Source organism: Polyodon spathula, chromosome 5, assembly GCF_017654505.1.
Source record: "Polyodon spathula isolate WHYD16114869_AA chromosome 5, ASM1765450v1, whole genome shotgun sequence".
Classification (NCBI taxonomy): Eukaryota; Metazoa; Chordata; class Actinopteri; order Acipenseriformes; family Polyodontidae; genus Polyodon; species Polyodon spathula.
The window spans coordinates 5251935-5312882 of NC_054538.1; the positions used below are offsets into that span (position 1 = coordinate 5251935).

At 37.8% G+C, this 60948-nt stretch overlaps 2 protein-coding genes across 2 annotated transcripts; both read right to left on the reverse strand.

Annotated features, from left to right (window-relative positions):
- Positions 1–25609: 25609 nt before the first annotated feature.
- LOC121315461 (probable G-protein coupled receptor 63) lies at positions 25610–52158 on the reverse strand. Its single transcript, XM_041249575.1, has 2 exons — positions 50779–52158; positions 25610–27653 (listed from the first exon to the last, which is right to left on the reverse strand). Exon 2 carries the CDS (start codon positions 27457–27459, stop codon positions 26266–26268), a length of 1194 nt encoding a protein of 397 aa, XP_041105509.1. The 5' UTR covers positions 27460–27653; positions 50779–52158; the 3' UTR covers positions 25610–26265.
- A 5402-nt stretch (positions 52159–57560) lies between these two features.
- On the reverse strand, positions 57561–60390 carry ndufaf4 (NADH:ubiquinone oxidoreductase complex assembly factor 4). The gene is made up of 3 exons (XM_041249576.1): positions 60202–60390; positions 59183–59277; positions 57561–58605 (listed from the first exon to the last, which is right to left on the reverse strand). The coding sequence occupies exons 1-3, from the start codon at positions 60335–60337 to the stop codon at positions 58294–58296; spliced, it is 543 nt and encodes a 180-aa protein (XP_041105510.1). The 5' UTR covers positions 60338–60390; the 3' UTR covers positions 57561–58293.
- Between the last annotated feature and the right edge of the window lie 558 nt (positions 60391–60948).

Consider the following 60948-nt stretch of genomic DNA (forward strand, 5'->3'; position numbering starts at 1 on the left):
AAATAACGTTCTGCTGTTCCCTCAGGTCTGCCCTTCTAGACTGACAACGAGCTAGCGGAAGCACTGCTCCACGAGACCGTGAATGGACAGAGAAAGAAAACAACCCAAAAGAGAAGAAAATAAAAATATAGAGAGTGGGGAAGCCTTGGGAAGACCCCAACAGTGTATAGAAATAGGTGTAGGGAACAGTAGAGCGTAGGACGTAGACCCGGGCCATGAGGATAACGACGATCGGGGTAACGCTACCGAGTGCAGCACCTTTATTTTGTAGTTTTATTACGAGATTTATTATCATGTTTTATTTTGTAGTTTTATTACGTTTTATTTTATTATGAGATTGTCTCTTAAGAGACCAAAACATTTTGCTTTTGTTACTTTTAGTTACAGAACCGTAAGGGACCGAACGGGCATCCCCAGGCGGTGTGTTGCTAACACTGCCACATTCAGTTATGAAGAAGTCATTTATTTTTTAAAGCAATATTAGCTGATTTTAATGCTATATCTTGAGTATTTGGTTACTGGCTGAAATTCAAAGGTAAGAATATTTCCTGTGTGATATAGCAGTAGTCTTAGAGCCTAGTTCACATAATAATGTCTGTATTGCGTTGATTTTTACTGATAGTTGAACCCATGGATTTTGAAAAGCGATTCATAAAAAGAGCTGGTTGTTCCACCCAAGTCTCTTTGGCAACTATTCCAACACAAAGTCACACTGTATCTGATCCACTTTATATATTTTTTTCCATTACACAAATTCTTTGAAATAGCTTTTGATTGTAGTATATGTATTAAGTACATAATGCATAAACTACATAATGCATTTATTCAAAGAGACAGGCAAATCTTCTTAAAGCTTATAATAAAAAGGATGGCAGTTTCTAACTACTGTGCAGCACTTTTAGACAGAATAATGGATACAGAATTGCAGACAGAAATAGCAATTCTGTACAGCAAACAAGGAGAGCATGAGAAAGCTCTGTGGACCTTGCTTCACAAAAAGCAGGATTTTCAAACAGCAGAGAAGAACTTTTGGAAGATTTTTGGAAACTCTGAAGGCAAAGACAAGGCCTTTAGAAATATGTTGTTCATTACTTTGTTTAAGATCTACCTGGATTCAATCACCTGCTACAAAAATGAACTGGTGACTGCAGCAGTGGACCTGCTGAACAATAACGTGGCTGTCTTGAACCTTGTTAGTGTCATACTGAGTGTGAGAATCAGTATACACTACTGGAGAATCGAGAGCGTGGAGAAGAGTTTGGCTCAAACAGAACATCTTAGGTACAGATATTCAAGGGTGAGTTTAAACTGTGTAATCTAGACCTTTATTATAAAGAAATTCCAAAATATATTTACAAAATAAAGCAATTAGTACCATTGGTCTGTTCATTTCTGAACACCATTTGTGCATCTTTTGACAAATGGAGTTAATTAATAACAATGATTAATAACAACTGTCTTTTGCCTCCCCTTAACCGCACTGTGAGGGCTCTGTATGGACCCGGTGCAGCTCGGTACAGTGGAAAAGGCATGAGTATACCACAATACAATTATTCAGAAGAAGTCAACTAAAGACAAATCTGCTTCTGTGGAACAACAGAGGTCCAAAGTAAGTGTTCTAAATGACGTGGCATAGGAACACCTTCTTCAGTAGATCTCTGTATTGTGGCATATTTCAAGGTTGTTTCTAAAGAGACTTTAATGTCACATTATAATCTCAATTTATGTAAAAAAAAATTAAATGAGACTGGTCGTAACTGGAAGATTACCATCTATTGTCTGTGCCAGACCTGCCTGGGGAATATAAGGGAGTGGATCCATGGCTTAGGGCTGTTGGAACAGTTTGGGTAGAACAGAAACGCCCAAATTAATAATTCAAGTGCTGCCAAAAGTTCTGTGTAATGAAAGTAGACCTTGCTTACATGTACTCATGCTTTTCTTTGGTCATTTCATCTGGACAGTGAAATCAAAACCTTATTTCCTGTCATTAATCAACTCTCTCCTCTACTGACTGATGTACTTTGCAGTCATTCCCATGCTTTGACCCTGAAGACGAGATGAAATGGCGTAGGAAATGAAACCATAACAAAGTCCTCAAGGAGAAGCTAACTGAGAGCTTTCTTTAACTTGGTAATCCTGACATGAGCATACTGTGGAAGTGTTTGCTGTAACACAGGCTTCCTTTGCATAATTGCACATTTGAGACCTATATGTACTGTACAGTGCAAATCACTTAAAACAGCAGATTGCAGAAATAAAGGGTTTAAACATAGAATAACCAAGAGGTAGCAACTTCAAAGAGGGCACTTGCGTGAAACTCGCTAACAATAAACCCTATTGAAAATATTGCTGTATGCATTTTCTAGTAAAGTTAATGATGCATGTAATCAAAATCAAAATATACTCCAGGATGCACAAGTTAATTTCTCTACCACACTGTAATTGCATCTGGGAATTGAATTATTTCAGTTGAGAATAGGAGGTAATAACAGTAAATATACTAAACCAATACAATGTTTCTCTTGAGATTGTTGTTCAGAGAGATGAATAAAAAAGAAAACTAAGAAAGAGAAACAGCCTGCAATGCCGTAACATAGATGTTTAAAAAATGCCATTGATATAATCTGAAGAATTCTTAACAGATCCATTAGGAGGCCACAGCATTATCAGCAATGGCAACACAACAGATCTGGGACAAATAATGCACAGTGAAATCAATGTGAAAGCACACTGATAGTGATGAAGCACTGAAGCTGTGGTGGTCTACAGGAATAATGGTTTTAACAACAATGATTTTGATATATTACTCCCTATAATACTCATTGTGTCGCCATGACACTGTCATACACAGCAGAAGCATGTCCTGGCCCACACCATCACTATGAACTAAAAGGTGATATAATACAGTAAAATAGATTATTCTGGAGCAGTCACAATAACCACTTGTTTAATTATAATATCTAACTATAGTGTGTAGAAAGTAGTTCTTGCTGTGTGCATTCAAGCCTACTGCATTTTCAGGATTATGAATGCTATAGCCAAGGGCGATTTAAATAAATAAATAAAGAAATAAAGAATTAAATGATTTATCGTCCGCTGTTCGCACTCTGTACAATTGTGAATAATGTGGCTCAAACTAAATCTGACTTTGAGGACTGTAGACTTCTCAGTGTTGCACCCTCATTGGTACATGCTGATAATACATTCTCCATGGTAGGAATTGAAGACTAAAAGTACAGTTATAATGTTGATTATAACTTTACACTTTACATAGGACTTCTGTTACTTTTTCAAATATTTGTGGCTTTTTTTTGTCAGCCAGAAATCTGAGGGTTTTTTTTTGTTTATATTAATATTTTATTATTTTCACAAAGTATCACTAAGTTATCAGTTCATGTGCTGTTGTATAATCATCATCCCCGAGTATCAGTCAATAGACATACAGACAATGTGATACCATCAAGTGGTTAAAGTTTAAATAAACAAATTTGGACTTTTTATACCATTGGAACAGGATTTTTTCTGGTTTTGCCCAAAATAATTCTTCCTTTCATTTTTAAAGGTATTTGTTTGTTATGGGTTCCCATTTTCAACTTATTGATAGCACTCAGATTCAAGTGCAATTACAAAAAACAAATATGTATTGGGGGGGGGGGGGGGGGGGGGGGGGGGGGGGATTTTCAAAAAACAGTGTGTGGTATAGTAACACCAGCTTTAGTAGCAAGTGATTTACAAACAAAATTTGTTAATAAAATCAATCCGTTAATGCTTTGAAATTGAGTCGATGGAGTGATTAATGAACGCATTTCTCATTAAAAAGCTTAATTAATCAAATCAAAACACATGTTAACGAGATAAAGAAAAATGAATGGAAGCATAATTTGCTGTTATGGAAACTACTAGCGTACAGGGAGACAGCGCTCCAACCTGCAAGCAGCAGCCAAATGGGATTCATTTGTAAACTTTGTAAAACTATACATCTTGTCATCCAGAATGTGCATTTATTTAGAATATGTCACATATAACATGCTGGTTTCCGACGCGTGGGTAGAAATTGGATGGCACGGATTAAAAAAAAAACTAAAAACCTCTAATCGTTTACCCTCGTTCGGGGGGATAAATAAACTCGACATGATTAGAAGTAGCCACAGAACACTCACAGTATTATAAGTACATTTTATATGCATGCACACGTGTGAAGGTGAAAGTGTACATTGTGCATACAGTGTGGGGGGAGTCTGACCACATTACAAACACGTTTAGGCGTACTCCATGTCAATGATCTGTTGCCTGGCCCTGGCGGCTTCTCTGGGAGGCATATTCTGAGGCTCCAATTGTTCAATTGTTCTTCCTCCTGGATACAACGAAGATCCGCGGTTTGGGGGTCGCACTGAACCACACCACCTGATAAAACAAATGCCAGCTCCATCACATTCCCAGTGGATCTTTGTGTCCTTGTATGTCTGTTATTCATTCTTCTGTGGATTAGACACAAGTTTTAAAAGCCAAGGGTGCATTGCAAATCCACAATCACCTAGTGAAAAGTTATTGTAATATCTAATATGCCATTCTCTCTACCAAGATTTCATTATTTACTCTTAGGTTTATATTTGTATAATTCAAATAGCATCTACAGTAGAGGTCAGATGTCATGTAATGTCATCCAGAGTTCAGAAAGACTACAGTTGCATTGATAATTTCTTGGTAGTAACATTACATTGGGTGCAAATAACGGTATATAATTTTAGCAATAAAACAAATGTCATAACTACAAATACTGAATTTTTAAGGTAGTCTTACAACACTGACTGACTAATATGCCATCTGATGTATTGGGTCTCTGAAATGATTAAACACAGCAGATTGTGTCAAAATGTAAGTCATGACAGGAGCCAGGAAAATTTGCACACACGTTCCAGATGTTATAGGATGCATCACAAATCACCTGCATGCTTAGTGAATGGAACCCCTTTGTTCACATATGTATGGATGGTGCTGCGGTGATTTGAGGGCAACGTGTGTGCAATCAATAGCTCCCATTAGTCTGGGAAATGCAGCAATATCATACACTTCCCTTTTAATATTGTGCAGCTGCTCCTAATTAAGTGGGATACTGATATTATCGTTAACCCTCTTTATCAAGTCACCCGTGACCCTTAGAAAAGATCCAGAGACATAGTAGGACAATGCTGCCAAGCCAACACCTTCATATGCAGGGGTTCGGCACAGCCCCTTTTTGTAGGCAGTTCGAGGTCCTCCCGCAGCTGCCCTATCCAGACGCAATCGAGTTTTTAGATCATCATCTGGTAAATCTAAGAAATTAACCCTGGTCCTGTACACCCTCTCTCTGAATAGTCGGGGTCTGTCAATCTCAGGCTCGCACTCAAGCTCTAAAAATAAAATTTCTGCTACTGCTGCTGCCACTCTTAGCAAAGCCATACTGTCGTTTGTTTATTGTATATATTTTTTGATAACAAAAGAACTTAAATACTATTTCAAGGTGAGTTATATACTTTTTCGCAAATTAATTCCTGATAAATTGACAATTAGCACAGATTTACTTTTAAATTCCCACGCAAACAAAATAGTCACAAGAAGCATTGCTTGTTAATTTGTAAATCAACATAATTTCAGAAATTACATTAGCACGATTATTTCATAGCAAAACATGCATAACGACCATTTGAAAATGCCCAAATCAACGCTACGTACCGATTTGTTGATTAGTGTTTAATTAAAACATTATTAAAGTACGGATTTAATTAATATATTTTAATAAAATGTAAAAGAAACTACAGAGGTTATGATTAATGGTTATATTTTCTTTTCTTTAAAAAACTGTATAAATTCTGTTTATACTACACATAGTGTCATCCTTAATAACACTGTCTTCTGTGTTACCTTCTGCGTTGCATTCTGTTACATTCTGTAAAATAATAGTATTTCATCTCGTAAATGGTTTAAAATGCCTATATTGTAAAGCATTCCTCATGCCACAATGATACATATCCTTCCCTGGTTATGATCATTGTGTGTGAATAAGTTCCAGTGCCATCACTGCTAGCCTAGTGGATAAGCACTAAGTAAACAGGACACATCTGTTCTTTAAAGTCCCTCATAAAGACAGACACTTGAAAAGACCTTTACATGAATGCAATAACATCAGAAAAGTTAAATAAACAGGGGGCTCATTAGGAAGGTGAGGCTGGATTGTACTTTCCGGAGTGATTCAATGCATTTTCATTGTTTTACTGTGCCTCACCATGGAAACTCTGCAAGACGTGTACTGTGTGTACATTTCACGCTTGTCACTTCCTGCTTCTTCTGCATCTCTAGTGTTTTGAGGTCTTTAAACAGTGTGCCCTTCATAAGGATGAATGACTTAATTAATACAATTTTCCATTCTCTTTAAAAGAATGCCAGCTTAGGAAATGATATGAACAGTGACACAGCATCCGGCTGGTTTAGGTACCCTCTTGAACCAGGTATAATCTGTGCATTTTTGTTTCTATTGTATTTGTTCCAATCACCTGTTAGGAAAGACAGGATTAATCTGCAATTGATTCACAGCTTGTCCCACTGTAACAACAGGTCAGACTCTCAACAAAAATATATTCATTCAAACTGTGCAGTTCACAGTCAGGATCTCACCACATTTAAATTCCCTGTCAGTATTAGCAAGTAGAATCACAACGAATATCTAGTAGGAATTAAAAAAAAAAGAAACACTAAAAAATCAATAAAAATCACTATTAATAAACAGTGTAAAGTTTTGGACATGATAAATACAGGATTCATTCTAATAGGGAGCATAATTAAGGTCACTATACTGTACCAGGATTAAAATTTATTGAAAGTGTGCATAATAGGTAGACAATGCAGGAACAGCAGGGTTAGCTGGTTCACAGCAGCAGAGAATGTATTAATAGATGCTATGCAAAGTAAAGATTTAAAAACACGACGCTACACGTGCTTCCAAATTGCAGAATTTTCCACGTTTCTAAGCAACGAGAGTTAGCAGCCTTTCAGTGGGTGAGGAATAGCTGGCGCAGCCACTGCTCAGGGGCCCACACGCTCATAGGGCCCCACAGGCTCGGAAAATGTGGAAGAAAATATTTAACAGTGATAATGTTGTTTACTTTTTAAACAGTGCGCAGGTAGGTTTGTTGATTGTTTGAATAGTATTGTTCCTTGGGATAACAAAATACTGAGCTCAAGTCATGTGATTTCATAAACGCCAGGTGCTCAGTGTTTGGTATTTGAGTTGAGTTAAAATTGCCAAAATGAGTTGATTAAGAATCTGTATAAATAGCCATTCTAAAAGACATGCTTTTAATTAACCCAAGAACAGCGAAATACAGGACCGTGCCCCGCTTCAGTAATGAAGATCACCAGGCAGCCTGTCTCTGAGAGAAGTTACCTAGAGAATGATATTTTCTGCTTCAACAATCAGCAGGCTAGTCCAGAGAAACTAGGAAACTGGCACGGTGAGGGGCTGGCCACGTCCTGGAAGGCAGAGGGTCACTACCCCGGCCCAGGACCGTCACATCCATCTGAATAATCGTTTTCAGACTGCAAGAAATTCCAGAAAGAAATAACCCTTGCATCAGCAACGTGTGCAACGTGTGCGGAGACATCGTGGTGAGCATTAATGCTGACTGTTACGTTAGTCAAGCCAACCGCTGGGGTGGTGAATGTGTGATGATGTGGGGAGGAATCTCCTTTAACACAAGAACGCCTCTGGTGCAGATTGAGGGCAACCTTACTGCTCAGCGATACACTGACAAGTCCTTGAGGCAGTTTTTCCGTTCCTGGATTACAATTGCACAGGTAATGAATGTGCAACGTGGTTTATTTAATTTCTTTTGGGTAATGCTTGTCTTGATTTTTTTTTTTTTTTTTATATATATACATTCATTTTACAGACCTTTTTGTGTCATTTATTAAATTTTGCTTTACAGTTTTGATAATTCGGTACTGTCCCTTTTAAATCACCCAAAATGTTTGTGTCTCCATATAAACTGCGGTGTTGATTTTAATTGATTCAGGTGTATAAAAATAAGTGCAGGTAAAACAAAGAGTTACTGCGTTTCTGAAATTGTGAGCTGAGAGCTGGGGTCGGTGAAGTACAGTGTTGGTAAGATTGTTTACTGAAACTAACTTGCGTGCGTTTTAAATTGGCTGGGGCGCTAGGTGCTAGTGTTAAATTTGTACTATTCTGAATTCATATTAAATAGTTTGGTCTGCTGTATATTCGAGTGGTTTTGTCAATTAACCTTAGTGTTGTCAGACTGTGGTAGCTGTCTTGTATGAGTTGAGTCGAAACAAAAAGAAACTTGTCTTTCTAGCTTTGAAAGAATTATCATAATATCTTCTCTTTGACTGTTGCCGCTTCGAGTTAGTTATATTTACACCTCGATAGTTTGTTTGGTTCTACGTGCAACACCCCCTCAAGTACTGTGTAATAAACCCCCTTGTGTATAGCGGCTGTCTTAAAGCTGCAGAACCGGCGTTTTATTGATTTGTGCTCGTTGTCTATCCAAAATATATTATTAGATATATTGTTTACTAAACTCTTATTGCAAACTCGTATTTTTTAGCAACATTTTATACCAAGGAAACTGTTGGAATGTTTACAGTTGTATGGCGCTTTATCGGTCTTATGAAAGTCACTAGCTGCTATTTCGAAGTGTTGTACTTGGTTAAATGGCGCTTTATTGATGTCTATTGTTTCAATTTTTTTTTTTTTTTTTTTTTAAAAAGGGTATATGAAGCTTTATTTGTATTTGAATTATTTGTTAATGTAATTATCAGTTTGAGTTTTGAAGTGTTTGTGTTAAACTCACTACAGTGTCAGTATTTTTGAGCCTGATTTAAATTGCTCTTGCGCAAATTTACTATTTGTTGCTATATTTAAGTGTTGATCTGTGTGGTGATTTTTGCTATTAAGTTGAGTGATAACTATTTGTACTGTTAGATATTTATATGAATATGAATACTAAATTACTTTCAAAAGTTTACTTTTTACTCTGTCGCCCTCCACTTTACATTTGCCTTTCTTAAACAACCTGTTATTTGGAGTTATTTTTATTAAGTAAGCAATGAAATTAATAATGATAACCAGGGTCTGTCTCCTTGAAATTGGCTCCTTGGCTACCTAGGGGGCTCTACACACTACTTGGAGAAAACAATGTTGAGGTCTTGCGGTGGCCTGCTTTTTCGCCTGACCTGAGTCGAATATAACATCTGTGGGACCAAATCGCCAGTGTCCATCAGTTCCACGCTGCCCGACCCACCCCCATTTAAAAAAATAAAAAAATAAATAGAATTCAACACATGGCTTTTGTATGTTTTCAATTAAATTAATGTATTCAGCTTAACTGTGTGTTTTGTGTAGTTAGTTTATAAATGGGACTACTTTTTTGGTCCCTTTATTGGCGTAAGGAGATATATAATTTTTTTTTTTTTTCTCCCCCCCAATGCAACTCTTTTGACCTGGGTCAAATGCAATAATGCCCTTCAGGGTGTCCTATATGTCCAATATATAATCACAAGGTTAACACTAGAACAACTGCGTTTATAAGCATACCTAGAAAAACCATGGCCGGCCAATTTGACTGGTGTATTAAACAACACAACTATTATAATGAAAGTATAAACAATTCAATGTAAGTTGTAGTTTTACTCAAGAATGTCATATAAAGCATCTGTACAACCAAAACATTGTAAATCAACAGACATTTAAACAGAAATGTTTAGACATTCCATAAAGCGCAACTTCAAACGGTAAAAAATGAAAAACAAATTTGAAAATGTGTGCATGTGTAAAGAAGTATAAAAAGTGTTAAATGGGTTTATATTGCCTACATAACAAAGCGCTATACGCAACCAAAGCTATGCATTAACACACAGACATGCTATAATTGAAATGACATGAATAAATAAACATGTGAACAGAATGGGTTTAACTTAGAATAGTTTACAAAGTCTTAAGTGTGGCACAAATCGCACAGATCCTGCTCTTTTCAAAATCTGCAATGCACTTACCGCAGACTGTCTTTGCGCAATTAGCACATCTATCAACAGTAACCCAGGCTTCTGCGACAAATGCTCCACAGGCATATACTAGTTCAATGAAAGCTTTTAATTCCTCCAAGGGCTTTGACCAGGGTTCAGTTTGTAGTTTTTGGACGCAAAGCACTCGATGCACTCTCATCAATGTTGTGTTTTGCATATGCCGTTGGCCCTGGAACTTCTCTCAAAATATTATGTTCACTGCTACTTGCAGCTTCAATACCAGGATTTATATTGTTCCAAACAGTGCCATCATTACCAGCCTCTTGTGCCAGACGGTGCTAGCGCTACCACTGGTGAAGCGTCTGCCTTGGATGAAGTAGCAGCTGGATCAGGTTCAGGTGCGGATGCAGGTAAGTGGCTGGCATCCTTGCAAGGGCTGCCACAGGATTACTTCTCCCATGGGATCTCCTGTGGCCTCGGGGTCACTGCTGCTGGAAGATTCATCTTCGCAAACCCAGTCTGCTTCGGAGCCAGATTCCTCATTGTCCACCTTTGCATCAGGACCATTGTTTGGGAAAATCTTCAGAAATTCCAAACACTGCTTTACTGTCCTGTGTCTTCTGTGATCCATTTTCAATGTGTATTGGGGTAACAATGTGTTACTTTTTTTCTTAAAAAAAAAAAAAAAAAAAAAAAGACTTGTATAGTAACCAGAGAGCAGACAGACAGATGGGCGTGTGAGCTGTCAAGGCTGATTGATGGGCTATCAGGAGGCTCATTGAAACAATAGAAATGTCAGAATACTGCTCACTTGAGGAATGCAGACTGATCTAATCAAACTTCATTACATGGTGACATTTCCCAACTGAAATACAAACACAGCAGCATTATAATTGTTATATTATGTTTTGTATATATCGATCAATTTGACCACTCCTGGTCAGAATAGGTATGAAAGCATTTGATCTCGCTAATTTTTGCAACTGCGCGATTCTTTCTTTGTCAGGGTAATTAGTACATACAGTATATCGCAACACTTTTTATATAATATGCAGTTGTAATCATGAGTGGTGACCAAGATGTGAAGTGACTTACAGACATACACTAAACTGGGATCCAAACTGGAAATTAAAAAATAAGTTTAGTTTGTACTGTCAGTAATATATCTGGCCTCGCATCTAACTTTCCATTATTCCTGGGTTCGCTGTGTGTTCACTTCACTCATCTTGAACTGTCACAGCTGTCATGTTATAAAGTTCTGAATTGAACTGATCCGTACATTACACACAGCAGGCTTATTAAAGCAGTGATCAAAGCTTTTCTTAAGTGAAAAACAAATCCCATCTGTGCAAAATATAGAGATTAAAAAGACTTTGATACAGACTGTTAATAGGATTGCCATATGTATCTCCTCAAAAAAGGCTAGTTTGCATTAAAGCAACAAAAACAGCATGCTATTGGCATACGTCTCGTTATCAAGGAAGTGGTTCTATTGTAGAATTATGAAATCTAAGGCATGGGATTAACTCTGTACTTGATGTCAAAAGCACACTAAAACAGTATTGTTGATGACTCACAAAAAAAGTTACTTGACATTTCTAAACAGCTTTGCTGATTCGCTGGCTCATAAGAACAAATAAAATATTACACTTTGGAAGCTATGGGGTTATGGACTGCAAACATGTAGTATGAACAGTGTTTGTTGACTTTCTCAAACATGGAAATTCATCTCCCCCTGTTTCTAAAACATGGCCAATGTGTATTCCTAATCGTAAAGTAACAGGATGGCATTCCTTGTGCTTTTACATTTTTGTAAAGAACTACTTAAAAGACTAGTAGCAGTGTATAAACAAGGGTAGCAGTTTCTGACGCCACAGTGCGACTATCAGAATGTATTACTGTCAAGTGGTTGTCATAGTCAAGGCAGCAAGTGTTTCCAAAAATAGAACAATATTTTATTAATTCAGAAAAAACCTGAACCAGAATAAAAGATTAGTGTATACAAACAATTTGCCTATAGTAATAATACAACCCATCATAATTTATTACTATATTTTTCCCCATTGTATTAAAGGGTAGCAATTTCTGATGAAGGCATATTGTGATGGTATAACTGCATTCTCCACTACCTGAATCTTAAAGGTGCACATCTACTATTAAGTTACATTTATATATTAGCTTAACTCTACACCTACATGCAATATTGTTTAAGGGTTATGTGTTGGTTAAGTGAAATTCTACACTGTATTTGAGTGCTGTCTTTTTAATTTCTGAAATGCTTTTTAACAAATAATAAAAATCAAACAATAAAACCTGGAACCTTCTAAAATATATTCAGTATGCCTTGGCCTACCACAACACACAATAAACCTGGAGCATCCTCAAAATATTGAACTATGCCTAGCACAACCCAAGGCTCTGAGCCACAGTATTGTAAGCAATAAAGTAAAGAATGGAAGGCTTTATATTATAGCCTCAAAAACAGGTGTCTAGTGTCTCCCTCCAACTGTTCCGATTGTGTACTGAATTTTTAGCTTTTTTTTTTTCTGCACGGCCCCCACCCGGCCACTAGAGGCATGCAGGTGCGAGCGTCACATCCCCCTGCAGACGTTGCGCTGGCTTTTCTGTTCATGCGTTCCTGAAATGTACATGCCCAAAATTTTACATCCCATCCATCAAATACTAAACTGAAAGACTAGTAACACTAACACAAAGACTAAACTCAAGGGATGTGCATTTTGGTACATTTTTATGAACGTTTAAACTCTGCCATATAGTAGTTTAAACAGTCTCTGTCTGTATAATATACATGTGAACACAGACCATGCTTGAGTAATGCTGGGTATAGGTATTGCTATAACTCCATTTACTGTAGTCCTGTAACTCATGTGCTTTATTGTTAACATACAAAAAAAAAAAATCCAGCTATATTTGCTTTCTGTTTATGACCAAACTTTTAGGCAATTGTAATTTAAAAAAAAAAAAAAAAAGTTGAAGGGAATACCTTTTAAAGTGGCCGATATTTTAAAGCAGGTGACGTCAACCGTGCCAATATGGATTATATAGTGGATTAAAAACTCACTATGGTGCAATTGAGGTAATGAATTGGCTTTCTCTGTGAACTTAGCAGGTGAAACATGCTCTCTGATTAGCTGAATCATCCTCAGCAGGCGAGAATAAGAAGTAGTTCTCAGTTTTCAGTTAGTTAACAAGAGGTTATGCTTGAGAACATGAAATGTCAACTGCTGTATCTGCACTAAAAAAAACAATTATTTCCCCATAGTACCTGGCAACACACTTAGCAACCACAGAATACTGCTGTCCAAAACCATGATGGTTACTGTCACTCAATTTCAGTGCATTAAGATTTGCAGCTGAAGCTCAAGGATAAATAAGAATGTGTCAATGCAGCAACACAATGCTGTGAATGAATGCAGAATACAGTTATCAAATTGGGAAGTTATATTAACCCTTTGCAGTCCGTTTAGGTGCGTTGGGTCCAATTTATATTCACACACGCTGTTTATTTTACATGCGCTGTTTAATATCTGAGTAAAACGGGTTTAAAATGCATTGAATCGCAAAAGGACACTAGGTACTGTATCTACAGCCAAACCGCACCCCTTGTTTTCTGTATTTCACATAACACTTTATAGACGTGCATTCTGATAAACCCTCTCCTGATATATGCATATATATATATATATATATATATATATATATATATATATATATATATATATATATATATAAAAATATGGTATAAACCACGATGAGCCATGTGGTTCCCACGATATACAGTATACCCCACCTGGGGTGATGATAACCACCCCAGAAGTAATGTATATCATCAGAACCGCATGGCCCAAAGTGGTTATACACCGCGTATAACACTGCTACCTGTCATTTGTGGGAAGAATAATAATGAAACACATTTAAATTAAGACAGAACCAGAAACTTGTGTATACATCAGAGGTGTAATATAGTCCCAAATCTAATTCTTTAGTTCATTGTTCGCTTATTAAAAATAAATTGCACAAGTTAGTTTATTGTGAAACTAGAGGACTGAGCACAAGCTATGATGATGGACAGAGTTTCAAGTGACACTAAGGAGGTAAAGAGAGCAGTTGCATTGGAGAACATCCTAGTCTGTTTTCATCCTTTTGGATTGCCAAAATGTTTCTGTTATTTGTCGGACACCCTTGTGTCCAAGTCGTGCCAGATTAAGTTGACGATTGAACCAGACTTTACGCGCCAGTCCAACTGCGATCTGGGGTAAGAGTTTTCCTGACTGACAGGAATACATTTTTGCTGGTTTTAAACTTGCTGTCAGCAGGGATGTTAAAACTTCCACTTTTAAAATGTATTATACCAGCTCAGTGTTATAAAACCGAGACTGAAAACTGGTCCTCCGTTTAACTTCTTGCACTGGCATAAAATTTATTTATGTTGATGTGTTTTGGACTTATTTCCATAAAAGTACATTAACCAGCCCATTCTGTAGTGTGCGTTTTTTTCTTTGCAAGCCATGAGATACATTTATAATTAGCAATCCTGGTTCCCGCAGGCAGGTGCATCACACAGGGCGAGGCAATCCACACACAGGCAGAGGGCAGGTGCGAACCCGGGATTGCTACATTGGTGTCAGAAGTGGATGCAGGTACCCTGGCATGCACTTGTTGAACTCTAGCCTGGTGAGCAAGTCCGGGGCTGATTTGCGGCTGGCAGGGTAGAGTTGCATGCACAGCGGAAGGGAGTAACAGGGCTGGCAGGTGCCGTAATCGCATACAAAGACATAAGCCTGATCTATACTTCTTTTGTACAGTGGTATTGACACTATGCCTTAGTGTGATATGTGTGGATTGCCTTGCTCTGTGTGATGTGTTTGCCTGCAGGAACTGAGGTTCACTACTATATATATATATATATATATATATATATATATATATATATATATATATATATATATATATATATATATATTATTAATTTATTTATTATGCATTATATACAGAGGATAATATGCATAATAGTTCATGTATTAATTGATTCATGATTTAAGACAGAGGTAGATGTACTAAAGTGTTGCAGCTTTTGCAATAGCCGCAAGCCTGTTGCAAACGATTCAGAAGTCTTGGGTGAAATGTATTAAACAAGCTGTTGGTGACTTTTTACGGAATGCTTTACAGCAGTTCTTTGCGGTTCAGGCTTGTATGAAAATGTAATTATGGGCCTTCCTGCATAAATTTGTGAAAAAAGGGGGCGGATTTAGGGCAAATGAGGGTTATCAAATATTATAGTGATGTGCTTAAGCTGCCAGCAATTGTGACACAGTTACATCAATTTTGTTAAGAACTTTTGAAAGCATGTTTTAAACAGTCACAACTTTGCTGGTATTTCCCAGCCCGCTTTTTCTCATACGTTGCAAGGTGTGTTCAATTTGTTCGACACCCAAATACCTATTTTTCCTAAAAGCAGGTTGTAATTGCAAGCCCTGTAAACAAATTTCTATGACATTTCTGGTTTCCACAGTGTGTAGGGAGCAAAAATAGACTGCACATATGTGCTGCTATCCTCTCCTGCTCATTCTGAATGTCTGTATAGGACGAGGAAACACGCCTATTCTATTAATAGACAGGTGGTGTAATTGTGCACAATTTAGCACTGCACCCCTGACTAACTTAAATAAAAACTGACACTATAGATTTAGCTTAGGCTATCCATAATACAAATTAGTCATATAATGCACAATTTGTTGCTGGTCTCTTGAAATTTATATTAATGAGCATTGACTGTCCTCCTGTAAGTTTCAAAACATGTCAATGTGGCACCATGATCTATTTTGTTAATTGTCTAGGCTACTGTGGCAAAGTGGTTTGCAGTGTGCAGGTGTAAAAGTGATGCAATGCTCAAACAGATAACAAACAACAAAGTTCACGGTCCAAACAATCCTTTATTTTGTAATTCAGGTCGTTTGGCGACCATAAATAATAGTACCTGGCAAACACAAAGTATACTGCACTGTTAAAACCACGGGGTAGTCAAAATAATGAACAGAGCAGAAACACACACACACACAACACAAACACGATCACAAGTCCAGAGTAAGCGCTAGAAGTGCAAGTGGTGAAATAGTTTATTAGTGAACACAAGTGCAGCGCTGTCTGGGTTTGGTGCTGGCCTTTAGCGACAGCTCCCAGATCATGTTAGCCGACTGACATGACAGAGTACAATTAGAATGACTAAACAAACACGAAACTCTCACAGTTACTTTACAATCCTTCAGGGGTTCTTTTGCAACCAAAACAAAGGAACAGTTCTCTTTGCCACATCCCCTTTTGTACTTTCAGCCACGCCCCCTTAGCGAGAGCAATTGCTTTTCCTCCAACAGCTGGGGTGGTGTACTGTGGCTCTGCCCCCTTTCTAGATGGCCGACTTCCATCTTTCCCTGGAGTGAATTGCCAAACATTCTAGTCCAGGGCACACTGTTCCCTTTATACAGCGCCCTCACAGCTCAGGAGGGAGATTTGTAACCAAGATTCATTCTTTCTCTGTCACAGCTACTAAGTAGGCCGTTAAAAAAATAAAATAAAAAATAAATAAATTTCATTTCAATTTTAAATAGTCTTTTATTCACATTGTACACCAGCAGCATGATTTATTTTGTGTTACCAGTAGCCTACAGGCTAAAGTAAAAAGGAAGTGCTCCAGGTATTCATTTGATTTTATTACTGTACTGTATAGGCCTACTGTACAGGTTAATATTTTTATGTAATGTGTAGCCTACCCAAAACGTTTTTGTTATTTCAGCACAATGATTTTTATTTTTAAAATACATTGAGCACTATAAATGTATGTGTACGATTTTAATGTATTCTTCAAAACCCGACACCTCCTGATGGACAAACATGTCCGGTTTAATGAGAGGCAACTGTATGATTATGAAATGCTTTTTGATAGAAACACACTTTATTTGGGGATGACGGTGGGGGCCCCACTATAGAATCTGATGGGATTTTTGAAAAAATGTCCCCCGATTCACACAATGCTAGAGATCTCACTAAGGTGATGCAACAAATAAGTATATTGTAGCTCTCTTCACCAACATATTTTCTCTTGGTATGTATGACAAAATGTATACTTTACCAATTGTCGCAACAAAAGTGCAAATTGTGGTATGTTTACATTGCGACTGGAGATTCTTGGTACTGGCCCCATAGTACCAAGAATCTCCAGTTCACAGGGCCTCATCACCTGCTGCAAGTTTTGATTGAGTATACTGTTTTAAATAACACAATCCTCTAAAGCCATTGTTTACTTTTCCTTTCTAGTGGATTCCACAGTAGCCACACCTTGTATGTGCCTGATTGCACTTCAAACCAAATCCCTTAATGTTCTCGTTAAAATGAACATAGTACTACAGGATGATAGTACTTCAGGATGGTTATTAAATTAAATATCCCTTGCTTGTGGAATAAGGTGATTTTATTAGTGTGTAGAACCTCCTTACCCCTACCCATACTGTAGCATATTGATAATCAAAAAACACAATAGGAGGCATACAGTACTTCCATTAAGTACCTACTGTACATTTTAGAGGCTGCTCTTCACTAAACCAATGTAGCATATTTACTGTATAGCTATGACAAGTTTTGCATCACCTAGAATTTTAGACAAAAAAACTACTTGAACATAAATATTTTAACATCATGCAATCAAAGAAACTACAATATAATATGGCGTCTACCAGAAGCCATAATAATAGTACAGTATTTTGGATGTTAGATTTGTGTCAGATTGTTCAATGTTTTTCATTAAGTATATGGAAAACCTAAAGAGTGGTATATAATTCGATATGTTAATGTAATATTAGTTGGGTTTCATTCGACTTTGAGCAAAATGTGTTAATTCTATAGGGTGATGCAAACATTTTGAATTGTGTATTTGGGGGGACAGAGACCAAAAGTTACATACCAGAAGACACTTTATTACTTCAGTACAGTAGTTTTATACCCCAGTGTAATATAATAAATGGACACAATACAAGAGCAAATGGCAAGATAAGGTTTCCAGTGTAATGTCCACGTATTAAAAACAAATTCAACTCAAGTGCTATTCTGATGCTTCAGATGGGTGAAATGCCATATGCCAGAGAAGCCCAAGTTTCACCTAGTCATACACATTGTTAATTATATATATATATATATATATATATATATATATATATATATATATATATATATATATATATATATATATATCATATACACACAGCTCTGGAAAAAATTAAGAGACCACTGCAAAATTATCAGTTTCTCTGGTTTTACTATTTATAGGTATGTGTTTGGGTAAAATGAACATTTTTGTTTTATTCTATAAACTACTGACAACATTTCTCCCAAATTCCAAGTAAAAATATTGTCATTTAGAGCATTTATTTACAGAAAATGCCAACTGGTCAAAATAACAAAAAAGATGCAGTGTTGTCAAACCTCGAATAATGCAAAGAAAATAAGTTCATATTTATTTTTAAACGACACAATACTAAATGTTTTAACTTAGGAAGAGTTCAGAAATCAATATTTGGTGGAATAACCCTGATTTTCAAGCACAGCTTTCATGCGTCTTGGCATGCTCTCCACCAGTCTTTCACATTGATGTTGGGTGACTTTATGCCACTCTTGGCGCAAAAATTCAAGCAGCTCTGCTTTGTTTGATGGCTTGTGACCAATCATCTGCCTCTTGATCACATTCCAGAGGTTTTCAATGGGGTTCAGGTCTGAAGATTGGGCTGGCCATGACAGAGTCTTTATCTGGTGGTCCTCCATCCACACCTTGATTGACCTGGCTGTGTGGCATGGAGCATTGTCCTGCTGGAAAAACCAATCCTCAGAGTTGGGGAACATTGTCAGAGCAGAAGGAAGCAAGTTTTCTTCCAGGACAACCTTGTACTTGGCTTGATTCATGCCAAAGCTGCCCTATTCCAGCCTTGCTGAAGCACCCCCAGATCATCACTGATCCTTCACATTTCACAGTGGGTGCGAGACACTGTGGCTTGTAGGCCTCTCCAGGTCTCTGTCTAACCATTAGATGACCAGGTGTTGGGCAAATCTGAAAATTGGACTCATCTGGGGGTGCTTCAGCAAGGCTGGAAATCTGGCAGATTTATCTTTGTGAAGGACACATGAATCAAGCCAAGTACAAGGTTGTCCTGGAAGAAAACTTGCTTCCTTCTGCTCTGACAATGTTCCCCAACTCTGAGGATTGGTTTTTCCAGCAGGACAATGCTCCATGCCACACAGCCAGGTCAATCAAGGTGTGGATGGAGGACCACCAGATAAAGACTCTGTCATGGCCAGCCCAATCTCCAGACCTGAACCCCATTGAAAACCTCTGGAATGTGATCAAGAGGCAGATGATTGGTCACAAGCCATCAAACAAAGCAGAGCTGCTTGAATTTTTGCGCCAAGAGTGGCATAAAGTCACCCAACATCAATGTGAAAGACTGGTGGAGAGCATGAAGACGCATGAAAGCTGTGCTTGAAAATCAGGGTTATTCCACCAAATATTGATTTCTGAACTCTTCCTAAGTTAAAACATTTAGTATTGTGTTGTTTAAAAATGAATATGAACTTATTTTCTTTGCATTATTCGAGGTTTGACAACACTGCATCTTTTTTGTTATTTTGACCAGTTGTCATTTTCTGCAAATAAATGCTCTAAATGACAATATTTTTACTTGGAATTTGGGAGAAATGTTGTCAGTAGTTTATAGAATAAAACAAAAATGTTCATTTTACCCAAACACGTACCTATAAATAGTAAAACCAGAGAAACTGATAATTTTGCAGTGGTCTCTTTTTTTCCAGAGCTGTGTGTGTGTGTGTGTGTGTTTCTTTTCTAACAGGCTTCTCCAGAGACACCCACTAGTTTCTGTTGCTTAGTAATGGTGGCCCTCATTGTGATTATGGGGAGCTTCAAAGCACAGAAAACATCTCATTAGTTACTGCTGACAGGATAATGAATCCCTGCGAGAATGCTGATTACAAATATCAACCTCCTTATTGTGAAACCTGTGAAGATTCACCTTTTAAACCTAGTTTTATATGGGGAAATTAGGTTTATTAGGATCGTTTTTATCTGTTACCCAGGCTGGGCTAAAATGTATTTCATACTCATTGATGCTGAATATCCTCAAACAAATTCCTGACATTTTAAGTCTTCTTGTTTAATAAATAAGGTGATGTTGGAATCTACAGTCCAACATTTACTGGTTTACCTATTGAAATATGTCCTGCTGTTTCAAAGTGTTAAACCAGAACATTCCAATGTATCCATTTGCTCCCCTTCCTGATCCTTCCAGTCACTCTGAATACACGGCAATAAACATTTCCTTGACTCCCCTTCAAGAATCTCCTCAATTCAATTTTCACTGGAGGCTACAATTTCTGTTGCAGTTATACATTCTGTATCTAACAAGTAGGTCTTTACAAAAAAAATCCCATCACTAAAACCTCCACAGTATACATGCATTAAGACAGGCGACTCCACAAAGGATACCCCTATATTCTGGTACTGTTTAAATGTAAATAGTAAATGTTTTATTAATTTATTAACAATGTACGTGTGTGTCCAGGCTAGCAGGTGCCTCCATACATAGTATCCCCATCAGATGTGATATACTGTACCAATACGGGTGTTTTTACTACATTATGTTCTGTATATTGTCAGCTATTCATGTAATTAGTACCAACATTATGAATTGTTCTGTTTTTTTTTTTTTTTCTTTTTGTTATTTTACAATGGGGAATTTGCATGTCCCTCAGTTTTCTTTTCAAGGGGCTACTGATTCTATGTAGTTGTACAGCTGCTAGGTGGTAAAATGCTGAACTCTCCCACAATTGCTACACTGAGTTCAAAGAATGTGAGCCTATTAGAGATACAATTATGTAAAAACAGGATATTGTCAAAGAATCTGTAGTGGCAATTCTGTTGTGCTACAGTGGAAATGCAATGGTTCTGTGCCAAGGGGTCCTGGTCGCTATGACAGTAAAAGTCAGTGGTTGGAGCACAGCCTTATTATGCCAACTGTTCTCATGAAAAATTGAGTGCTGAACAATTTTTTTTTTTTAATAATAAACTTGAAAGATCACAGCTTGAAGATCTGAAACACAATAGATGTGTACAACCACAGAAGTGAAACATGAGAACGGGAAACATAGCTAAAAAGCATTCACCACGATTTACTCAAGTGACAATTATGTGGTTACAGATGGGGTTGCTGTTGCCTCCATTGCTTCAGTGCTAGGAAGGCAGCATACCCTAGGGGTTTTCAGCTTGGGGTACGCATACCCCTGGAGGTACTTCTAAGAGTCAGGGGGTACACGCTTTCCACCTGCACATATGCGTTATTTCGATTGAGTGGATTTCCACTCTAATATGGGCAGATGAAGTGCTCTGTGTTGCTCCTTAACTTTGCTGTTTTAACTGTCGTATAATTGAATACTAAGCAGTGAAGCACACTCCTTCTACGTTTTTTTAGAAGAATACATACTCCAGTAAACAAATCGCAATCTGAAAACTCATACTTTTACATTTTTTGTTTTATTAGGCACGGCTGCATTTTAATAACAGCAATATAGTGGCTGGTTGAAATGGATATATGTCTTACTTGCAAAAGAAATGAAGGAATTAAAAAAAGCATACAGAAAATGCAAGTCGATAAAGTTATACCGATTCCCTTTCGATAATTTGTTGACTTTAATAAAAAAAAAAAGTTTATCAATGTTGGTTACTATAGTGTTTTCTTGAGGTTAATGTTTTTGATGTTTTAAACATTTAAAATGGCACACTATGCTGAGATGGGGAAATAAATAGTAACAAACATTTACAGTGCAGACTATATTATATTATTTATAATAACTTTGTCGTACAGAAAGCGAATACGAGTGTTTCCAAAGAGATTCCCAAATACTATCTTTAATTCTGTGCATCCATAGACATAATTAAATATTTAAAAAATTACGCCTACTGTTTACGCCAGTAGTTTCTTTGTGGTTCAACCTTAGATGAATATGTAATTATGACTGTTCCTGCAAAAAATTCCCAAAAAAGGGTGTGGAGATCAAATCAGGGTTCTTAAATATTATAATGAGATGCACTAAAGCTAACAGTGCATCAATTTGTTAACTTTTGAAAACCATTTTTTAAACCAGTGGTGGCCAATACACCAAACCCTGCAATCTGTTTTGATGGCTCTCAATGGGCTCTGTGATCCACCAGTAAGCTATGGCTAACAATTATTAGTGGGATTTAATATAATAGTATACAATATGTAAGGGAATACAAGGGAATGCCTATACATCGTGTTATTTAAATTCAAAACAAGGATTTTCTCTCTCTCTCTGCTCGGGGCTCTCTCTTCAAAACATCTCATCGCTGTCAAGTCATCAAACTGAAGTTCTTCAACGAAGACGCAATGATGTAATCTTCAGACCTGTCCCAGACAAGATGGACTTCCTCCGGAACAACAATCTCTTGCCTACAGCCTTCACAGAGAGAGCTGTGCAGCAGCGCGGTAACTTCTACAGAGAGCGCGATCGTGTTAAGAAGACTGTTTTAAACATTGCACCAACAGAATAAGTATCAAACTTATACTGTGTGTTTACAAGTAACTGAACTGAAGCCATGATATGGATATCGTCGCAATACGTAATGTGCATCTATCCAACTAGATGCTGAACATTGTACATGCTTACTTAGCCACGTGGAAGCTAGCGCATGTATATGTAATGAGTGACTCAACCAAACAATGCACGATGCACTATTAAGACTGCTTCACTAATGCAGAACTCTGACCAGAGAGCACATCAAGAATTTATTATGAACATTTAACAATGCTTCACTTTTCCTTGAATGTTTGTTTTAGTTTGTCTTTATACATATGTTTTTAACTATGAAGCCTAACCTCTTCTTCTTCCTTTGAGAATATGAATAAATGTAGTAATTGGGATTGTTTGGTTTCTTTTTGTCTTGTAACAAATACACATTTTATGATTGATTTGAAATACTTAAACATACATAATGTTAATCGGTAATCTCTTTTCATCATGAATCTAGGGATAATTAAGCCAGAATTGCTAGTTCTTATTGAGGTATTGTGTTTATTATGGTTAATAATTACACTGAGCTATAATGGGTGTTTTCTTTAATGGTAATTGGCAAGGACGCAGTTGTGACAAACCCTAGATATACAACGTAAACATGCACAATAAGTCAACCTTTAGGAATTTGTAGTCTCACGCGTGCGTCTAAATTAAATGTACGTTCGCACAAGAATTTTTTTTGTCTCGTATGCAGAAACTGTCAGGATATTTTCACCTGTGCTAAGGACGACATTTATTGAATTTTCTATGACATTTCTGATTTCCCTAACGTGTTGGGAGCAATAGACTGCACACAAGTGCCACTAACCTCTCCAGCTCATTTTGAGCATCTGTATAAAGGACCGTGATCTATTTTGTGTTAATTGTTTAGACTACTAAGTAGGCCAAGTTAATAATAATTAGATGCTGCACAAGACACAGATAGCATTTTAAATGTCCAGCTCAAGTGTTAAACCATAATGGTTAAAAAAAAAAAAAAACATTTAATGTGTTATTCAATATTCACATAGTTCTGCATGCTACCAGATTTTTTTCAAAAGATGCCTGTATCTGTAAATTTTTAAATAGTTTTTATGCAAAATTCCCTGTCTGTGTTCTCTCTACACTTCTGCATTTGTTGGAAGAAATGTGCGACTCTTGTTGAATTGCTTTAAATTAGAACGCTGGTTTTGTTTAACTCATAACCTGTTTTTGGACTCGTTTTGCCACTTATTGGTCTGGATTTTGAAATAATTTTACATAGCATTTTTAGTTCTAATTTTGTTTTAATTAGTTTTAACAGCAGTTTTCCATTAACGGTAATTGGCCAAACTCTAGCTCCTTCCCTGTGCCAGGGCTCTATTTACTATCTCAGATGGGGGTATATGGTAGACTAGATTTTTTGGAAAGGGGTACTGGGGCTAAAGTTTGAAAACCACTGCCTTAGGGGGTTGATATTCATTGGATTAATTACTGGATTCATGATTATGTGTTTCAGGCACCCCCATATTGGATGGATCATCACTTTACCAGCTGTATTTCAAGACCAAGGTGGAGTCAGGAGCCTATTCACTGTGTCTGGTTTTTGTTTCTTGTTGCAATAATGGTACAGCACTTTCTTGGTTGAAAAAATAACCAGTATGCCTTTTTAAAACTGATCTGGGATTTAAACTGGGTACCTCTTGGTTACAAGCATGTTTCTTTAACCACTGGACCACATAGCCTCCTTATGCTTGTAGCTTAATGTTACTGCAAGTATTAATTGAAAATATCAAATGTAATCATTTTACTCCTTGTAATTAACCTACAGTGATTGGAATATGTTTGTCCCTTATCAACTGAAAAATAATAATAAAATAAATAAACCACCACTATCAGCCTTCTTCACTTAACAAGGATGTAAGGAGACTGTTATTCATGCACTTAAACACATTTGCTTCTGCAGTTGTATGCATTTCGAAAGGAACACTTTATGTGAAGATACAAGTAATTATCAGTTTTTATTTATTGTTCTGGAATATATTCAAGTACTGTCTGCACGAGGTTCTGAATGATTTATTCATTTCAGCAGTTGAACTGACCTTAGATACCAATTATACAGGCATCTCCTAGACTAGTTTTATATCTCATAAAGACACATTTATTTACATGTGTCGGATATTTTCACCATCCATATTTGTATGTGGTACCTTTTGAGGCACTTTACTGTTAGACTGCACTGAAACACAATCATTTTCTGTAGATGTAATGTCATGGGGGAGGCCATTGCTGTTTATGTAGTTAATGAGTTTAATACCTTCAGCAGTTACTGCCAGAAGGCAAAGAAAACAGCGAATTGATACTCCTTAAGAGTACCTGCTAGACCATTTTTCACCCAGTCTAGCGGATTAATTAATTATTTAAATCATGTAAATTAGACATAACTTATCAGTGCACTGTCTACCACTCTTACCAGCTAAGGGCTAACACTCCCAGAAGCCATGTAGCCTAGAGGCATTGAGAAGGCATCCCCTGATAGTTCATTACTCTTAGATTCCAATCAACACAAGTGTGACTACCAGTTCCCCTTCTATGAATACACATTAACATAACAAACAGTCAGCCAGACTAACAATGTAACAAACGTCTACATTTTATTTTCTTAAAGATAAAAGTACAGTACACTGAAATTGCAAATTTTTCACTAAATATAGCAGCATTCAAACTGTCTGGCATGGACTAAACTATAGGCTCCAACAAGAAAAAAAATACCAAGTAAGAAAAACAAAACTAATTTGTATCCTAGAGGTTGTATGTATTTACACATCATGTAAATCAATTACATAGAAACATCTTTCTGTATGTTGTTTATATACCAAGCATCAAAAGAAACTTATCACTCTTATAACAAATAAAACATTTTTAAAAAGGTATATAAATGGACATTAACAAAATGTTTTTGGTTTCCTTTTAATCACTCGATCGTTCATCCTTGACCATGACTCGCTTGAATGACTGACTGAAGCATATGCATTTAATTGCCTAATTAGTAAAACAGTTGATTGGACACTGAATATGGAGTGATTTCAGCTGTTGAATTGCAAACTTGAATAAAAGCAATAACAAAAATTGCAGAAAAAAAAACGTACGTATATATAATATGCCACGTCTGGCAAGAGAGCAGCACCTTCGTGCAATGGGCATGTTGGAGGCTGGACTAGGGCAGCGTACTGTGGCTCGTTGTCTTGGGTGCTCACAGCCAGCAATTTCAAATCTGGCAAGACGGTATAACCAGACACCCACTGTCAATGGCAGGCTACAAACTAGGAGACCAAGAGTCTCAACACCTGCCCAAGATCGACAGATCATTTTGCAGCATCTTCGTGATGTCAATTGTTAATCAGCACAATAAAGTCACTGCACCAGCTCTAAAACAGTCTGTCATTTTTTCGATCACGTCTAGTGAATTTTATCCAAATGATAAATTTTATCCAAGTGATAAGTTTCTTTTGATGCTCAGTATAAAAAGACTATCATGTTTCCATTACATCAATTTACATTGCACAAACAAGTAGTATTTGCATTGGCAGTTTAAAGTTACTTTTTTTTTAATTCAGTTTAAAGCTATACCACAGATCGGTGCTCACCACAAACATAAATGGCACTGGGACGAATCCGCCTCTTTGTGTGGCCGGGCAGTTGGGGTAGGAACTTAAAGTACTTGGGCATTAAGTCTAGGCAGGCGTCCCGAAACTTCTTGATCCTCCAGTAGTAGATCAATGGATTGAGGGCAGACTTGAGGTAGCATAACCAGAGCAGCCATGTGCTTATTTCAAAGAAGTTTGCCTTGTTGTAGAAGCTACTGTTGAAGGTGGAAAGCAGGCTATAGATAGTGAAGGGTGCCCAGCACACTGTAAACACTGTAAACAGAATGAGTATGGTTGTAAAGGCACGTGTCTTGAAGCTCATGTCTATGTTCATCTGAAACGGTCTCTGCAAACTCATGAGGCCCAACTTGCTAACTTGACTCAGGCAGATGCTGTCCGGGTGGCTGTGGATTCGAATGGCATTGTGGCGCACTGTGTTCAGGATGCCCAAGAAGGTGTAAAGCATCACCATGAAGGGGATGAAGAAAAAGACTAGCATTATGAGCACTACGTAGGTGTGGTAGCCTAGCTCTGTGGTATAGCCAAACACACACTGGGGGGCCCTGGAGGGGATCTGCAGATCTGGCTTGCCAAGGGCCAGGGGGAAAGAAAAACAGAATGAAAAGGCCCAGGAGATACCAATGAGCACTTTGGCCTTATAGGGGTTCAATCTGTCCTGTTTCTGAACGATGATGAGGAATCGGTCAATGCTGATGATAAGCAAGATAGCCACTCCTTCAATGACGAAGAGCCAGAAGAACATAGCGGACAACTTGCAGAAAACCTCCCCGAAGATCCAGTGGGTGGCTATGACACTGACCAGGGCAAAGGGCATGTTCAACACGGCCAACATCATGTCTGCAAAGGCCAAGCTAGCTAGGAGAATGTTGATGGCAGAGCGCATGGCAGCCCGCTGGTAGACCATCAAACAGACCACCACATTCCCCAGAAAAGACACCAGGAGGATGAAAATAATCACGGTGGAAAGGAATACCTGCAAGGGCGTGCTGAGGACCTCAAAGCTCTCCTGCAAGTAAGGGGGCACAGTGCCATTCTCCATGGAGGCGCCAACCTGTAACAAACTGTTCTCTGATAAACCTTCAACCAGTGCAAGACGCATCCTGGAATATGGAGTAATGTTCAAATAGTCATCACTGTTGGAATTTAACATACCACTGGAGGCCCCTGCCTGAACAGGGGGCAGTTAAGCAGAGTAAACCATTGTTCCCAAGGGTAGGCAGGAAGGGTTGCAAGAATTCCTTCAGCAAGCATCGTAGTTACTGCATTCGTCTGGCAGAGTAGGAGTCCCGCCATTTGGAGGCTGACAGTTCATTGGTTGCCAATGGTATTTCTGTGGGTCTCCCTCTGAAATAAAGAACACAACGATTACGGTAGGGTGATTCCTAAATTGAGTCACACAAGCCAACATAAAATCCTAAAAAGCTGTTAAACAGTTTTTGGTATGCTGGTAATGTACTTTTAAAAATAATTTTCAAAAACATGTCTATAGTACTGAGGACGATTAATTGAAACCTGCATACGGAAGACATCTCAACAAATCATATTATTCTGAATATGTACACACAGACACACACACTCATGTGGCAAAGGACACACACAATTAAATCAAACAAGTGCTCAACAAGGATGACTCGTGTTTCATTTCATGTTGAAAGTTTCAATCTAGTTAAAAAAAATCTCAAATTCCCAATTTTCAACATTAATGTTTAATATCTCACAGTGGTATTCAGACTCTAAATCTCAGTGTTGAGGATGTTGCCTTGGTGATACTGGATTTGTCTTTCCTCCAGCAAACAGATTCATGTAATTGAATGGGAAATACCTTCAACTTGAGGTTGAACGTCTGTGTCAGCAACAGCATACCTTGCAATAGCGTCTAACAATGGGTCACCTCTTCATACTACGCTTGTGCATGATGGAATTCAGGGGCCACACAGCTCATCCACCTCTTGTGGCATGTTCACTTACTGTACAGTCTTCCCATGCACTCGTTTTTAATAAGAAATGTATGTGTTTATTAACAAACAAGGTGCATCCCCCTATAGTAAATGATAACCATTAGCAAGGTGCAGTCATCTATCTAGCTAGCTAGCTAGCCTAATCAACCTTAGTGTACTGCGGGCTGGCATGATTAGATACAAAATGAATGCGGAGGGATGTACTGGTGCCTCTTCATCCAATTACTGTATAATCAGTAAACCTTGTGTAGGGAAATAGTCGCTTTTGCTTCTGGGGCCACAGAAACATTAGTGATTTATCGAAGCACCCCTTCACAGAAGACACAAGATGCTTAAAGAGTAAGCAGCGGGGTTCCGAATATAGAGTTACACGTCCCCACGTGTTGCTACAACTGTTTAAATAATGTACCTGTAATTTTTCTTTCCATTGTTAACATCCTTACAACTTTGTACACTTATAACAGCGCTCCAGGTAAGGTGTTAGGTCTGGGAGTAACTTATCCTCTAATTTTAACACTGAGAGAGTAAAATGGATTTTCAGGGGTAAAATGCAACATTACCTTGAAGTCACGAGTAATCTCTGCAAATACTGTACAATCTAATGGTAATGGGGTAGGCAATAAAAGAGCCTTCCATTTTAACTGCAATGTTAATTTGAACTCCTGTACAACCACACGTGTGTTCTACGAGGTTCTTTATCAGCTCAGCCCATTTTTTTCGAGGTACAATATCACACTGACTGCAAATTAAGTTACTTATATTTTAACATTACAGTTACACATTATAAGAGCCTTTTTTTTTAGCGGTTGTCTTATTCTTACTGTGATTGGCTGCAAAGACAACAGGGCTAGCCAGAGATTGGATCATGTTTGTTTTGTTTTTCTTGTGTACAGTTTCCTAGTAACTGAAGACATTATCTAATGGGAGCTGTAGTTGTTAGTGGGAGTTTTCGTGGAAGCAGGAGGGGAGGCAGCCAAGCTGTGCAGCAGAATTCCTATGCATATTTTTATGCATTTGTGGCGGTGTGCCCTGCCCCTTTGTATATAGATTTGGTTATTATTATTATTATTATTATTATTATTATTATTATTATTATTATTATTTCTGTAAATATATACGATGGCGAAAAGCTGTGTTTGTTTGGTATTATTATTGTTGGTGGCGCAGGCGAAAAGCCGCCATTATTTGTTATTGTTTTATTGTGTGTTAGATTCCTCATGAGAATGCGCGACTGTCAGCTACTGATTATTTAACTAGCTGACAGTCACACATCCTTAAACTTGTGCAGACTACGGCTAAGAGGTAATAAGATAATTAATAGCTAGTTAACCCCCTGGCCATAATTATAAAAGACCTGCAGTTAAGCTGCACAGTGATTGTGTGTCAGAGACGAGACAAGAGACGCGAGTCTATCAAAAAGAGAGAAACAATTGCTACGTATGCTGGTTTTGCAACCAGCATACTACTTGTTGCTGTTTATTGTGTATTGGTTTGGCCAACGTGTCTTTTGTTTTGTTTTAGTCTTTTATTTATTTGTTTAATAAAGAGCTGGGCGCCACAGCGTCTCGGTTTCACCCCCAGTACGTTACAGTGTTTTGGTTTCTGTTTCTGGTTTGACGTCACCCTACAGCCATCCTGTTCACAGCATTAAATTAAAATTGAGTGCATATTTCTGATTTTTTAATGCATATAAATGGCCGATACGCAGCTTATCTGAACTGCTCCTGATAACTTTAAACTCTGTTTCAAAGCTCTTTTCAAAATGGCCACTCTAGTGCACTGGGGTTTGAGATCTGTCCGTTAAATCACTGCAGGAAGAATCCTTACACTATGAGTGCACTAGAGCTGCCATTCTGAAAACAGCTTTGAAACAGACATTAACGTTTTAAATGTAAAAATTTGTCAGTGTGTTAACAATGAAAAGAAAAATTACAGGTACGCTACTTAAACAGTTGTACCAACATGGGGATGTGTAACTCTATACTTTTCTACTTATTCTTTAATGACTGCGACTTCCTCTTATGGGAATAGCAAAGATATGGTGCTCATGATGAATGGTGTCCTCGACATTTCAAGTTTGGAAGCATATTAAGTAACATCCTGCAGCTTATCATCTCATACAGTGTTAAACATGTGTTTTGATATCTTGTTACCAAGATCAATATAAATATATTCCCCAAATCCCAGTATCATGTAATCAGTGAATAATAAATATATAACTCCTAGTTCTTCAACCGAGAACATTACAGTTGAATTGAATGCTAAATCACAAAGCTTTATCATGGGTTATCTAAAGAAGTCTGTTTGATTATTTCAAAGAAGTTTGATGTTGATGGCTTCTTAATCAGTCAAATCAAAGGTTTCATGAATATCAACTTCATGACATCTAAATAGACTTGTAAAAACTTATGAGTTAAACCATAAATAATATCCGCCAGTACACAGCTAAGAAATATAGTGTACAGAGAAGAAAGTACATACTGTAGCATTTGTGTGAGAATGGAAAGCAGAATGACCAGCAATATGCTATTATAAATAGAAAATATATGTGGTACAAAAACTGATGACTCCTATTTCATAATGTCATTTCATTGGGAAGTAAAACCATCTGCTTTCCATACTGTAAACAACCGTGGGGCTAGCTCTAAAAAACAATACATTTACTAAAAACACTCAGACATTTTCTCAAACTATTTGAACAGATTAAAAAATACAGATGTAAAAGATGTCAAGAGAATGGATTTTCATCAGCTCTTACACATGGCAATACATGTCTCTGGTCTTGTTTACAGTATGATGCCCTGCTTAACTATAACACAACAATAACAATAAGCGCACACATCACCGTCATTAACGGCATTACCCTTTCAACAGCACCCCTGCTAGTGATACTGGCTGTTAGTCTGGATTAGGGTGAAATCTATCAGTGGTAGCGACAGCCATCTAAAAGGATAACAAAGTGATCTGATAAAGACATACACAGATGGTGTTAATTAACACTGTGCCAGAAGAGCGAGAATAAAAAAGACTTTTCTCAGGCAAACAATACGGAGGGATGAACAAGTAAAATGTCACATCTCTTAGATAAAAAAAAAATGTAACACTTCCACAATGTAATGTCACAGCATCTGTCACACAGTAAGTGAATTAAACTTGCCATTTGCCAAGTATGTAAAGGGTCCACGGCTAAAGAAAATTGCACTTGAATTTTATTGTAGCTTTAAGTAAATAAAATATTTTAATGTCTCAGATGAGCAAAATTACCTTTTGAGAGATCAGCAGAAGTTCGCCCCTTAGGCTGCTGACACTCTAAGCAAAACTATTAATATATCATCTCGGGTACATCCATAACCATTCAAAACTCAAAACCATTCAAAAAAATCTTTTACACACCTGAAATCTGATCATACTGTATATAGTAACATGCTACATAGCCTAGGAAAAACAACCCATGACCGCTTCCATTCACACTGCTATGACAAATGTTTTACATTACATTTAAATGTGAGGAGTTGATTATATTAAAATAAATTATGCAGTTGTATCATGTTTTAAAATTTATACATAATTGTAGCTGTTTTCAACCACTGGCTCTTGAATCAAAAGATCAAACTGTGGCTCGAAGAAAGGCCTGGCTCTCAGTCCTCTTTGATATAATGAAGGCGTATATACCCTATAATACGACTGTTGCGTGACTACTTCTAATCACGCTGAGAGTGGCTTCTTGCATACTCAATGTTATTAGAGTTAGCCACGGAATCACATAGTCACATAGTCATTACATAAACGAAAGACCAAAAACAGATATATTGGACGCGAGAACTAATCATTTAAAAAAAAAAAAAGAAAGAGAGAGAGAAAGCTGATAGAGAAAAATAGAACTCGAAGTAAAGGACGTCAGACTTCCGTGGTGCAGGAATTGGGGGAAAATGTACAGTTTTTAATTTTTTTTTGGTTTTAAACTATTAAATAGAATTGCAAACACAACATCATCTGGGTGCACCTGCCAATTCCTGATAAATGTTTGCTCCTAAAGCAATTAACTGTTTCACTGTAACACTAATTATACACAAGTATTATTTCCAGGCTAAGGCACATCTATCAAAAACAGTATTACATTGTTTTCAGTGTTACTCACAAGTTCATTCTTCAGTGACTTATTCTCATTTACCAGACATCCATTTCAGTATCTTTACTGTGCTAATGCGGATTGATCCTGCCCTGCAATTAACACCAGTTGCCAATTAAAAGATAAACATATTTCTCCATCAATTACTTATACGGTAAGTGAAACTGTAAAGTCCAAATGTACATAATAAGGCCTATATTTTTAACAGTCTACATTTTTCATGGGAAGCATTGTGCTGTTCCTTTTTTACGATATAACATGAACGTGGATGAGAGACTACATGTGTACATGGAAAAGAAATAACCTTAGACTGTACCCTAACAGGGCTCTGCACATTAAAAACCCGTGCAGAATGTGACCAAGGGCTAATCAGATAACTGATAATCCCTCGGTCACTAATATAAAAGCCTGCAGTTCTCCCCGCTCTGGGTGGGTGTTCAGATGAGAGGAGAGCAGTTTAAAACGAAACTAAATACAGGGTCAGTGAAAGCGATTGCCCAGCCTGGCCTGTGCTTTTATTCGAGATTTGTTTTTGTTTAACCCTTATTTCACTCAGTGAGCAAGTGTGTTTCTTTTGTTCAAATATTTTATTTAATTTTGTATTTGAAAATAAAAACGGCGCATCTTTTTGCCCTGCAATACCTTGTCTGTTGTTCTTCCTGCTTCTGACCTGACGTTACCGCTCAGCCATCTCTGTCGCACCATCCTACTGAGTAAACACTACAGCTGAATACTACTGTATAGCTATGGCCCTATAGAATTAACTGATTTTGCTTCATAAAATTCAATGAAACCTGATGTTAACATATTGAATTGTATACCGCTTTGTAGTTTTCCGTATACTTAACAAATTGAAGAATTTCACATTTGGAAAATCCAACAGGAAATACTGACCTACTATTATGGCTTCTGCTAGACTTTTACAATATCACTTTGTAGTGTCTTTGATACATGATATTAAATAAAAGACCTAAATTATGCTCATATAAAACAAATGGTCTCAATTCTAAAATTCTAGGTGACGCAAAACCTTTGGCCATAGCTGTAAGAATAAGGAAAATACAATTGCAGAAAAAAATAGGAACCAAGGGTACACACATTCATGATATTGCTGTTGAGATGGCAGAGGTATGGATCCAACTGAATTTTAATAAAACATGCAAAATTCATCTTCAGTGCAACATCCACTTTACACTGATGTTTAAGGATTGAGGGAAATTAGTTGATAGCAAGATACCTTGTGTAATCCACCCAGTCCTGAACCCTGCAGCTGACAGGGATCGTCTCTGATCATCACCTTGATAGTTTCTACAGGAACAGATTTCTGCCGACATTTATCACCAACCAAAGCAAAAATAAATGTACTCAGAGCTTGTATCTATGGAAAGCCTAGTGCTGCAATAAAAGGCTTATCTACAGTGTAAACAGAAGGCTCCATTTTATTTACAAAGACTCAACAGCAAATGACAAATCACAGTTTAACTGGTTACTGAGAGAAGTGCAGAATTCAACTCCTCATTATTACTATGTTTAATTACTACTACATTGTTAAGTATTATTAGTTCTCTCCCACAAACACACTATTCACTTGTTGGCTTTTTAAAATAAAGCTGTACCACTGTGCTTCCCCACTATAGTCATTTTCCAGTATATAATGAGACAACCTACTGTACACACCAAGTATTTGTAAAACAAAAACAGATCTTGTACACAGAAACTACCATTAGACATACAAAAGTATAAGATACTGTACAAATAGTTTCTTAAAAGAAAGACATACAGTTGCATCAACAAATATTTGGGGCAAAATGGCACTGTAGTGTATAATGTTAGGCAAATGTCCTTTAGAGAAAGAATATAGCTCTTTGAATGCTACAGTGGTGACAAATGTATGTAGACAGTAGTAATGTGTCTCAAAGTGGTGTCAGTACACTGTGGAATAGGTGTTGTAATATCGGTTCTGAAAGATTGCTGTTTTAAAGTGAAAAATAGGTAAAACAATAATAAACTTGTAATACGTAGTACAAACATTGTAAGAATTCTTAAGTAGGCAAACATGTAAAACAAAAATCAAAATTATCACATCTTTGTTTTCCAGTTTTTTCAATTTTACCACGTCCTCCCGTCCCAAACCTTCCCCATATCACCTTCTATAGGCACAGTCTTCATATTTAATAAAAACAAAACCAACAGCACATTAGCCTGTCAAAACTGAAATAATAAAAGTATGTTACCCAGTCATCCCAGGGACAGCCCACACCTGCTAATCAGAGGGCAGTACTAGTAAGTGACAGGTGTGAGAGAAAGGGTTGCCACCTAGAATACAATGAATCAACCGATACCCTCAGGGTGAATAACATTTTTTCTAGTTTTAAAAGGAAAAATATGTCCTTAATCCAACAAGAATTATAAGGGGATGAGGAGGACCTCCAGCCAAGCAAGATCCTCCGGCGAGCCACGAGTGTAATAAATGCACCACATCTGCCTGTCCACCTTGTAAAGATTGATTCTCAGATGGAACACCAAAAATTGCCAATAGTGGGCATGGGTCCAAAGGGATCTGCTGTACCCGAGGGAGAGTTCTGAAAATGAAAGACCAGAAACCAGCAAGCTTCAGGCAAGACCAGAACATGTGTGTCAGGTCAGCTGTGGAGTAATCACAGCTGTCACAGCTCCCATTCAACCCACGGTAGATTTTGATCAGTCTGTCCTTCGTTACATGAGCCCGATGCAATATCTTAAATTGAATTAGTCCCAAATAAGTCTTTTTTTATTTAGGGAGGAGTTCTAGTATAGTGTCCAATGCAGGACTGAGTGGAATGGTTGGGAATGAGGGGAAGTGGGCACTCATGTAATTGTGAATCTGATCGAAAGAAATAGAAATGGGGCAAGGTGAATTTAGAAGACAGACAGTCAAAACTAGCATAAATGTCAATGTATTATAACTCTTTAAACCATTTTAACCCCCTCCATAGCCAAAACAAAAAGACTGAATAAAGCACAGATGGACAAAATAAATGGTTAGTAGAAATGGGTCCTAATATGGAAGGGACTTTGAGTTTAAAGTGAGTACAGAACTGTGACCATAGTTTGAGGGTTGAGTTTACTATGGGGTTGGGGAGGTTTAGCTGGACATGTTTAATGGGAGAGACGAGCAAATCAAGGCAGGGAGAGAAGATGCATGGCACGAGTGTGCCTCCAATTGATACCAGACTGCATCGGGTGTATAGAGCCAATAAGTGATTTATGAATATTGGCAGCCCAATAGTAAAACATAAAATTTTTCAATCCAACGCCCAGTCTGCCCCTCTGGAGAAGCAGCCTACTGACCTGAAGAGGCTTACCCCTCCAGATAAAGGATGCAGTTAGATGGTCAAGAGAATGAAAAAATGTCTTTGGGATAAAAAAAAAATAAATAGGGAGACTGGAACAAATACAGGGATTTAGGTAGAATACAACTCCATACCTAGATGGCAAGACCTGTTTATGAGAAAGCTAGCACAGAATTAACTGCGTGGTGATGAAGCACATGATCACGATCTGCTCTGTTGCCTTGTTTCAAAGCACTAGAAATATAGTCAAGGATTTTAATGGACAATTTCAGAGATGACTTCCCTTGGACCCTGTGCAACTAGAGTTCTGTATGTCTTCTTGTCTGAGGATGCTGTTTCTTACTCATGACTATGATAGAGGCTCACCATCTTGTGTATCTTTCTTTAGCTTTAGTTTAGAAGGCATGTCACTGTGTGAATACGTGGGCACTGACAGAGTAAATCATATGACTGTTTCATGGGGGCCAAGGCCAGATTTACATTTCTTTCCAGCAACAAATGTGCACAGAATTCTGTACTGTCTGAAAGAGTTTTTCACACGCACAGGGCATCCACCAAATAGGCTTTGATTACCATTCCACTGCTCCTGAGGCCTAATACGGGTGCCTCTGGTTTGGAACAATATGGGTTACAAGACTCACAGTATGCCAAAACATTGTCATTAATCCATGTGAAACTATTCACATGTACAGTGCCTGGTGTGTACTGGCTCCATGCACATATATGGTACGACGGGGCTGGCAATAAGACTGAGATATTGGCAAGTGCCACAAATAGTTTGTTGTTCTACATAACTAGTCTGTGTGATAAACATGACTTCATCACAATTCGTGGCCAAAAGGCTTTTGGTTCAGTTCGCTTCTTTATTTATATTGCTACGTCCTCTTTTGTTTTAAACATAAAAAACAACACGTGCCCGCATCAAAAGGTAGATAATGAAACTTTTCAGCTTCTGCAGCAGTTTATCTTCTACATATTTATACTCTGCAAGATGTATGTGGAAGTTCACACTTAAGCACTTGGCTGTGAACTAGAAATGAAAAAAAATGCAAACTCCTCTTTATTTTTTTCGCAAACAGAAGAAATATGTGTGAACAGCTGATTTGTTCTTATTCTCTTGCTTTTTATTCCTTCACAGTAAAACTCATTTTTAAACTGGGGATCTGCAGCCTGTAGTCTTCACAATATGGAGCTTGATTTGCAGATAAATGAATAGGAGTAGCCTGCTTCATGATGATTACTATTTCTGCTGTGTGTTGCACCACTGCTTTGATAGTATTTGTTTAGCATACAGTACTTAATTACTGTCTTTAGAATCACTTGCACATAACTAAACAGACCCCATTTGTTCCAAAAGGTGTGGCCAAGTGCTTTACAACAAATGCTCTTCACAAATAAAGTATTTTCACATATGTAGTGGAGAAGGAGGTTATGGCAAGGATGACAACTGGATGTATTGATCTGCGGTGGTAGCTGTGGTCTGGGAGTTAGTGATTGAGTGGTGGGGTTACCCAGATCAGAGAGAACAATACAGCATGTATAAACAAACCTGTCAACTGGTATTTAGCTTGTATTGCTAATTACTCACTGCACTGAATTACATATCCTCCTACAGCACAAATGTATATGAGTAAACTGTATGACATCATGAAATAAAACCAAGTACTCTAAACACCCATTAGCATGTGGGTGGTGTGATGTGTTGTTGATACATCAGTGCATTTATTTATATTTGCTTTGGGGGTGTCACATCTCACACTAATTAAACATAAAGGATACTGTTGAACTATTCCTATCTGTTGCTGATCAATGACCCCACATACTCCTTTTTCGACCAAGTTTATATAAAATTTCTGTTTGTTCTTTTGCCCACAAGGAATGGTAAAGAAAGCCATGATTGTTTGTTACATACCATAACAGACTTATATGATAGAAAAATATCCTCCAAATAGTCTTCTGAAGTGCCTCCCCTAAGCTTCCAATTGTCACTTAGGGTACTGTTTCCAGTTCTGGTCATCACAGAATGATAACGACATTGTGGTCCTACAAAGAGTAACCAGACAAACTACAGGGCTTTAAGGAATGAGCTATGAAGATATGCTGAAATAACTGATATTCTCAGGACAGAGGAGACACAACTTCATACACAAAGTAGTGGGGGTATGGAATGGATTACCTAGTCATGACGTTGATGCTGAACCACTTGGATCCTTTAGGACTCAACTTAATGTTTTGAGATAAATCAGCTACAGGGAACCAGACGACCAATCTCTTTCAGCCGTTTAACATCCAATCAGTTTTCGGTAAAACAGAAACGAAAGTTTAAAATCGAAAAACTGAACTGTATTTGAGCAGACAAGAGAATGGGACATAATATTATTACACACATGTTGTTATTATCCTGTGACAAATAAGCTCAATGCAGTGGTATTGCATCACTCATAGTGTAGTATACAATCATAAATTATTGCCATACCACGGTCTGGAAAGCTCTAGGGGAGTAATGGAAAGTAGTTTTAAAAAATATATAAATTAATTGCCTCTCAAAGGCACTCTCCATTGCTTCTGTGTAATGGCATATGCTGGAATTTAAAATAACTGCTTGTGTGGACAATTAAAGAAACAGAACATACTATATTATACAGCAAGTAGCCTAATCATACATTGTTACATATTTAAAGGAATAACACATGAAATCTACCGCAACAGAATATCTACTATATTGATGGTCAAAATCTTTCAATTCCAATGTAACCTTCTTGAGTGAAAACATTATAAATTACAGAGATTTGTTTCCTTTAAATAAAAAGGATGTAGGGTGATCACAACAGCAGGTGTCTCATAAAATTCCCTCCTCAAAGATGAAAGCAGCACTACAGTAAAAACCATTGACACAACATGCTTTGATTTCCAATCACAAAAAAAAAAAATACATCAGCCAGGGTTTCCTTTCTACGGTACACCTGTTATAATGCTACTCCTGAAAAAACTGTTATTCTACCAATAAAAATCAAAAGGCAAACCGTATACTGTAAGAAACACAACAAGCAATGAAGACACGAGCCAGGACATGGCTTGCTTGTCTCACAGCACATCCTGAACGATATTAACTGTTGCAATTTTCTTAAAATATACAGTTATTTAAATAATAAAAGTAGCTACGCACAGTTTATGCACAAGCAGTCTGTCGAAAAACAATTTAGAATATTCCCTTCTGTAAAATGAGGGGTGGAAATAAGGGCCATCTGTGGACATTTAATATTAAACTACAGATTTTCATATTTACATATGCCAAATTAAAAATAAGAACCAACAGCAGCAAGTTTAGTTCAGTTCCTTTTCTCCTTTTTTCATGAGCCACAATATGCACAAACTGTTCCTTTTTCCTTTAAACTCTGTTACAATGACCTACAATTTCCACAGAAATCAAACCTCAGGGCTCTTTTGCATTTAATCAGTGAGAACATCCACCTTTAACCTGGAGTTTACTCCACTGTCTAGACAGTGGAGGCCATGTAGGCAATACCAGGAGAATACCAAGAAAATATTAAGTTATTTCCCAAGGATTCTAGCATACCACACTGTATTTATTAAACTATAAAACTATTCCAAGTGATTTAAGTGTTTTTTAAAAATAAAGGGTAATTGTTTCTCTCCTTATAAAGAAAGCTATCCACTGAAACCATAGTAACCAAAAAACGACATCTCCTGGTACCTTTTTGCATGCGGAGTAGGTTTTGCACCTAGCAACAAGACCCAACCAAGATCCTGTAGCATGACTCACCCCAGCCAATATGTTGGATGTATCTCTTAAATTAGAATGTGTACATCAAAGGATCACTGTGGCCCACTGAACAGCAACAGAATATGACTGCCAGATGGTCAGGAACATTTCCTCTGCACAAAACAACCTACATCACATTAAAGCCTTTCGCACATAACCCAAACGGACTGTACTACCCAGCAGAGATAAAGGAACCGTGTATAAATTATAACATATAATTTATACCACAGGGTTCAGCATGTGGCAATAACTTTTATCAGCCAAGTGAGGGTGGCCTATTAAATATATAACAGCGAAGAGTTAATTTTTTGTAACAGCTTAGTCTTTAAAAATCAAGGTTACTATAACCCAGTTTCTTTGGTATCGCCTCAAAATAGCACACATTTCTTAAAATATACTATGCTGTACTGTAAGATCTGCCATGCCAATGATGCATTGCAGCACTACGACAGAATTTCTAGGTCACAAGAGAAGCAGATAGTACAGAATGTAAGCTTTTTGATCAGTTAACATTTTCCCCATTCTAGATAGACTAGTATTTTTTTCCTGTCACTATACCCACCGTGTAAATGGTTGCCTGGGTATTTAAGTTTCCAGATCTACAGTGTTATTTATATGAAATATGGTCACATTGGGCAAAACAAAAATGTATCTCACTGAAATGTACTGACTAATTGGGCAACTAGGTGCACTGGGCTTATTGGAGTCACCTGTTTTTTTTTAGTTCATGCATCTGTGTCTGTTGCCCATCACTGATGAGGCACATGCAAGAGGTTTATACCATTGTATTACTATACAACGGTATGGCAATTATTGAGTGAGTAAAACAGCCTTACAAACATGTGTTCAACGACAAGAGTCCAAAACCTTGGAGGTGGGCTTAGAATAGACAGTCCCTTTCTTCTTTCTCCAACAGCAGTGTACCTACTGGAGTAATCGTTTCTTCACCAGCTGAGATATCAACACACTAGTGAAAGAAGCCAATGCAAGTCACAATGTAGAAACGAATGAATCCAAATTGCTGCAAGCACATTCATGTTTCTCTTGCTTACTAATAAAATGTAAAGATGTGACTTGAGTCTCAGTCCAGCAAAACATGCCAGTGGAAGGGTTAACATGTTGGTTCTTTACTACTAAATATATAGATTTCAGTATCATTTGGGGTTCATTATAATACCCTTAAACAAACTTCAGTTACTGATCAACCCTCCCCATAACTTACTTTGAACACAAACATTTGTATTATTGTGAATGGTACTGAAAGAGCAGGATGCTGTCTATGGAAATGCAGTTGGATCATGGAATACCTGGGAAGATGATCTGCTTGTTTTAATAAGAGGTAGGGTTCCCTGTAGTATTTGCAGCTGCAATGTCAACTTGTCTTAAAACATGGGCAGTGCACTCCATCATGTCTAATTTTGTAAGCATTTATTTTAAAAGATTATTTAAAAAATAACAAAGGATGCAGCTTGCCCTTCACATCACCTAGCCTGTGATTTAAGTCATTGTAAGTCAATGGAAGCCTTTTTAGGTATATTCAATTTACACTTTGTTTTCAGCCATATTAATATTATACTCTCCACCCTTTTTCTTTTCCATTAACCATAGTGCTCATTCAGTAATGCTTGGTGAGACACAATACCAACTAAAAGTAGCCTTGACCAATAAACAAACCAAGAAAGGAAAACAATGTTCAATTATTTCCTGCATTTCTTAATGTGGCAATTTTGTAATAACTGCTTTGGGGTAGATATGCATCCAAAAACGATCACAACCTTGCATTCAACTTTGCAGCCTCCTTGTTGCCAAGGAAACAGTCTGAGAGAAATCTTTGTGCGATTAATTATCTCCCGCTTGGGGTTCATATCCCCTACGGGAGGACAGTGGTGACTCTTGACAGTTTGCAAGCTTCTGGAACTGCTTGTCCTATAGTGATGAAACATGCTAGAGGACTTCTTTAGCAAAAGAGTTTCATAAATCAGTGGTGTATTGCAATGAAACTAGTTACTGAGTTTATTACAATCTGTGATAGTATTTTGTATGTGTACACAGTGGATTTAGGTTGGTCTACTTTGTCAGTGTGTATTGCTAGCAACGACAGAGGAACCAATGTCACTGACATGCTTGTTTAAAAAACAACAGTTAAAAGAACAAACAGTAAACCATACAAAAGTTAAACACTTCATTTTTGTAAGTGCGTTCAGGGTATTTAAGACATGCATATTCACTTATTTCTTGCGCACAAAGCAAAACAAGTATATCAGCAACATCCTCCATCACAGCTGTGAATGACCATGACATATACCAACAGTATATAAAGTATAGAAAAAGAATTAGCCATGCATTGGCTATTACCTCCCCCCCTTGATGTGCCTCTGACAGCTGTAGTTTCAGACTAACAACAGAGGTCCTGGACCTTCCCTAGCCTCACTCCCTGAAATAAATACTCTTAGTTCTGCTATTGCCTTGTTTGCTTAATGTTATAGCACAGCTAAGGCTGCAGAAGGATATTTAAGTTTCAAGGCTTAATTATTATTTATGGAATATGTACAGTATCACGGAGCATGTTCATCTATGCAGCAATTTGCCTCTCGCCCTTGTCTCCCTGGTAACAAGACAGGAGGAATGTTTCAAGTAAGCCCATGCATAGATGCACTGAAATATTAAAAAAGAGACCTAACGTGAATATTTATAGGTGTGGAACAGAGCTTACCTTAATTGTGTTTAATATTCTTTTTACTTTGAATATTAGGCTTGTCTATGCAATTTTAGGCTGAAAATTATTTTAAGCTTCTCTCCACAGAAATTGTAAACCAAAGATTCCCATCAAACATGGAAGCACAATATTCCTTACTCTGATGTAACAGTGTATTGACCCCAAGCAGTGCTGTGCAAACAGACCCCTGAGCAATCAGGTGACAGACAGATAGGTTAAACATCCCATCAGTCAAGTAAGGGTATTCTGCAGATGCCTGTGCTTCTAAAAAGCCTACATTTAAAATACTAAATCCACATGTTGATGTATTTTAACTTTAATTGTTTGGTATGTGCAATTACAGCTATGGCCAAAACTTTAGCAACATTTTGAATTTTAGGATAGAGACCTTTGTTTTTTTTTTTTTTCACTGTGAACAAAATTAGTTAATTCTATAGGGTGATGCAAAACTAGCTGTAATTATACTGATGTTGAGAACTTTATGAATAAAAACATTAACTTGCCTGTGTAATAAGATGTTGTAATCCCTAGCCTACAAAACTAGCAGCAAATCTTGTATTTTTTGTTTAATATAAAAAAAAGTAAATTTACAAATATAAAAATAAAGGAACTGTATCTAATTATTCCTATTTGCGTAAGTTTACCTTAAAAACCAGAATGACTACAGCTGGATGAGAAATGAATATTACAACATGTAAAGAAACTTTACATAAAGCTAAAATCTAAATCTTGCTCCAAGCCTTTCAGCAGGAATTTGTCTTTGTATCACGCACTCTGGTGTCAAAGATAACACTCAGTCAAGATAGGAGAGCCTGCAAAATATTCTAATCAAGATATGCAATGCTTTTCAAGTGCATGACTCGAATACATGCAACATGACACCCTGCCCTTATTCATTAGGAGAACTTGTACCTTGTTTATTAATATCACCATAAATTTGGTCATAATGGGCCTCTTAAATCATGAGAGGTATTAAAAAGAATGAGCTATATTGGTGGATTAAATAGCGTTCTATATACATGAAGTTACCTGCGTGGGTTACCACTGAATAATAATGAATCAGACACAAAGCATTGGGTGTTGACACATGCCGCACAGGCAGATTTAATACAACAGAAGTGCTGCCACTAGGGCAACAGCAAGGGTAGCCATAGTATCAAATTTAACAGACAAAACAAAACAAAGCTAAAAATAAAAGTTTGCCTCACAAGGTGAGTGCTAGCCTCATTAAAAGAGACATCCCGCTCCAGAATCCTACTACACTACGAAACCCTCTCTATATTGGTTGGGATCAACATCCACTAAACTAACCTGCTGCTGTTGCCTCCCAGTGACGCCTGGTATTTCCATAGTAGTTGTCCTGCGGAGCACGGCTCCCCGGGCTTGCCCCCTAGCCAAACTGGACCTCCCGATCAGCTCAGCACCAGATGAGCCCATCTGCTCAATTAGTTGTCAAGCAACGTGCCTACTGCTGTGTGTCCCAGCTGCACACATTCACGCAAGAACCAGCCACAGGGTCCTCCCTGTCACATACCTTCCCCCTCAGAATGGCACCACCGGTACATTCGACATTCCTCGACTGGTTCCCCTTCTGTTTGGGGTTAAGTGAGAGGGTTGGTCACTTTTGTCTCTGGCGTCACCTCAGAGGGACAGAGAAATGGCAACATGGGACCTGGCCGGCATGGATAGGGTGATCGGAGCACAGGCTTGTGACCGGGCAGTTGCAGCTGCCAGCAGAGGTGACAACCTTGGCAACAGTGCAGCGATGTCTGGTATTCATGGTTCACTTGTCTTTGCTGTTAACTATTTTTTAACTCTGTAGAGACATTAATATATAAAGTTGGCACCTCTCTTTGGAAAAGCTTTGCTGTGTATAAAGTTTTATGGTATATATATAATTTCTGTGATTAACGCATTTATTTCTTTGAAGATACATTTTTAACAAGCATTAATCACACTCCTCTGTCTTGACCCTCCTAGCATTCTGTAATTCATCCCCCGCGGCACCATTTAAATCACACTCAAGCGCACGCAACGCAATGAGTACACTCGCCGTTTGCACAGAAAGTTATAGTCCATGAGCCAAAACTCAGAAAGCCCTTAGTTTTTAAGTTGGCTGCACACCCTTGTTTCCTCTCTATTTAGTGTACTATTTCATGTATTACGCTACTAACATGTATTATGTACTTTCCACTGTATTTAATGTATTATGCATTTCTCTGTATTTGAAGTACTATGGATTTTCTTGTTAATGCATCTTGTAAAGCGCTTTGTGATGATGGTCCACTATGAAAGGCACGATATAAAAAAGATTGATTGATTGTATTTGTATTTTGTAAGTTGTATTTAAATATTTTTTATTATTATTTCTTGACGTTTACTTTTTTAAACTTACTTTTGCATTAATACACTGGGCTTTTATCAGCATCTAGCGGGTTTGTGCACTGCGTTGAGTGCTTCCTGACTTCCCCTGACAACAGAGGGGCTGGGAAGTGTGTGCAGAGACAAAAAAAATCTCCCACTTTGCAGTAAGTGTGTCACAGCTGATGTGAGGCACTGATACGCAATGTAATAAAAGATTAACTTAACAACACAGCATCTCTCTCTGTCACAGCTGATGTGAGGCACTGATACGCAATGTAATAAAAGATTAACTTAACAACACAGCATCTCTCTCTGTCACAGCTGATGTGAGGCAGTCTTGCAATGTAATAAAAGATGAATTTAACAATGCAGCGTCTCTGCCACAGCTGATGTGAGGCAGTGATATGCAATGTAGCAAACGAATAATACCGAACGTAGCAACGTCTGTACAGAATATTCTTCTCATTAGTGAAATCTGACTCCTATTGAAGGTACTTAAAAAAAATATATATATATATATTATATCATATATATATATATATATATATATATATATAATATATATATATATATTATATACACTTGTCAATGAAGAGTCTTGGGAAATGGTACAATGGGGATCTAAAGGACACAGTTTGTGTGGCAAACTAAAACTCTGGTGCTTTCAGTGTGGTCTACTGACAAGGTTGCTGTGGCCACTGACTGTGTACAAGGTTTCTTTGACAACAGTAGAGAAGCTGGAAGCTTTAATCAGTTCATACATCAGGAAATGGTTGGGAGTTCCACGCTGCCTCAGCAGAGTGGGACTTTATGGTAAAGGAATACTGCAGCTACCAGTCTCCGCTCTAACCGAGGAATTTAAGTGCGCCAAAGTTAGACTGGAAATGACAATAGTAGAGTCACACGACAAATGCGTAAGGGAGGCAGCACCTGTGCTGAAAACTGGAAGAAAGTGGGCGGCAAAGAAAGCTGTGGAAAATGCAAAGGCTGCCCTTCGAATTGGTGATCATGGGGCAAGTTCAGCATGGAAGAGGGGGTCTTGGTCTCAGTTCAGCTCCTCCTACATGGCACAAGGCAGCCCCAGCTCAAAGGAGGAAGCTGGTAGACAACAAGGTGCAAAAGCAGGAGAGGATGAGGTGTATAAAGGCCATTTCCCAGGCCAAGCAGGGAGAATGGATGAGATGGGAGAGTGTGGAACAATGCAAGATTGGCTGGCAAGACCTATGGTCAATGGAACAGAGCAGGATCAGTTTCCTCATCAGGTCAACATATGATGTTCTCCCATCACCACAGAACCTAAACCTCTGGGTAGGAGAGGATCCCTCATGTCCTTTGTGTTCATCACCTGCAACATTAAGGCACATTTTGACAGGATGTAAGGTGGCTCTTAGCCAAGGTCGGTTTACTTGGCGCCATGACCAGGTGCTGCGATTTTTGGCCTTAGCATTGGAAGACAAGCGTAACCTGACCAATAAGTTGCCACCTGTTCCATCAAAACATTACACACAAAAGACAACATTCCTCCGCCCAGGAGAGCAACCACCAATAAAAGGTGTTAAAACCAATCCTCGCCCAGGACAACTGGAAGCTGCTAGAGACTGGAAAATGCTGGCAGATGTTGGTCAATGGCTTATTTTTCCACCTGAGATTGCCACCACTAACCTTCGACCAGATATTGTCTTGTGGTCTGGATCAGCACGCCTTGTTCACCTGGTAGAGTTAACAGTGCCATGGGAGGATGCTGTAGATGAGGCGTACGAGAGGAAGAAACTGCGGTACGCTCAACTAGCTGCTGAAACGGAACAGCGAGGATGGAGAGTCCAGGTTTACCCAGTGGAGGTGGGTTGTCGAGGATTTGTGGCACACTCTACAACCCGGTTTCTCAGAGACGTCGGGTTCAGTGGCCAAGAGTTGCGTCGCACAGTGAAGAACTTTTCTGAAGCAGCAGAGAGGAGCAGCAACTGGCTGTGGTTGAGACGGAAAGATTCTGGCTGGGGATCTCAAGCACAATAGAAAGAAAGAAACGCTGATGTACAGGTATGTAAGCTGGGCTGAGTTGAGTTGGGGACGGAGGGGGGTGATGCTGGGACGCCAGAATCACCGTCGAGCCCTCTTGAGGTGTCGTGGGCTAGTCGACGAAACACTGAGGATGGAAGGTGCCCACTTGAAGACCCCAGAGATGTACCCTACTTAGCTCAATCCAGACGGTTGTCATGCTGATGCGCTGGGGAGGCCGCACTGTGGTTGATCCCCGGAGCCAGCATCGCAGCCGTCGTGTGTGCTGATGCGCCAGGGAGGCAATTAAGCTGATCCCTGGAGCCAGCATTACACTTCAGCCATTAACACCAGACAGAAGGATATCTACATCATTATATGGAAGGAAATGCAAATGGATGGAGACACATATGGATCACATTAGTTTACTGTAAAGCTACGTCTTAGTTGGTGCATATCTTGGCGAGAGCCGAGTAAAAATCAGCATGAAGTTTTAACATCTACTCTCGTGTAATGGAAATCATTATACACACACACACAGATTTTATATATATAGGTAAGTGTGTGTGTGTGTGTGTGTGTATAAATCACACGTTTAAATGGTAAAAGCTGATCTACTTTTCTAATCTGGCTTTTTGTACATTTAACATGTTTTGGTCAGATGACAATAGAAAGAAAAAACTTAATTGTTTATTATATGTTTGTAACTGTTTGGTAGCTACCTCGAATCTAGTACACTCTCAACTCGATTAGAGGCCGTATCCCTGTATAATTTAATGATGTCATTTTGTCCAGTTTTGTGGTTTAAAAAAAAAAAAATCCTGTTAAGGTACTGACTCTGAATAATCTGCCCTGAATATTTAACCTTTCAAAATATGTTTAATTGGAAGTTTGTGTCTGGTTTAGGGTTAAATTAGGGATTATCCTGAAGACTCTGTATAGCACCACAGTTGTTCAAATCAAGCAAATTCAAATTGCATACTATTTTATAAACCCTTAAGTTAAACATCAGTTATTTCTACATCTAATACTACACAAAAATATAAGGCACTTGCATTGTTATTTCGTTACTTGAAAACAATGTAATTTTAAAATACTTTAGATATTAGCTATTCACTGCCTGTACAATCTAACACTTGGCTTCAAATATCATAATATACGTATAAAAGTACTGACAAAATATTTATAGCAGATTAGTATATGATTGGGGTTATTCAATCAATATAGAACAGATAAAAAGAAAAACTGAAATTAAGATTTTGGTACAGCAAGCAAGTTACAAAATAAAAATGAGGTTGTACATGAAGAATAATTTACACCTGCACCCAACAACTAATAAGCATGTCCAGGACAGATTTAACAAGATTATTACAGTTTAACCTTCTCACTGGATTCCTTAGATCACAAAACAACATGTGCCAAGAGCAAAATTCATTGTTTGGAGAATACATGGGACAATGCAAATCATGCAAAAATCTGTTCCGGGAGCAGTACAGATTTTAATAATAAACAACAATAATGTACAGAGCACCGGAACTCAATACCATGAGCAAATTAACGCAACATATTTTATCATAGACAAATGTGAAGGTTTATTTATACTGAATCTCAAATGTTCAGCCCTTAAATAATACACACTGACCCTGTATTAGTTTCTTCATAACCAAACACATATAGTAATGCATACTTAATTCCCACTGCTTCACACACACATTCTCCATTTTGTGTTTTATGTGACGTTTGTGCTGAATACAAATTTAAAAACAAGGTAAAACGCAATGCAGCAGAACTAATCATGTTTTCTACTTAAAATGACCTATATGGTAATAGTGTCCTGGGAGACAGTCAGCATGGTTTTAGTAATAGGAGATCGTGTCTAACTAACCTGCTTGATTTTTTTGAGGATGCAACATCGACAATGTATAATTGCAAGGCATATGGCATGGTTTCTTTAGATTTCCAGAATGCTTTTGACAAAGTCCCACATAAAAGATTAATTCTCTAATTGAATGCATTAGGGATTCAAGGAAATGCATGCACATGGATTAGAGAGTGGTTAACATGTAGAAAACAGAAAGCACTGATTAGAGGAGAAACCTCAAAATGGAGAGAGGTAACCAGTGTAGTACCACAATTTTCAGTGTTAGGTCCTCTGCTCTTCCTAATCTACATTAATGATTTTGATTCTGGTATAGAAAGGAAACTTGTTAAATTTGCAGACGACACAAAAGTAGGAGGAGTGGCAAACACTGTTGCAGCAGCAAACATCATTCAAAATGATCTAGACAAGATTCAGAACTGGGCAGACACATGGCAAATCACATTTAATAGAGAAACGAGTACGGTACTGCATGCAGGCAATACAAATTTGCACTATAAATACCATATGGGAGATAATTAAAGTGAAGAAATCTATGAAAAAGATCTAGGAGTTTATGTTGACTCAGACATGTCTTCATCTAGACAGTATGGGAAAGTTATAAAAAAGGCAAACAAAATGCTTGGATTTATAGTGAAAAGTGTTGAACTTAAATCAATGGAAGTAATGCTAAAACTTTACAATGCATTAGTAAGACCTCATCTAGAACATTGTGTTTAGTTCTGGTTACCTCGCTACAAAAAGGATATTGCTACTCTAGAAAGAGTGCAAAGAAGAGTGACCAGAATTATTCTGGGTTTAAAAAGCATGGCATATGCAGACAGGCTAAAAGAACAGAATAAGTCTTGAACAAAGAAGACTATGCACCGATCGGATTCAAGCATTCAAAATTCTAAAAGGTATTGACAGTCGACCCAAGGTCTTTTTCTATCTGAAAAAAAGAAACAAGTACCGGGGTCATAAATGGAGATTAGATAAAGGGGCATTCAGAACAGAAAAGACACTTGTTTACACAGAGAATTATGGGAGTCTGGAACCAACTCCCCAGTAATGTTTAAGCTGACACCCTGGGATCCTTCAGGGAGCTGCTTGATGAGATTCTGGAATCAGTAAGCTACTAAAAACCAAACGAGCAAGATGGGCCAAATGGCGTCCTCTCGTTAGTAAACTTTATTATGTTCTTATGTTCTTAAATGCTAAAGCATATATCTGGGTGTTAGTACTGGTGTGGACTGCTGGCGGCACAAGAAGCCTAAATATTATCAGATGTAACCTCAGTGTGTGGTTTACATTATATTGCAACATTTATTCAATGTCAGTTGTACAGTATAATGCCAGCAACGAGTAATAATTATATTAGAGGACTTTTAGTAACATATTTTTGATCGGTAACAAATATGCAAAATATACACTTTTTTTGGGTGGGGGTAAATTAATGGAATCAACACTTATAGTTTTATGGATCGGGTCAAGTTTTCCACTATGCATCTGTAAAATCTGTAGCGCTGAGGAAGCCACAACTTTAATGGAGACCACAGCCTTTTTCGACTATTTGCTCTACTACCACCGATGTAACTGGCTCTGTTAGCGCTCGACACAGCCTGCACTAGGCAAATAACATTCGCCAATGTCTGGCACTTTAACAACACATTTCATTTTTATGCTACGAGGGTGAATTGATCATTGCAAGACCAAAAGCAGAGAACGTTCTTTAAAAAAAAAAAAAAAAGTAGAACTGAATTTAATATCAAGCCTTGATATCACACATTAGCATCTCTTCTTTCTGATTTCAGTGTTCAGAGGCTGTGAGCGGATTGCTGCTAATGGCTGTAGCCCCCATGACACTCCCGCACACTGCTGAATAGTTCCGTACTGGTTCTCTGGTACAGTTCTCTTCAATGGCCTGATCACCCATCGAACAGCCTCTAGTGCTTGATCTGTCCTGTGTCACAACACTCACTGGCATTAATAAAGCACACATTACCACTCGTACAACATGCCCAGCACAGTTAAAATGTTCCAACCAAAGACAGTAGTCACACATTTTAGTAAGAACCTGATTCGCACATGCACAGTTACCGTATGTTACTAACTGTACAGACAGTATTTAAATGCTGGCTTAATTTTGCCAATGAATGACACTACCTAAAAATACATACATTGGTACTAGACAAATGTCAAACGCAATCAGAAAAATGCATGTAACACATGTACAAAAATTACAAGATACTAATTAAGATGTACCAGGTGAAACTTTACAATCAGAAAAAAATAAAACACGCGGCTTTACTACACGTAAAAAAAAATGTTACCTTTTCTAATGTTTCCCTGTTTGTTCCCAGAATTCAGATCCGTCCCATTGTTTCAGCGGTTTTACGCATTCGCAGTCTGTACTGTAATGTAAGTTAACGTTTTAAGAGCGGTAAAGACGAATGTGCACTCTGTGTAACCACAAGTTACTTGTAGAAGTCAAGAAACAAAACGCCAAAGACGTCGAAGCACAGTAAAAAAAAAAAAAAAAGAGCTTCTAAATCTGCAACATATTTTCTCAGCTTGGTCGATCAATGTTTTCGGTTCACGTGCCTTTTCTCTTTCCTCCTTTGTATTTTGTCGCGTTGGAGTTAATTGTCTGATGCCCACAGGAAGATCACTCAAGTCTGATTTAACAAGTGTCCCGCAAAACTGTCAAATTCTGCAGGAACCATTTACTTTTTCCGTTGTAGACCCAGATAGAAACCTTGGTTCACAACCCATCTTCCTTCTCTCACACCACGCTTTTTTTCATAGTTTACCGCATTTTCAACTCAACAACGAGTGTTATTTGCACCGCCTTTGCTTTTCACTTAACAAAAGCCTTGATATATATATCAAGGTACAGGGTGTTGAAAACGTAGCGATGTTTCATTTTGTATTTCCTTTACGCGTTTGTTTCTCCACGTTAACTGACCATTTACTCTGACTAACAGAGAGCTGAGGGTTCTATGTATGTTTGGATCAGAAACAGTAACACCGCAGTGATTTTCAGACACAACATTCACACAAGGAAGCGTTTTAACTGACTCAGTCGTGATCCAATCATCTTGAGCATGGTTCAGCTGTAATGCATATATTTAAAAAATCACCAATCCTAGAAGGGGTCTCTTTCTTTCTTTCTTTCCAGCGTTGGGATGTGTGTGGTACTCACAAGGCATGTGGGAGTGTGCTGTACTAGAAAGGAGGTGTTTGCAGGCAGGCTTTTGCGACTTCTTACAGGATCTTATCAAAGGCGAAGTGGACATAATAAAAAAAAAACAAAAAACGTTGTTGTGTTCCACAATGATGTGTTAACACACTCAGTACATGTGCACTCTCTTCTCGTTTTGTGTGTGTGTGTGTGTGTGTGTGTGTGTTTTTGTCCGCGTTTATCCTTTTGTTTGTTAAAAATATGTAAACTAAAATGACCGTTTAAGTAGATCTCATTTCGATGCTACTGTAACTAAAAAGCGCGTGTCAATTTAGATGTTAGTTCATTATTTTGGTTGACAGCATAAGCGACATTACTAGGCTGAAGTTAGTTATTCCCAGTTCGAGGCTGAAGTAAGTTACTTATTCGCACAGTTATATTGAATATTAGCTCACATTGTGAGGGTGAAATCACATTGATAACCTGGTTTTGCCATCTCAAGTTTTAGTCAGCCTGATTGCATGAGGCTACAATGATCACTAGCAGCTTTGAGGATTTTCTTTTCTTTTTTTTTTTTTTTTTTTGCTGGAATATGATTTAGAATAAACAACAACAGGGAATCATATAGAACACACATGCAATTATATTAAATATCTAACAAATCAAATATGAAAATATGTGGATTAAATAATAGGACGATGTCGATGATACAACATTGACCTCTGACTTAATATGGCTGCCTTAAGTTTATGTGACTTTTTAGGTTTCTGGATGATCAAGACAGCACACTTTTTTTTTTTTTTTCAAGAAAGTGAAAGTACATCTTATAAAGTTACCAAAACAGGAGTATGGAAACACTGAAGTAGTGAATGAACAGTTTGCCTTCATATTTGAGCTGTCATTTAACCCCAGTTTGAGTCGTAGACCCTTTGTTTCTAGCAGCTGAGGATTTCTCTTCATGCCATGTATATTTCTTCAGTGCCTCTATGGACACCGCAACAAATATTTTAACATTCTCAACCACAGAGTCAGTTATATCAGTTAAACTAATAATGAGTGAGCCAGTATGAAACGAGGTGTAACGATAACAATGGTTCTTAATCAGACCTCTGTATTTGGTACACAGCAGCATTAAACTTACATTTTCAGATTAAAAAGAAAAAAAAAACACCACAAATATTGGTTTAAAATTCAGTTCACATATATTTGTTTTCCAATTCTCTCTTTCAAGTCTGATTATGTAAATTATCCAGTAAAAATAAATACATCAATTTTGCAGACACATTCATTTTAATCTCTGGTAATATCAATGACTGGTAATATCTTTTTTTGGTTGTTTGTTTGTTTTGTTTTTTGTTGGTGTTGTCTAATCCACTTAGATTATGATTTGGGGGATTCTTTGTTTTTAGTGTAATTTTTATTTGCTTAACCATAAGATTACAGAAAAGAGTAGACATAGTTTAAGGGTACTCTAAATGCAAAGACATATTGTCAATATTATTGTTTATTCACAAACGCACCCTGTCCAGTTAATCAAATGTGAATGCCCTGTGGTAACAGTTTATGCCTTGGCCTTTTAAAACTATTCAGCATTGGTTTAGAGTTATTCCATTTCAATCAATTGAACTAATTCAGGCTGAACATGGATTTACATAAAATAAAATTCAATGAATGTAAAAAAATAAAAAAAAAACATGACTTTTGAAGCTCGCTACGATTCATAAAACATAAACCCACAAGAGACAACGGCGTCTTTACCCTATCATATTTTAATATTTATCACATCTCATAATGGTAAACAACACACTGAACACTGAAGCTGGTGCTCTCATTAAAGAAATCCAAATTTATAAAAATGTCCAAGTGGACCTACGCAATGGAAATAAACGAGGAACGTGGCAATAGACATGTTCACGTGTTCCAAACAGCTTATGGTAGTTCCATTAAAGGTGATCTAGTCATAGCCAATATTAGATTTTTGTGTCTGTCACAAGGCAAAATTCCCATCTTTATTGCTTGTCCTTTCATTTTTAAGGAATCAAGTTTCAAATCTGAGCTGCTTGCATACCGTTTCAGTCAATGTGAATTTGATTTATCATACCAAGCTGGTTATTTCCAAGCATCTTTATATAATTTTGACATGCATTGAAATAGACGTATATGTAAATAGACTGCATAATGTGTTTCAAGACAACACGCCCTTTTTCTTTGAATAATGCATCACATGTTTTGCAATTAACCAGACAGACAAAAATATCCTTTCTTCAATACATAGCCTACTGTTGCTACCCAGCTAAATCTGCAAAAACGCAACAGGACGAATCTAAACAGATCATGAAATGGGTAACAATGAACATGTATTTATTTCCATTATACAGTAGAGTAAATAGGCTAAGACATTAAACAAATACAGTGTTATTTGTATTAGTCACACACTGGTTTTTCATTTCATCTCTAGATCTCAATGTTAGCTTATCTGCGAATAAAAGCATCTTAAAACACTACTGCAAAGCTGGTTCAGGACAGAGGTAGGTTACAATTTAAAAAAAAGAAAATAAGCTTAACTCTTGGCTAGTTCAAGGATGGCGCAGCTATGAGTCAGAAGATGTAAATGACTCACATTATTTATATTGCTGGGGCTATCAATCTTAAATCAAGAGAGGGTCAAGCTTATTTCACCTGAAAGGGTCCTTCAAATGGCAATGCAAGTGAAAAATGTAATTAGCAACAGAAAAAGCCAATGCTGTACATAGGCATGTTATGACCAATTGGGTCTATTTTTACCCTGGGGCACTTGCATTTTAGAATTAACTTTATATTGCATGAATGTAATGCGAAAATATCTGCGACATGTTTCCCCTTCTGTGGAAAAAATAGTAAAGTTACCTGTGATAAAGCCACATATTGAAATCAAGATGTACCTTTATTTCTATGTGATTTACACAAAGTAGCAGCTAGCAGAGGCATGATGTACCGCATCTTTGATTAAGATAAATCTAATGCGTTGGGGTCAAGGTTAAACAGAATTCCAAAAATGACTTTTGGAATACAAGTGATTATTTTATTATTGAACTAAAAAACATGAATTCAATTTGAAAGAACACAATACATATAAATAATAACATGTTCTTGTCATTAAGATTCCTCTTAACAGAGAGAGAAGAGCCTAGACTGAAAAATATCCAGTGACCATTAACAAATATAAAAACATTAATTTGATATCAACCATTATCGGTTTTATTACTGTTATGATAGCATTCCCAAAACGTAAAACCAGTCTTCCTTTGTGTATTATTGTTTATTTGATGCTGAATTTGCATTACTTTGTTTAGAGTCCAGACCTTTTCTACATTTGCTGGCATAAACAGAAAACATGCAGTTTAATGTGCCTCACCAGATAGTGCTACAGTCTGCGCTTCAAACCATGCTTTAAAATGCCCTTTTAAATTTAACCAAACTGAATAGTGCAGGATATCATTTACCAATAAGCTGACACCCTGGGACCCTTCAAGAAGCTGCTTGATGAGTTTCTGGAAACAATAAGCTAGCTACTAATTACCAAACGAGCAAGATGGGTCGAATGGCCTCCTCTCGTTTGTAAACTTTCTTATGTTCTTATAAAATAGGCCCTTGCTGTACCAAGGTTATAACATGAGTAAGGTGGCGCTAACAAGTGCGAGCCAATTTATACAGGTGACCTTGGTTCTATCTGAATTTCCTGTTCTGTTAGATATACTGTACATATATTGTGGTTCATAAACACAGTGCATCATTAACAGTGATCTTCTTGCATGCTTGGTGGGGCGGAGAGTGTCTGGTTCTGCAGACATTATATTGGATCCAGGGGCACCCCCTTCCCCTCTAGTTTGCTCACCTACAACCAAGGGAGTACGTGATCTTCACCACCAGTAGGTGGAGATCATTGGGTATCTGTTAGATCTGAGGTCAGGGTTTCAGCCCCAGTAGGTGGAGATCATTGGGTATCTGTTAGATCTGAGGTCAGGGTTTCAGCCCCAGTAGGTGGAGATCATTGGGTATCTGTTAGATCTGAGGTCAGGGTTTCAGCCCCAGTAGGTGGAGATCATTGGGTATCTGTTAGATCTGAGGTCAGGGTTTCAGCCCCAGTAGGTGGAGATCATTGGGTATCTGTTAGATCTGAGGTCAGGGTTTCATCCCCTGAAGGTGGAGATCATTGGGTATCTGTTAGATCTGAGGTCAGGGTTTCAGCCCCCGGGTGACACCCAGGGTGACACCTGTTTGACACATCAAAACTTGGATGTTAAAAACTTTTAAATGTTAAACTCAGATAAAACAAAGGTAATTCTGGGATCTCATATATAATAGAAATTTAAAGATATGATATAATTTTGTCTGATTTCTCTCCTGAATTTAGAGTGGAAATGAGAAATTCAGTAGTGTTCTTTGACCTAGATCTTTCTTTTGAACCACACATTGTTAGAAAGGTTACCAAAAGTATTCTTTCCTGACCAGATGCTGAGAAACTGATGTATGCTTTTGTATCATCAAGGATTGATTGCTGAAATACCCTATTCTCTGGTACTCCTAGTCATGCTATTTTTCCTCTGCAACTTGTACAACCTACTGCTGCTAGTTTTAACGGGGACTAAGAGACAAGATCACACTACCCCTGTGCTAGCATCTTTGCACTGGCTTCCGGTCCAGTTCAGGATAGATTTTAAGGTGCTGCTTTTAACCTATAAGGCTTTAAATGGCTTTGTCCCATCTTTCTTAAATGACCTTTTAACCCATATGTTCCTAGACGCTCACTCCAATCACAGGATGCTGGGTTACTTACTATTCCCAAAACTCAGAAAAAAACAAACAGGTGTGTAGCAGGGGGAGATCTGTGCTGACTCTTCTGGAGTATTCACAGTGCTGCAGGAGGAGTGCTGCAGGAGGAGGGCAGCAGTCGTCCAACAACCGCCTGCGAGTCATGGCAGTGACACGGAGAGGTGGGAAAAGGGTGTGTGTGGACTTTCCCTCTCTCTGAATGGCTGGGAGGTGGGTCTTGGGGAGATTGGTAGCCCTATAAGATAACGTTCTACTGTTTCCTCAGGTCTGCCCTTTTAGATGCGCTGTACATAAAGAAGCGCTGGTCGAGGAACGAGAAACCAGCTGGGAGAAATACCACAACGAACAAGCCAGAGAGTGACAGCGGGGAACCCTTGGGCAGACCCCCGAAGTATTGTTTAGAGCAGGCAGGGAGCCGCTAGAGTAGGTCGGTGATCCGGGTGATGCGGGTAGCGGCGACCGGGATAACGCTGCTGAGTGCAGCACCTTTTATTTGTAGTTTTATTACTGTGTTATTTTTCCTTGTTCTTTTCGCCTTCTGTTTTAATTATTATTTCTTTGAGCACCTGCGAGTGCGCCCGCAGTTAATTATCTTATCAGCTTTGGTATTTCCGTGGTGCTGTCTGTCATCGTTGATAGGCAGCCCACAGACAACAGTGCCCTCTGCAGGTAAAAAGTTCAGGGCTTTTTTTCACTTTTTACCTGCAGAGGGCACTGTTGTCCATGGGCTGCCTATCAATGTTATCCCGGTCACCACTACCCGCACGACCCGGATCACCAACCTACTCTAGCGGCTCCCTGCCTGCTCTAAACAATACTTCGGGGGTCTGCCCAAGGGTTCCCCGCTGTCACTCTCTGGATTGTTCGTTGCGGTATTTCTCCCAGCTGGTTTCTCGTTCCTCAACCAGCGCTTCTGTATGCACAGCACATCTAAAAGGGCAGACCTGAGGAAACAGTAGAACATTATCTTATAGGTCTACCAATCTCCCCAAGACCCGCCTCCCAGCCATTCAGAGAGAAAGAAAGTCCACACACCCACTTTCCCACCTCCCCGTGTCACTGCTGTGACTCACAGGCGGTTGTTGGACGACTGCTGCCCTCCTCCTGCAGCACTGTGAATACGCCAGAAGAATCAGCACAGATCTCCCCCTGCTACAAGGTGGTAGAGCATTCAGCTATAAAGCCCCTAAAATATGGATTGACCTGCCTTGCCCTGTAAGGAAAGGTCCCACTGTTGTTGCCTTTAAAACTAAATTTACAAAAAACAAAAACAAAACAATTTTATCATCTAGCTTATATATCTTAATGTTTACTTAACCCTTTCTTGCTTGTTTTACTGTTTTGATTTTGTTACTTTTTATCCTTGTAAAACGCTTTGTGGCACCAACTACTGAATAAACTCCAAGGACTTAAGAAAAAGATATGGATTCAATTAAGACCAGGCATTCAAAAAATAAATAATCAGTTTCATCGAAATACAGTTTCCCTTTTTTACCCCCTGGTCGAAACAGCTCCCCCCATAAATATCACTTGTTGCCATTTTGAAAGAAGCCTATTCTATTGTGAACACATTTCTGTTTTTAACACAAATGTCTTTTTAAAACTAAAATACATGTTTGTTAAAAGTTTCAAAACTTTACTTATGAGATCAAAGCAAAAACTGCATTACATGTAATATTTATGAAATCATTTCATTAGCTGTAAACTCTTACAAAACAAGACAAGACAGATATGCTATGTGCAAAGGTCCAAATGCAAAATAAAATGAAGAGATCACAGCATTCATACAAAAATTATTTCAGTACTGCAGTATTTTCTTCCATCCTTGATAGTGGAAAAAAGCCTGGCAGTACTATGTGGCCTTTATTCTTTTCTTATCCTCTGATTTAGGTGGTATGATTTTAACTTCAAAGGGGATGAAGAATTCTAGAAGTGCCTTGGTGTGCTTCAGGTCTAAGCAGTACTCCTGGGCTATTTTTTCAGCAGTCCAAATTTTGGGGGAGTGTTTGTAGTTGTTGAGGACTGTCAGAGCCTCGACAATAGAAAGTTTGCCTTTTGGGACATTCTGAACGTCCGAAAAGCCAGAAGGGTTACCCTGCAATCTGGATTTTGGAAGCCTACGCTCTTCTTCCATCAGAGCTGGTACGTCCTTTTGCTTCAAGTCCTAAACACCAAAAATAAAATACATAAGGAAATTTTTTTTTTTTTTTTTTCCGACAGGCTTACTGATTAGATTATTTTTAAACAGACTTAAGATAAGAGTTTTGTTTTAATAAATACATGTGGATATTGCACACTTCCCTTTGACAATCTGATATAAAACCATACATGGGAAACATAAGTCAAAGAAAACACAAAATACAAATACAGTTAAGATAAAGCATTATATTAGGAACATGGGATTTAGACAGATAGAACTAAAGGCTGTACCAGGATTAATAGAGCACAGACATATCGTCGTTTGCTGCAAGACCACTCAAGACTATGCAAGAATGCGAATGCAGCTACAGACGATATATAATTATATTTTATATATAATTTTGAGATTGTTAAGGTTTTCTTAAATTGTTTTAATTTGAAAAGTTAAACTTAAATTACATAGTAACTAAACTTTTCTGCAACAATGTAACAGTGACAAGACCCATGAACAAAAAGCTAGACACCTGTGAACGTTTGTACATATGTTTAATGCCCAGGTGGGGGCGTACTAGCTCTGTGCTTGTTTAGTGCTGTTTTCTTACCTGTTGAGCTGGGTCTACTGAGTTTACATAAACCGTCCTTAATAATATCGCTAGTGGTTCATCTTTCTGATGAATAGTTTCATTAATTTCAGAATCTGCACAAAAATGAAAACATATTGGCGATAAGCACAACAAGGCAAAGTACACCACCATTTCATTCTGTTTACACAAAGTTTTATAATATTAATATTGTTCTTTAATGAGTTTTTATTTTTTTAAGGAAACAAAACATTTACAGCGCCATATCAATGACGAGCATCTGCCTTGACAGGGCCCTGTGGAGGCTGGCTCTTGTAAGCAGTGCCAGACTAAACCAAACCCAAACTACTCCTTATTCATTCGAATATTTGACAAACTTGATCATCAGTCTATTATATCGTGCTACTGTCCATGCATCATTAACTAAGAATGATACCAACTAATGGAAAGAGAAATACTGTAAACTGTCTATATTTCTGGCAATGGTTTTGCAACATTATCCAGAAGTATGCATTGCATTATTAATGATTCCTGTATTACCATATTGCAGAATTAGATTATGTTGTCAGTTTTACAGTTAGTCAACCCCAAAACGTATAGACATGTTTAGAACGTCTTTATACTCAAATTGCACTGATTATACATACTGACTTAAAGCGTACGGGTGAGAATTTGGCAGAATTTCGTCTTTTTAAAACACTAACGTAACCAAACCTGACTTACAATACATTGAATGCTTAAGCACTTGTTTCCTCCCTTTAACCCTCAGCAATTTCTATCCTTGATACTAATCCGCCTGCAATTCCACGCTCAATGTCAAGGGGTTGTGAACACACAGGAACAGAACCAGGGCAAGGTTATGCAATCGCACAATATTCAGTAATGCAGAAACACGTGTACTTCACCCCACACACATCTGCAGTGCATAAAACAACATTTAAAATACAGCAGCAAACACATTTTCAAATGTGGTGTTGGCAAGGTTAGATTCTTCCAGACCCAGGCTTGACAAGATACTCACTGCAGCCTTTTTCACTTACGTTTTGACATTTTGTCAACGAAGTCCTTGGTTGAGGGGTGTCGAGGGGCTGCTGAAGGCTTGGGTTTCCCGATTTCTCTATGAACACGGTTTTCCAAGTTAAAATTTCTAAACACGCGTGAAACACGGCCCCCCATGTTCACAACATGTCAACACTCCTGGGAATGTTCTAGTCGGGCAACAGCTTTTTCTACGGGTAGCTATAAGGGGTAAACTAAGATGAGACGCCACTATATACCACAGCGACGTCTTGTGGCATGGAAGAATTAAAGAGCTTGCACTATCGCGCTACTATCATGTCATGTATATGTAAATTGCTGCATCTTATCTTAGTCTGTATTTCAGTAGTGTAATGTGCACTTACTGTAAACTATACTGTATTTAAATAGTGTTTTGCATTTTAAGCTTGTATTGCCAAATACATACATACATACATACTACTACTACTACTACTAATAATAATAATAATAATAATAATAATAATAATAATAATAATAATAATAATAATAATGAAGTGCATGATAATAAGCACTCTAGCACATCACCTGTGCTTTTAGTTACATTTTCCACAAGGCCAGCATTCCAATAATAGTTGAATACTGTACTATTTAAATGTATTCATTTTGTTTTATTTTCATTAAGGGTGATGCTGTGAAAGATGGTATTCTACAAGGTGGCAGCCTTCAGTTTTAAGTGCGAAATGATATCACACAGGAAAACGTCTGTAAATAATCCAGGTCTTCTTTTT

What these genes read in the sequence shown, in the direction of transcription:
- ndufaf4 (XM_041249576.1), bottom strand. Translation starts at nt 60,337, where the DNA reads ATGGGGGGCCGTGTTTCACGCGTGTTTAGAAATTTTAACTTGGAAAAC. An exon ending in CGTTGACAAAATGTCAAAAC is followed by an intron (nt 59,278 to 60,201) that starts GTAAGTGAAAAA and finishes ATTTTTGTGCAG; the next exon opens with ATTCTGAAATTAATGAAACT. An exon ending in CAGTAGACCCAGCTCAACAG is followed by an intron (nt 58,606 to 59,182) that starts GTAAGAAAACAG and finishes TTTGGTGTTTAG; the next exon opens with GACTTGAAGCAAAAGGACGT.
- LOC121315461 (XM_041249575.1), bottom strand. Translation starts at nt 27,459, where the DNA reads ATGTTAAATTCCAACAGTGATGACTATTTGAACATTACTCCATATTCC.